This window comes from Magnolia sinica, chromosome 9, assembly GCF_029962835.1.
Source record: "Magnolia sinica isolate HGM2019 chromosome 9, MsV1, whole genome shotgun sequence".
NCBI lineage: Eukaryota > Viridiplantae > Streptophyta > Magnoliopsida > Magnoliales > Magnoliaceae > Magnolia > Magnolia sinica.
The window spans coordinates 13884706-13956794 of record NC_080581.1 but is presented as its reverse complement, the minus strand read 5'-3'; the positions used below and the strand labels follow the sequence as shown (position 1 = coordinate 13956794).

Below are 72089 nucleotides of genomic sequence, written 5' to 3'. Positions count from 1 at the left end.
TAGTAGCCTATTACATAGGTTGATTGCAATCAATGAGTTTCCTGTCCATCTACATACTAGCGCAAATGTTAAAATGACATACCGTGCGACATCCGAGCAGTGCATCGGTTGGGCTACTGTAGATTGTCTGGCATGAAAATGTGGCATGTTTATTTATCAGGTGGGCCAGTGTATAAAACAAATGAAAAGCTAAAAGAGACTTGTTTTCTCTGTGCATCTGATGAGTGGGGAGGGGTGATATTTGGGTCAAAATATCCGTAAATTGTTGTCCATCAGATGAACCACTCAGATCTTGTACACGTTTTCTATATTTGTACATCCACTTGCGCATAGATAGTAGGGCTATAAATGCCCATGGGTTTAGCAAACCTCCTTAATGGAATAACACAAGAGAAAATGTTTGGTGTGTAGGAAGCAACTTGGGAGGGTAGGGTTGGGTTGAGTGTCAACCCATGCCCGACCCAATTGAAATTCAACCCGAACCCAACCCGAAGTCCTCTATACTCATCCCAACCCAATCCTATTTGACTCAGCCCGACCCAAAAACAAGTGATTATTCCCAACCTGACATAACCTAATCATGCCGGTGTTTTCCAACCTGAACCCAACCTGAGGTCCTTGACAATCCGACCCAACCTGACCCAAACTTTGGTTGAGTCAATTGGGTTCGGGTCATCCTGAACCCAAATTGCAGCTTTACTAATGTTGATGTAGACCCGAACCCAAATTGCAGCTTTACTAATGTTGATGTAGCACAATTCATCACTTGCTCTAAAAGCTTGAACTGATAGAGCATGGCAAATTAATCCCTTTATCTCATAGCTTAGGCCCCACATTCCATGGGTTAGGACATGAGCCACTCACCCCGAGTGCGCCCCCGCATCCCACAGGCCACCCCACTCGAGTCTGGTGTGAAAATGCCCCTGCATTAAGTGTGCTCCTCCCAAGGTGTGGATGAAGCTCACTTTTAGCACAAGTAGCAAATGCAATTTAAGCTGGAAGATGTGGAGTGGGGATCAAATCCTCATTTATAAGGGCCAATCAGCACAACTAATGCTACAATGCCAATGCTTCTGCTAGTAGAGTCAAGAGTATGCGAGGATAACCTACATCAGTTGTTTACTACCTCTACAGTTGGAAGAGTAACTAGTTTAGCAAGAACAAAGGATTTCAGTTTGCACCATGCAAAATGAGAATTGCCTAGAGAAAACACATTTTAAAAAAAATCCAATGCGGGTGTTTTGGAAACATGGAAAACCCACCTGATAATTCAATTGCACTGCAACGAAAGCCCCATGAAAACAGATCTCAACCAGTACTGCAAAACATACAATACCAAAAATAATAATAATACTGGAATAGGCATGGAATGCTGAGGAATGGAGTTGCAACAACCATTAATTACATTATCAATAATTTATCATACAACCTGAATAAAAGGTTACAAGCATGCCTTACGTGTAAGACAACCTAAGCTCAAAGGAACACTAACCAAGTAGAAAATTTGAGCTTCAGATCACATTAGAAGCACATTCCCATCCCAAATGCCAAAACTCCATGTCTGTCTTCAATGATTAAATACAAGATACATACAAGCACAACCCAGTAACATAACTCAAAATCCCATGTCAGCCGTCGAACAATACCAAACACAAGAGCCGCCCCCTAACAGAATCCAAAATTCCATGTCAACCATCAACAAATCATATCAAACATGAGAACAACCCCATACAAAGTTCCATGTCGACCACTCCAGAACATTCAACTGGTAAGAAGCAAAGATCATTGAAGAAGAGCATCTATTGGAAAAGTACCTACAAGGAGAGTAGAGGAAATGAGTTTCATGAGATGAAGCCATCAATAATCTATGTAACCATGAAATGGCTTATATGGAGAGTTTTGCCAAGCCCACTTGCCTGTACAGCTCCTGTCCGTCTAGACTCCAGTGCACATATTAAAAGGCATACCGTATGACATCCAAGCAGTACATCTGTTGGGCCACGTTGCGCAGATTATCTTGCCCAAAAATCTGGCATGTTTACTTATCTGGTGGGCTACACTGTATGAAGCAAGTGAACGGCTGGAAAAAAACAGGCTCGTTTTCTCCATTACACTGGCCCATCTGATGAGTGAGTAGGTCTGATATTTCGGTTAAAGTATCTATACGTTGTTGTCCACCTGATGTACCACTCATGTCTTGCATACGTTTGCTACATTTGCACATCCACTGGCAGGTAGATGGGCAGGGCCATACAAGTGTGGACTTAGCAAACCTCCTTATGGAATACAACAGAAGAAAAGGTCCACTGTACTCCTCCCTAAGGGCAGATGAAGCACAATTTCAACTTAAGCAGTTAATGCAGTTCAAGTCAAGCTGGAAGATATAGAGTGCTTTGAAGTGATTAAGGTGATCAAATCCTTGTAAGGGCCAATGGGCAAACCAATGCTACAATGCCTAGGCTTGTGTGGTAAGAGTACGTAATGATAATCTAAATTGCACATCTACTACTGTTTACACTTAAAGAGGAAGTAGATAGCAAGAACAAGATGAAGGATCTTGGTTTGCACCATGCAAAATAAGAATCATCTGGAGAAAACTCATGTATTTTTCATCCAAGTGGGTGTTTGGGAACTTGGAAAACCCATTTTCTAGTTTTTCCTCAAAATCTGTGGGCTTCTTCTTCTTCTTCTTCTTCTTTTTGAATCAATAGCTAAGGAAATTTAATTAGAAAGAGAAGAAAAAATGGAAAAAACATCAACCTTTGGTCAGGCGGAAAGCTAGCCGGACTCTCAATTATCCCCATACAACATGCATCCCTTGCCTACTGTCAATTACAAATTGTCCCAAACAGCCCCTTCTTTTGCCAAACAATCCCACCTCCCAATTTGCTTCATGGTGCCCATGGAAAAGGACCCTGTATCAGGTCACATGAATCAATCGCCTCATCAATCAGACTGGTAATCTTTCATGGGCTGCAGCCCATGGTGACCTACCTGATCGCATTCTTCAAGTCACCCTCAATAATAATTAGGGTGAGGTTGAGCGTTACAGATAATTTCATCCCTTGAAGAAGTGCAACAACTTCTGCATAATTAGAGTCTCGCCCACCTACTGGCCTGGAGAATCAACCAGCAAAACACCCTGGTCGTTTTGAATGATGCCTGCTGATCTCAACAAGGCCAGTAGCACCAATCAAAGTTCAGTTTAAAGAAGCCAACAAGGGGGCTTCTCCAACTCTCTATCGCTCGTGAATCCTTCTATCCACATGATAGAATTGCGTCGACATAAGAACAAGCCAAATCATTCAGAATGTTTCTCATTCTTTTGTTTGCCTTTCCCCAATTGATAATCATCCCAAAAATCTTCCTTGTAGCTATGTTTTCTGAGCTTGATTTCCCCTTGAAAATTCTACAATTTGACCATGGACAACCATGTTACCAAGAAAAGTGTTAAATCAATTTCCAAGGCAGAGGAGACGAAATGACAGTTCAAGGTGACTAGACATGGAATTCAATGCAAAACCGAAATCTGAAACAAATAATGGAAGGAAGATTGGAATCCATGGCCTTTTGTTCCCTGACGATTATATATTAATTTTCCATATAGACGTTTTGGATTCTTCATCCAAACACCCCCCCCAAAAGATGCATCTCTGCACTCACGACAAGCGTTGGTGAAATTGACCTTTCTTTAATTGTTTTCTTATAAGTCCCAGGGGAAAAAGAACTGATAATCTAACCTACAGGTAACTTGTCATGCCGTCCCATCCCTCCACCCAACATGCCACTCGTGTAGAGCATCCGTACCAGCCTGATTTTTCTTCCAGGTGATTTTCATGGTGGGGCCTACCGTTTGCATGCTATTGGTGGGAAAAGATGGGACAGCATGACAAGTTACTAAACAGACACCTGTTGGGGATCAGATCTCAAGGTGTAGCAGTGACGGCGCTCACATTGTGATGTACCTAAATCAGGGTTCCCTTGTCAATTCATTTGATCAATGCTAGCCACATGATGATGACTTGTCTTTTGCAATTTGCATGCCTCTGAGACTCATCCATGATCCTACTTGGGGATAACCCTCCCAATTTCAAGTGTGTATATTTAGGATAATAGTCCAATGTTTGCCTCATAAAATGGAGGGCAGCGATTGCAATTAAGTGCACACATTAATATCAAATATTGAGATAACAACTAGAATACATGAAATGAGTAAAAAGAAAAAAAAAGGAAAAAAAAAAAAGAAAAAGAAAAAGGAAAAGAAAAAAGAAAAAGAAAGAAAACGATGCATTTCTAATCGAATATCATTAAAGGGAGTATGTTGAAACAGAAATGTGCTTACTTGTATGCGGATATATGAATCTGTGACCTTATGCATTTTGGGGCTCTTTCGGTCCACATGTGTAATTTGAGCCTACACATTAAAAAAAAGAAACACATGTACATCTGTTAGATTTGCATGCATTCGGGGAATATTGATGGAAAATTCCCATTACTACCATTAGTGGAAACAATAAACATACTAAATATTTTAAATTTAAAACCGAATATGAAAGGAGAGTTACCTAATTTGGAGCATCAACGCCCCTTCCAGGACCACTTCCTCTGCCCTTATCCCTACCACTGAAAGTGAGCTCCTTATCAGATTTGAATCTTTTGTTTGCACTGCGGCCCTTGTTTCTTACAGCATTTGGATCCCACAACACGACATCAGTCGAAGATAATGCTAAGCCACTTCCACCATCCAAACCAACCCCTAGACACACATGCCCATGCTCGCCGCTCGTACCAACTTGCTCCATCGAAATTTCATTCTGCCCCACACTTGTAGCATCTTCTTCTTCAATTTCTTCAAGTTCTTCAACCAGCTTTCTGATGTGCTCTGTCGCATATGCAAATTTTTGTTTTGACTTGAGACCTTCATGTGACAGCCTTTTCAAACAATGGCCAATCTCATTATCATGCAAGAACTTCAAGATTTCGCTGTCATATTCATAATGAGAGTTAAGCGTATCAACAAGCCCGCCTTTGCACGCCGCGTCCACCTCTTCGATATGTAGTGTTCTGGCATCTTGTCAATTCCCAATATTCTGAAGACAGCAAACGAGTGTCTGCAAACAATCCCTTGAAACTCAAAAAGATGACAACTGCATGATATTTTTCGCTCGTTTTCATTGTATGCCACGATGTGCACTTTTTCTTTTTTGCTCATGTGGGTGACCTCAAACGTGCTAGGTATATTCCTTTTATCAACCAAATTTGCATTGTATAACGGGCTTTGAAATAGTTCTTCTATAACATCCTTGAGTACTTCATTTGTATAAACTTGTATTAGCCCTTTCTCTATATCAAAGGGAGTTCTTACTAAGGGTGAGCCATACGAATTTTTATCATTCGCAGCCAATTCGTCACGTCTTCGATTTTCTAAGGCTTTCTGATAACCCAATACAAACCCCATGAGTGTCGAATAAGGGTTCAAGTGCCCATCAAACATAGCTCTGACACTTTCATTACTTCTGGTAGTTGACATTCCGGCAAAGAAGATATTTCTCACATAAGCAGGAACCCACATGTGACGAATATCATATATCTGATGAAGCCAATCAACATTTTCGAGCTTATATTCTTTAACCGTACTTGCCCATAGTCTTTCAAACTCATCAACTGTCTCAGTTTGGTGTACGCATTGGTCGAAGTCACGTTTAAATTTTGAACCCTTGTGATAAAGATATCCCAAATGTGCTGGTGCATTCTGTAATTCACGCCACATGCAAAACTGGTGCTGCGTATGAGGGAATACATCAGCAATCGCTGCTCTAATAGCCGAATCTTGGTATGTAACTACAGTTTTCGGATGCTTTCCTCCCATTGCCTTAAGCCATGTCCGGAACAACCACTTAAAGTCTTCTATGGTTTCACTGAAAAGGAGCGCGGCACCAAACAAAATTGTCTGCTTGTGATGGTTCACTCCCATGAAGGGAGTGAATGGCATGTCGAACAGATCGGCCTTGTAGGTGTTGTCGAAAAAAATTACATCACCAAAAGCACGATAATCTAATTTTGAACCACCATCCACCCAAAAACAAGCCGTTACACGAGCCTCGTCATCTATTTGCATTTCATAGAAGAAAGACGGGCCATCACTTGCAGCTTGCTTGAAGTAATTGTAAACAACACCAATGTCCTTCCCGTAAGTTGCGAGCCGTTTTTCCCGAAGTGTACTCCTTGAATCTCCATCCAAGGACCCAATATTAGAAGGCCCAACAGATTCATTCATCATGAAATCTAAAGCATTAGCTGAATCCCCTCCTACTTCTCTTAGACCCTCCAAAAAGATAACATCTTCATCTGGGGGATTCTTGTTTGATGGGAGAATATGAGATTTAATAGCGGTCATTAATTCGTGAGAATGTTTCTCAACAAACTTCGTTACGACCCATCTGTTTTCACCTAGTCTTTTAACTGCAAGTTCCACCGACAACCAACTCTAGTGATCGGTTTGGGAGCTCTCTTACGATTTGTATTCTCCAAAAACTTCCTTTCTCGTTTCCCCTCTTTGGAACAACAAAATGATCGGAATACTACTATCTTCAACTTCTCTGATCTTTTTCTTTGATTAAGACGTACGTTAAAGCCACATATCTTAGCATATGTATGATACAACTCCGTGGCGGCTTCCTCTGATATGAATTCCCTCCCAACAAATGGTTTACTAGCTTCGGGTACATTCGGTATGAACTCCAATTCAGGTTCCCTGATGAATGGTGCCGTAGCATGGCATATGGATGTGATAGATTCAATACACAAAAAAGGGCCTACGGATTCTTCTATTGACATGGATTGTATAGATTCTGTGCATTCCAAACTTTGAACTGATTGAATGCGGTTTTCCATGGAAGATGAGGTTAATTCCTTTGCTATTCCACCCTCGTCGCTGCCATATTCCATGGTCGAAGTGAGCTACCTAAACAAGATTTGAGAAAAGACATCAACGCTCATTGATTTGTTTTAGTTGACATTTGCCCTTTAAAAAAAAAGGATTCGAGACCAGTTTCGTTATTCTCATTCGACGTGAAAATTACTGAAAGATTTTATATTTAGAATAGAGTTCTTGAAGATTAGATGAATTTTATGTAATAGAATAAGGCAATTCAAGTATCTGCTCAAGAACTGTACAAAACAAACAACTCAAGGATATGAATTACTTCATATGGAGAATTCAAACAATCCAAAAGCTAATATGAACAAGTATTGTGCCAACTGTTTAATCCCATCCATTAAACATGTCTTCAGTTGGAAGATTAGTCTTCACAAGTGGAAAATGGGCCTCATATATCTCAATCAAACAGTGGATGGATCATACCAAGTTATCACCAGAGTCCAAATTCAACTGTGAACCGCAAAGATGACCATTGTAGGGGTTAACCTAGTCCAATTTGGGTGATGTTTAGTATAGTCTGTTAAGGATGTGCCCCAACATATTAATGATCTAGATTTCTTTAAGGATATATTAATGGTCTAGATTATATTAGCACGAAGCGTGAACTAAAGCGGCAACTAATTTGGGTGTGGGAATGAAGAAGCATACATTTGACAAACAATGAACACTAATTTGAGCTAATCACCAATGCTCGCGAGCATTCCATCATGGGGCCGACTTGGTCATATTGGAGAAGGGGCTGATGGTTGGATGATCCAGATGAGTAGTATTTTGGGCTGTGGATGGACCCTTGCACAATTTGACACACTGAACAGTCCATATTCAGTGGTGGGCCACACATATAGAAAAATGGACGATCGGGAAGAAGAACAACCGACGATCGTTAATCAGTAATCCAACCATCCATTTTTGCCATACATTTGTGGGCTACTACTGCAATGTGCCACAAGAGTGGACCATCCAATCCATCCATCAATTGGGACCATTAAATGTATGATGAAAAAACCTCATCCAGGGTCTGATGGGGACCACGTTGGAGGAATCATGCCCCCAGAAAACGCCTCCTCAGGACAATCCTACCATCCAATTTATAACCTGCAGATAGATGGTAAGAAAGAGTCAACTAAAAATAAAATAAAATAAAATAAAATCCAGCACATCGAATTATGTGGGACCCAGCACATCAGTGCCCGCAATCGCATCAACGTGGGCCCCACCTGCGAAAAGCGTAAACCTTACGTGCGAATTGCACGCGTGTGTGAAATCCAGACCGATAATCAGGTGCGCCTGATCGCAAAACCGAGGTGGGCCCCGGCTGCTTGGTTGCAATTCGACGTTCGGTAATCCAATGCACACGCACGGCCCATCTGACGAGCGGGCCGTACGGTACCCACCTGGTACACGGCCCGGATCCTTCCACGTATGCAATGAATACGAGATCTCTCAAAGAAGGGCAAACCTGTAATTTTCTTCTTCTCTTTCTCACTGACGACGGATCATTTGACAGAGAGAGAGAGAAGGTGCAGGTTAGGGAAGAACCAATCACCTACAACTGGTCGTACGCAACCCACCCTACGACCCATTTTTTTCGCGGCTGTTTTGCCCTCGAAATATCCAGTATTTTCAAGGGCAAAACTGGAAACGGAAAATTGTAAAGCCTTTTAAGATGATTTATATACGGTACGTGGTCCCACATAAGAATTTTCATTTCTGACAAGTGGGACCCATTTTTATGTAATCCAAACCATTGATTTGTTGTATCTCATCTCTAATGAAGTATATCTTAAAATTTTTCTCTATTATACGATTTCAGTTGTTCTTTTTTTATGATATAGATTAACGGCTGAGAAGAGATATGACAGCGGTCCACAATCGACTGAATAAGGACGATGATATTGCTTTTTGGACTCTTTTCATCTGGAATATTTTTTTTTTATACTCCATCAACAATTGGAGTAAAGAGATGAGTGGTCTAGATTTCTGTAAAATGTGGGCCCAATTGTCAAAAAATGAAACACGTGTTCTGTGCATATGCACCAGCCGTGTATCATATGATTCCTCTTTTGGAACCGGTCTCAGAGTACGACGGGTAGCCGTGGGGAGGCGGATTGGATGGTGACCCCAACACCACCCAGCTAGTTGGTGTTGGGCATTGTGGGCCCCACCGTGATGTATATGTTTTATCCAAGCCGTCCATCCCTTTTTCCAGATAATTTTAGGGAATAAGACCAAAACTGAAGCAGATAAAAATCTCAAGTAGACCACACCACGGGAAAGAGTGGTGATTGAACGACCACCATTAAAAATTGCTTTTGGGGGCCACAAAAGTTTTATATCAATCTGATTTTTGTTTTTTTTTGTTTTTTTCCCTTCATCCAGTTCTTTGTGGCCTTATCAACAGGTTGGATGGAAAATAAACATTACGGTGGGACCTAGGAACGTTTCAACGGTGGGTATCATTCTCCCCACTGTTTCCTGTGGTTTGGTCCACTTGAGATTCAGATCTGTTTCTTTTTTGGGCTAATGCCCTAAAACCATCTGGAAAAACAGATGGACGGTGTGGATATAAAACACATACATCATGGTAGGCCCCCACAGCGCCCAATTCGCTTCCCTTCCTAACCCGCGCCACAGCAGGGTGGCGTTCGGGCCACCGGCCAATCCGCACCGGCCTATGGATCATCTCTGATACTCTGGGAGCAGGTGATGGTTGATACACAGGCAATACAAAACTGTACATGTGGAATACGATTAACTCAGATTAAACGATCCAAACCGTGAATCCTAATTTAGAAGAGCCATAACCAATAAGATATAGTACGTCAATAGCCTAACTATTAGACGGTCTGACATTTAGTGGATGGTTAGAACAAAAAGCATCCAACGGTCTAAATTCATCATATAAGCATCCACAAATTGAAGGTTTCACTTGTAAAATCAGTATAATTCATATTTGATAGATTATCTATTTTGGGTTCCAAAATTTGGCCGGTTTGATCTGAGCGCGTGCACAAGTTCTGAGGGCACACGTATCAACTATCACACTCTTGCAGAGTATCAAACATGGCTGTTCACGAGTCTAGCTACCTCGAATGACTCGCTCGACTCGGCTCGAGTCAGCTTGGATTGACTCGGCTTGAATGGCTGACTCGGGCCGAGTCAAGCTTATATTTTGTAGCTCGAGTTGAGTTCGAGCCGAGTTCGACCATGGGGCATTTCAACTTGACTCGACTCGAAGCTTGAACTCGAGCTCGACTCGGCTCGATTAGTAATAATATTAAATATTATATATATATATATATATATATATATATATATATATATATATATATATAAGTTTTAACTTTAAAAAAAAAAAAGAAGAGAAGAAACCTTAGCTATTTTATCCGACAGCAAGCAACGCACCCCTTTTCCCTTTCTTTTTCTTCTCTTTCTCTACCTGCTACCAGCCGCACGCCCGCCCGAACCACCACCACCCACCACCAGTCTTCTCCACTCTCTAGCAAGACTAGCACGCAGCACGCTGCCCGCATGCACCCATTTTCCCTTTTTTCTCTTTTTGTACCCGCCACAAGCTCGCCTGGCACCCGACCAGCAACAATCCACTGGACCACCACCACCGGCGCATGACTAGCACGCTGCCTGCCTGCTGCAGCTTGCCCGATCAATCTCGTCGAGCGAAGAAGACCATTGATTTTTGTTAATCCCAACTGGGTTAGCACTCACCCCTTTTTTAATCCATTGACTTTCGTCAATCCTGACTTGGTTAGCACGTAGCACAAGCACCAATCCTCAATTCGACTATCCATATTCAAGATGTAGCCAGTAAATATACTTTTAGGCCCAATTGATGGAAAGATCTCAAGCACAAATAAATGCCCAATCTAACCCAGGGCATCTTAATGGCCCCACTTATTGTAAGATCACAAATAAATGCTTAATTTGAGTGTCCATTATTAATTTTTTTAACTTAATCAAATCCACGATCATGATTTCATAACTAGGATTGTGAAACTTATATAATGTTTTTCTTAAATATGAATTGACGTACTATCAACAATGTTTTTTCCAGATCTAAATGAGGTAATGATATTATTGATATTTTACAAACTTAATTCTATGGAAAGATCAATAATGATATCATTGATATTTTATTGACTGATTCTATGGAAAGATCAGCAGCACAAACAACCAACCTAACTGTCCTCTTCAAGAAGTGGCTACTGGATAGTCTATTAGCTTCTTTGATAAAAAGATCAAAAGCCCAAATAATTAACATATGAAAAAGCTTGAGCTCGACTCGAGGTAAACTTGATTCGACTCGAACTACTAGCTCGACTCAAACTCGACTCGACAGCTTTGATAAACAAGCCAAGCTTCAATGTTGAGCTCGAGGCCAAGCTCAAGCTCGAATTCCCCGAGCCTTGGCCCACCTCGACCCGATGCCCACCCCTAGACTACTACTATCAAATAACTCTACCCCTACAGCTACTCTAGGTCCAGTCTAGGAAGAGTGGAAGACGGAAGACCAGTGAAAAGTGACATAGAGTCCTGTGCACCAGAATGGTAACTGTGTCCTGATACGCCTCCTTGGTACAGTTGGGCCAATGGTCCATCGATCCAGACCGTTGATCTTAAAATTCAAAGGAAGAATTAAGTGAACGAAAACATTTTCAGATAAGAAGATTGTAGCTATGGAGTGTTTGGATTCCTTTTTGTAGACCGTAGATGTATTGCTTCCTTTAATAACCGATCTTGTGTGAAACTGATCTGAGAGTTGGGTCAACGGTCTGGATGACCTAAACATGGGCCCATTTGTACATAAGGACATTATTCACACTATGATTACTCTTGTGGAAAGTGGAAGATGAATTACGTGATGTATGGTATTATGGTCCGTACATTTATACATTGTGTGTGTTTTCATCTCTGACAACTGAGGCCTAGGGATCGTTAATCGAGACCGTTTAGTTCTACCTTGGATGGAAGTCTCTTCAAAAGATCCAAGATAGGAAGTTTCCAGAGAGACTAATACTGTGACCTGAGCGTCGAACGTTGTTGTCTTTGAACGCGGATTATGCGGTGAGTAACTCACAATGCTACAGTGTGGGGAGTAAACTCTGTGGACCTCATCTTGATGCATGTGTCATTATCCACACCGTCCATCCATTTTTTCAGCTCATGAAGTGGGCCACATCACAGAAAACGGTGGGGATAACGACGTTCACCATTGAAACCTTCCTAAGGTTCATAGTGATTTTATTTGTCATCCAACCTGTTTATAAGGTCATGCAGACATGGAAGAAGTGAAAACACAAATATCAGATTGATCAAAAACTTCGGTGGCCCCAAGAAGTTTTCAACTGTAGACGTTCAATTCCCACTGTTTCCTATGGTGTGGTGCACATGAGCTTTGGATACACTTCCATTGTGGTCTCATGTCCTAAAAGGAGCTGAGAAAACAGATGGACGGCATGGATATAACACATACATTACGGCGGGCCCCACAGTAGCATGGTGAGTTACAACCCAATTTATTTATTTTTGTTAGCTTGTTAGTACACTCACTGTCAGTTCACACTTCACTGTTAGCCACCCCCACCTATTTAATTGTCTAATTCCAATTATTTCATAAGAATTTTAAATTACTTTTCTTCATACACTTTAACAATTAGTACAAGTACACACGAAATCAGGCTGATCCGTCACATCCATGTAGGAGTACCTTACATGAGATCCAACCCGTCCATTCCTCATGTTGATCCCATATCTTATCTCAAAAATAAGACTGATCCATAACTTAGGTGGGCCACACCATAGGAAACAATGTAAAATAGACACCCGAGTTTTGAAATGGCTTGATTTTTTGCAGTCCCATCACTAAAACAAACTACCATCCAGTGCAAGAATCATGACAACTGCAGTGTTTTTTTTTTTTTTTTTTAAAAATTTAAAATTAAAATTTTTTAATTACACATGCACACACGCCCACACACACATGCCTTAGTGGGATTTCACCACCTATGGATACTCGAACCCTTGACCAGGTGTTGAAACTCCTGAGAGTCTACCACCCGAGCAAGAGGAAGGATCCATGATGACATGATGCCAACTGCAGTTGCCAGAACACATTGAAATGAAGAGCACATGCTACTGGTTGGAGCAGCTCATCACACCATCTCCATTCGGTTGCACGGTGAGTATGAAAACCATGATGACATGATCATCAAGTGGGCCATAGTTGTCGTTAGAATTTGGGCCGTTGGTTTATTCCTCCTAACTATTTATTTATTTTGTACTTATACTGCTAGGCATCTACTGAGTGGGGTTGCCTGGTGAGAAGCATTTGGTTGGGCCCAGGCTGACCTGACCCGAAAAATGATAGAATCCCCATTTCCCACCTGAATGTTCCTAACCTATCCGTTGATTAAGTGGGCCACACATACAAAGAAATAGATATTTTAGAGTAAGGAAACTAATGGTTTAAATTCAAGATGGATGGGTTGCCTAACCAAGGATCAAAATGGCATATTTGTAGGATATAACACAAATCAATCCATCACTGGCCTGAAAATAGAAAACTTTATAATCAACATTCCACATTTAATCGGCCTTACCGGACAGGATCATCCGCCACGGGGCTTGCTGCATGAGTGATTTTAGCAGGATCTTCCCTCTATACATCTAGTGTCCCGCCATGTAGCATGCCTATAGCTCAAAAGTCACAGTTTCCAATTTGCTGTGCTGCATTAGTCTGAAAAAATGGGCCAAATTTACATCAATCAGCGTGCCTAAGTACCATTCAATTACTGATCTTTTGGGCTGCAATGAAAGCTTGTATGGGTAACATATCATAGATGCCAATGTACCAAAAAAAGAAGAAAAAAACAGAAATATACAGAGGAAAGGCTGGAAATGTAGCAACAACCATTAATTACATTATCATACAACCACCCCAAAAATAAAATGCTACAACAGGCATGCCATAATTGAGTGTAAAACAACTTAAACAGAACATAATCAAGTAGAAAATACGAGCTTCAAATCACATCTGTCCCAAATTCCGAAGCCCCACATCTGCCGTCAACACTTCATATTAAATACAAAGATACATACAAGTGCAACCCCATAACAGAATTCAAAATCCCACTTCCACCATCATAACAATATCAAGAGTGGGCTGAGCCGGTAAGAGAATCCAAAATTCCATGTCTACCATCAACAAGCAGGAGGGGGCCCGATGACAGATTTCGAAATTACATGTCCGGCACTCTAATGGAACATTTGGAACTGGCAAGAAACCAAAACTGTCAGAGAATGGCATGGACTGTTCTTTTGAACTCAACAAATATTGAATAAAGTACCTGTGGCATGCAGAAAGGGAACAAGTTTCAATGACATGTAGCCATCAAGAACCTATGTAACAATGCGCATATAGCTCTCATCTGTGTGCACACCAGTGCACATGTTAAAATGGCATACTGTGTGACATCCGAGACGTGCATCAATTGGGCCACATTGTATAGAATCTCGCACAAAAATCTGATATGTTTACTAGTCAGGTGGGCCTGTGTATCAAACAAATGATAAGCTAGGAAAAAAAGGATCCGTTTCTCTGTGTAGATGGGTCTGATTTTTGGGTTAAAATATCTATACGCTGTTGTCCACCTGATGGACCGCTCTGATCTTGCACACTACATTGGCACATGGATGGCCAGGGCTATGCGTGCATATGGGCTTAGCAAACCTCTTTAATGGAATATCATAAAACAAATGTCTAGCGTGCTCCTCCCCAACACCATGTTTGGATACCAAAGATTCCATGCCAAACAATGGAAAAGGAAAAGGGTTTTCCTTTGATGTTAAAAAGAAAAGCGTGGATTCTTTGAAGAGACAATGTTTTTCCCTAATTTGGATTCTAGACCAAGAAACTAGGTGATTGTTATGAGAGGAATATGAGATTTTCACTTGCTACCCAAACAAAAACTCTAAAATTGAAACCCATGTTTCAATAGTGCTCATGGAAATCATCACTAGATAATTATTATGTTTTCCTTACCTTTCCCTTGGATTCCATATATCCAAACATGCCCAAAGGTTGGATGAAGCTCAATTTCGAGTCTCTAGAAAGAAGTAGCAAATGATATTATAGTCAAGCTGGAAGATGTAAAGTGCTTTGAAATGATTAAGAATCCAATCCTAAATTTTAAGGACCAATGAGCACGACCAATACTACAATGATGACACTTGTGTTAGTAGACTAAGTGTATGTAATGATGACTTACATTGCACATCTACTATTGCTACAATTACAAGAGTAACTAGAGAAGCAAGAATAAGCTGGAGGATCTAGGATTGCACCATGCAAAATGAGAATCATCTAGAGAAAACACATGCATTTTTTTTTTCTTCTCGGGGTCGGGGTGTTCGGGGATGCAGAAAACCCATTTCCACTCCATTTTAGGAATAAAAAAGTTGCCTGGAAATCAAATTTCATTTTCTAGCTTTCCTAAGAAACTGAACTGGGTTTTATTTATTTATTTATACGAACAGCCAGGGAAGTTTTATTAGCAAAGAAGAAAACACAGAACAAAACAGCAACCAAACAGAGGCAGCAAGCCAGACTCTCAATTCACCTCATACAAATGTACAATATGCATCCCTCACATTGTTAAAAAAAAAAAATGCATCCCTAGCCTCCTATTCTTTTGCCAAATAATTCACCTCTGAATTTGCTTCATGGAGCACTTGGGAAAAAGACACCTAGATAGAGTCACATAAATCGACCACCTCCTCAAATCAGTTTGGCAATCTTCCACTCGCTGCGGCCCACCTGATCACCTTCTTTGCATTACCCCCAATGATAAGCATTACAGCTAATTTCACCCCTTGAAGAAGAGAAGCAGCTTCCCACTTAATTAGAGATTCACATACCAACCAGCCCAGAGAATTCGACCGGTGAAACACCCTGGTCCTTATGAATGATGGCACTGGACTCAGCAGGCCAGGATTCCCCAGGGAACACCCGTTAAAGTTCACTTTCATCATCATAATCATCATCTAAGCCTTATATGGGGTCAGCTCCATGAATCCTATTCCATCATTCCACTCTATCAAGGGCCATACTTTAGTTAGACCATAGGTCGTCAAGTCTTTTCCTACCACCTCCATCCATGTTCTTTTGGGCTTTCCCTTGCCCATTTAGAGTCTTCAACTTGTACCAACTCACTCTTAATCGGTGCAGTTCTTGGCCTCCATTGCACATGACCAAACCATCTAAGCCTACTTTCCCTCATCTTATTACCTATTGGTGCTACTCCTAAGTTCCCTCAAATGCACTCATTTCTAATTCTGTCATTCCTCGTCTTGCCACACATCCATCTCAACATACTCATTTCAGCTACACTCATCCTACGAACATGTTGTTCCTTTTAACTAACCAACCTTCTATGCCATAAAGGATGGTTGCGTCTGTGGGAGTTTTGTGCTCTCATTGCTGGTCCTGAGCCTAGAAAAAGGAGAAGGGTTGCGCCATGTTCACGTCCGGCTTCAAACTTATGCCATAACATTAATCATGAGTTTGAACAATAGGACCCATCAAAGTTCAGTTTAATGAAACCAAAAGAGGGAGCTTCTCCAACTCTCTACTACCTCTGAATCCTTTCCATCCACACAATAGAATTGCCTCCCAATTAGACCAAGTCAAATTCTTCAGAATGTTTGTCATTCTTTTGTTTGCCTTTCCCCAATACACAATCATCCCAAAAATCTTCCTTCCGAATGTCTTCTGAGCTTGGTTACCCCTTGAATTCAAGCATTTCACCAAGAAAACGTTTTAAACCAGTTTCCAAGGTAGAGATGAGACGAAATGACCATTCAAGGTGACCATACATGTAATCCACCAAAAAATTGGAATGAAAAACAAATAAGGGAAGGAGGATAGGAATCCATGGTTTTCCATTTCCCGAGGATTCCACATTCATATCCATATCTTAGGTTTCTTTCATCGAAACATCCCCTAAAGATACATCCCTGCATTCACATGCCTTGGTGAAAGGAAACCACACACACACACACACACACACACACACACACCCCATCTTTTCCCCAAAATGCCACTTGTGTAGAACATCTGTACCATGCAAAAGGTAGGCCCCCATATGAACCCACCTGTCTCAAGAATCAGGTGGGACACAGACCGTCTGTTGTCCACTAATTCCAATGGTGTGGCCCACCTATGAGCAGGCTAGCTTGATTTTTGTGCAAGGCAATCTTCACGGTAGGGCATAACATCTGCATGGTATTGGTGGTAAGATGGGACCACATGACAAGTTATCATGCAGACACCTGTTGGCTATCAGTTTTCAAGGTGAAATAGTCAATGATGGTCATGTTGTGATGTTACCAGAATCAAGGTTCCCTTGTCTATTCATTTGATCTATGACAAATGATGACATCACGTCTTTTGCAATACACAAGTCTCCACGACTCGTTCAATGATGCTGCCCATGGTTAAATGCATCGATAAACCCTCCCAACTTCATGCACGTATATTTGCAATAATAGTCCAATGATGGCATCATAAATTGGAGGTAACAATTATTATTGAAGTGCATATGTTAATATGAAATATGGGGACAACGACTGGAAGTAAGGGAAAGAAAGAAATGCTGGGTTCTAATGGAATATCACTAAAAAGAGCATGTTGGAACAGAAATTCGCTTACTTGTATACAGATACTTGAACCCTTGATCCTATGCACGTTGGAGCTCCTTCAGTCCATGTGTGTATCTGAGTCTATGCATTAAAGTAAGAAATACATGTATATCTGTTAGGTTTACATGCATTCAGGAAGTATGGATGGAGAATTCACTATCATTAGTGAAGACAATAGAAATACCAAATAGATTTGAAATTGAATATGGAAGGAAGTGACCTAATTTGGAGCATCAATACCCCTCCCATCCATTCATTTTCCCTTGTCCCTACCATTGAAAGCAAGCTCGTTGTTGGACTTGAATCTTTTGCTCGTACTGCAGCCCTTGTTTCTAAAGACTTTTGGATCCCACAACACAATATCGGTCGAAGATAATGCTAAGCCACTTCCACCATCCACACCAACTTCTAGACACATAAGCCCATGCTCGCCACTTGTACCAACTTGCTCTATCGAAATTTCATTCTGTCCCACACTTATAGCGTCTTCTTCATCCATTCTCTCGAGTTCTTCCACCAGCTTTCTGATGCGTTCATTGGCACATGCAAATTTCTGTTTTGACTTTAAAGCTTCATGTGACAACCTTTTCAAATTATGGCCAATCTCATTATGATGAGAGAACTTAAAGATTTCACTATTGTGATCATAATGGGAGTTATTAGTATCAACGACAAGCCCTGCCTTTGCGTGTCGTGTCCACCTCTTCAATATGTAGTGTTCTGGCATCTTATCTATTCCCAATATTCTGAAGACAGCAAACGAGTGTCTGCACACAATACCTTGAAATTCAAAGAGAAGACAACTGCATGATATTTTATTTTCGTTTTCATTGTATGTCACGATGTGCACTTTTTCTTTTTTGCTCATGTGGGTGACTTCATATGTGCTAACTAGATCTTTATCAACCAAATTCGCATTATACAACGGGCTTTGAAATAGTTCTTCTATGACATCTTTGAGTACTTCATTTGTATAGACCTGTATCAACCCTTTCTCTATATCGAAGGGAGTTCTCGGTAAGGGTGAGCCATATGAATTTTTATCATTTGCAACCAATTCGTCATGTCTTCGATTTTCTAATGCTTTCTGATAACCCAATACAAAACCCATGAGTGCCAAATAAGGGTTCAAGTATCCATCAAACATAGCTCTCACACTTTCATTACGTTGGGTAGTTGATATTCCAGCGAGGAAGGTATTTCTCACATAAGCTGGGGCCCACATGTGACGAGTATCATATACCTGATGAAGCCAATCGACATGTTCGAGCTTATATTCTTTCATCATACTAGCCCATAACCTTTCAAACTCATGAACTGTCTCAGTTTGGTATATGCATCGGTCGAAGTCACCTTTAAATTTTGAACCTTTGTGATACAGATACCCCAAATGTGTCCGTACTTTCTGTAATTCATGCCACATGCAAAATCGATGCTGTGTATGTGGGAATACATCAGCAATTGCTGTTCTAATCGCTGAATCTTGGTCTGTTATTATAGTTTTTGGATGTTTTCCTCCCATTGCCTTAAGCCATGTCCGAAACAACCACTTAAAGTCTTCTATGGTTTCGTTGAAAAGGAGCCCGGCACCAAACAAAATTGTCTGTTTGTGATTACTCACTCCCGTAAAGGGAGTGAATGGCACGTCGTACAGATCGGTTTTGTAGGTGTTGTCAAAACAAATTACATCACCAAAAGCACGATAATCTAATTTTGAACCACCATCCACCCAAAAACAAGCCGTCACATGAGCCTCGTCATCTATTTGCATTTCATAGAAGAAAGATGGATCATCACTTGCAGCTTGCTTGAAGTATTTGTAAACAGAAGCAATGTCCTTCCCATATGTCACGAGCCGTTTTGTCTGAAGTGTCCTCTTTACATCTTTGTCTAAGGACCCTGTATTAGAAGGCCCACCTGATTTATTCATCATGAAATCCAAAGTGTTAGCTGGATCCCCTGCTACTTCTCTTAGAACCTCGAAAAATGTAACATCTTCTTCCGGGGGAGTCTTGTGCGACGGGAGAATATGAGATTTAATTGGGGTCATTAATTCATGAGAATGTTTTTCAACAAACTTCGTTACCACCCATCTATTTTCACCTTGCCTTTTAACCGCAAGTTCAGCAGGACAACCAACTCTAGTGATCGGTTTGGGAGCTCTCTTGCGATTTGTATTCTCCAAAAACTTTGCTTGTCGTTTCCCCTCTTTAGAACAACAAAAGGATCGAAATACAACCATCTTCAACTTCTTTGACACATCTCTTTGATTAAGACGCACGTTAAAGCCACTTATCTTAGCGTATGCATGATAAAACTCCGTGGCAGCCTCCTCTGATGTGAATTCCCTCCCAATATATGGTTTGCAAGCATCAGGTACAGTTGGTATGAACTCCAATTCAGGTTCCCCAACCTTAGAATGGCATATAGACGTGATAGGCTCCACACACAAAACAGGGCCTACAGATTCCTCTATCGACATGGATTGGATAGATTCTGTACACTCCAAATTTTGAACCGGTTGGGTGCGGTTTTCCATGGAAGATGAGGTTAATTCCGTTGCCATCACACCCTTGTCACTGCCATATTCCATGGTCGAAGCATGCTACCTAAGATTGATTCAAGAAAAGACATTATTTCTCATGGGTTTATTTTATTTTACTTGTCACATTTTCCGTCACCCATTAAAACGAAAAAGAAGAGGAATCGATACAAGCATCGATAATCTCCTACAACTCAAACACACAAAGGAAAATCCAACAAGAATACAAGTCCCCACACCTCTCCAAATGTATGTAAATTATTCATAGATTTCATGTTACATTTTGTCGAAGTAAGAAGTGTAACGAATTGAAAATTATCGAACGATTTGATAAGTGGACGAGAGTTCTTATAGATTAGATGAATTTTACAAGGGCGTTTGAATTCAAACAGAAATCTGTTCAATAGCTACACAAGACAGACGACAATTCGAATAACTTTGTGTGGACAATTCAAACCATCCAAAAGCTAATATTAATGAGTACGCATTTGGGTGCCTCTGTCTAATCCCATGCATTCAAAATATCTTCAGTTGGAAGATTAGTCTGCACAACTGGGACCCACGGTTCAATGATCCAAACCATTGAGAAATGGGACTCATTATGTCTCAATCAAACCTGGATGGATCATACCAATCTGGATCATGATTTGGATAGCGTCCATTAAGGATGTGGCCCAACATATTAATGGTCTAGATACAACACAATGAGTTCCACCTGTCCGGAGTATGCTTGACCATTGATGGTGCTGCCCAATATATCAATGTTCTCGATCACTGGACTGTGGGCCCAGCTTGTTCAAATTGGAGGACCAATGGTTGGATGCTCGAGATGAGCATTGGGCCACACAGCTGATTGACCCTTACCCAATTCGACACACACCCAACAGTCCATATTCAATGGTGTGACAAAATGGACGATCAGGAAGAAAGATGACCAACAGTCCTCACTCGGATGGATCCAACTGCGATCCATCCGTCCAATTTTCACACACACTTGTGGACTTCGGGCACAATGTGGCACACCAGTTGAATATCTGAGCCATCCATCGATAGGGCCCAACATATGGAAGCGGATTGCTTGACTCAGTATGCTATTGCGTACTGAGCAACTCAGGTGATGTATGTGTGTTATTCACGGCATCCATCCGTTTCACCAGATCATTTTAGGAGATCACCCCAAAATCGAAGCATATCCAAAGCTCAAGTGTACCACACAACAGGAAACAGTGTGAATTTAATTCCTACCGTTGGAAACTTCTCGGGTGTTTCCTGTGGTGTGGTCCACTTGAGCTTTGGATATGCTTCAATTTTGGGCCCATACCCTAAGGGCCTGTTTGGCCAGACTGATCCCACAGTATTAGGAGTGATGGGTTCGCGATATCCCGTGATATGCATGACGAGCCAAACAGACTCGGTGAACTTGTCCCGGGATATAAGCAATCCCATGGATCTTAAAACAATCCACGGACATCACCATCATTACCTTAAAAATGATCCCATCCCTTGGTTGGATGGATTGGAAGGTAAAATCCCAGGATGTGCCCAGCGTGCCAAACAGACCCAGTGAACTTGTCCCGGGATATAGCAATCCCATGGATCTTAAACCAATCCACTGACACCACCATCATTACCTTAAAATCCATCCCATCCCTCCTAATCCCATGGGATTCGCCCGGCCAAACAGGCCCTAAAATGAACTGGAAAAACGGATGGACGGTGTGGATAAGACACACACATCCACAGTGGGCTCCACAGCGTACTGACTTACTCAGTAAAGAATCCACTCCCCCCCCCCCCCAACCCCCCAACACACACACACACACACACACACACACATATAAACATCTCATCCCAATCCAAACCGTTGGTCCGTTGGGCCCCACTTCGGAGGGAACATGCCCAAAAAAACCCCTCCTCAGGATAATCCCAAACGTTCAATTTGCGGCCTGCAATCGGCCACATTCAACTTGTAAAAAAAAAAAAGGGAGAACCCACGAAAGGGAGACATTTCGTCCATGGCCCGTCGAATGTGGGACCCAGCAAATCAGTGCCCGAGATCGCAGAACCGTGCGCCCCACTTGTACACGGTCTGAATCTTACAAGCGAACTGCTACACGTGTGTGGGAGCAGATCCTCATGCCAGCCCAGCCGCGAACATGCGCTGAACATAAAGCACTCAGGTGGGCCCCAACTGCTTGGTTATGATCGACGGTTAGTATCCAACGTACAAGCAAGGGCCACCCGATGAGCGGCCCGTCCGGTATTTTGGGCCTCACGTTGAGCCCCACCTGGTACATGGCTCGGATCCTTCCACGTATGCAATGAATAGGAGATCTCTTGAAGAGGGACAAACCTGTAATTTCTTCTTCTCCTTTCTCGCTGGCGCCGGATCATTTCAGAGAGAGAGAGAGAGAGAGAGAGAGAGAAGGATTTAGGTTAGAGAATCAGTGAGCACGTACAGCCGATCGTAGGCAACCTAACCTACGCCCTACGCCTAAAGAACTGATCATCTCCAGGCGACTGTACCGGTAATAGCGATACAGGACGTTTTCAGCCAAAAATAAAAAATAAAAATCGAGGAGATAAAATGATTTTATTTTTTTTTTGTTTTTTTGTTTCGGGCTGAAAACGCCTGTACCGCTGTTAGCGGTACAAGCGCCTGCAGGGAAACAAGTCTCTTTTGACAGGCAGTTTGCCCTTCCTATATTCCAACAACTGCGCTAGCGTACCTCGCAGTAGGTACCAAGTGGTGGACGCGTCTTCGGTAGATCCCTGTGGGGCCCACCTTGATGTATGCTTTTTATATCCACGCCGTCCATACGTTTTTTCAGATCATTTTACGGTATGAACGAAAAAAATACAGCAGATCCATATCTCAGGTGGACCACACCACAAGAAACATTGGGGAACGAACACCCACCATTAAAAGCTTATTGAGGGCCACCAATTTGCCATCAAACCTGTTAATAAGGTTAAAAAGGACAGAGATGAAGGGACCGTATAAATATCAGCTTGATGCAGAGCCTTCCTGGCCTCAAGAAGTTTTTAATGATAGGCATTCAATCATCCCTACTTTGTAATCCACAAGTATTGGATTTTTCTTTCGTCCAGGTCTGCGGTTGGATGGCAATAAGACATCACGGCGGTCCCTAGGAAATTTTCAACGATGGGCGTTCAATCCCAACTTTTTTACGTGGTGTCGTTCACTTGAGCTTCATATCTATATCAAAAAATCAGTGGGCCCAAAAATCTTGGGCCACGTCATCACACAAGCAATTGGGATTACATGGTTTTCAGGTATTAAAAATTCACGTAAGAAGTGGAATGGTAATTGTTACTATGCCCGCATCTTACGCTTGATACACAGGCACTTTGAAATTTTACACGTGGAGTGTTCAACTCAAATTAAACCAACTAAATTGTGTGGGATCAGATTGGTTGAACAATCCTGACCTTGCACTTGTTTGTTGAAATAAGACCATTCGATATTTTTCAATCTTAACCGTTCAATAAATGTCCACCAATCTGACGGTCACATTCTGACAGTGTATCAAAGTTTTTCTCAATCTGGAGAAAGCAAGGCTAGTAGGGTCATCAGGTATGGGCCACAGCTGTACAAAACATATGAACTGTTAAGATAAATGGACTAACGGTTCAAATGTACAGTTGGCAGGCCTGCATATAATCCAGACCACCCAAAATTCTGGGCGCTGTTGTGGATGGACCACACCTGAAATTGCTGACTGGATGACCCTACCCATATGACATTGGGGATTGAATTTGGACAATTGGTATTGGATATGAGGATAGATCGTCACCATTTTTCTAAACTCTGGTGTCTTGTCCAGCATGCTTTGGACCCCACTACGCAGAACTTTAAACATTTAATCTTGCCCGTCCAATCCAGACAATCATCCATCTTATTTAGAGCAATATAATCGACAGACATTACTTGTGTTCAATTTCAAATTTGGTCACCTGATTAGTGCGTGCGTGTCAAAATTGAATGTACGGCTAAATTCAAACCTAACAACTATGACCACAAATGTCAAGATAGGTAAATAGACCCATGAGACCCATCCCACATGATGTATGCACGACATCCAAGCCATTCACCAAATGCGTCACCTCATGAAACCCTCTGGGGTTAAAAATCAGACCGATCTAAAACTTAGGTGGGCCACAACCAAGGGAACAAAGTGCAATGGGACACCAAAATTAGATTTTCACCAAGGGCCCACCTAAGTTGCAACACGGCCAATTTTTTTACCCAACCCTCCATTCAAGCTAGATGAAGGGTCTGTATGACCTGTATCATATACACAAATCAAGGGTGGGAGTCCCCTACCAACTTGTTCCTTTTGATGTGGCCACCCGAGTTTTGGATCCAAATGATGTTTTTGGCCTTCATGGTTTAAAATGGGGTGGTGCATGTATTGGGCCTAAAAATCAGCCCAATCCAAAACTCAAGTTGGGCTACAGTAAAGAAACAAAGTGCACGAAGACACCCACATCTGATTTTCACTGGGGCTCACCTGAATTGCAAAACAGCCTTTTTTTTTTTTTTTTTTGCCTGACCCTCTCCATCCAAGCCAGATGAATGGTCTGTATGGCCCAGATTGCATTTACACAACATGGTGGCACCCCATGCAAATCAAGGGTGGGCCTCTACCTGACTTTAGGAAAATTGGCACACCTAACACAAATCCTAGTAATGGGTGGACCTGCCAAGTCCGCCCAAAAACAAAAGGCTGAGTTCAGTTAAATCTGCTGGCAGCGTGATGACCCAAATCGAATAAGAACCGGCTTGTTTTAGTATTTGAGGCTCGACTCACCTAGTTTCTAAACAACGACATTAACGAGGAGTTGAGCTCGAGCTTTATAAAATCCTACGGAGGTTTATTAAGTCCACATGGCATGGAAGGGACACCATCTACACATCATCACATGTGCTAGCATGGCAGATAGGTGCAAATAATATCCAAGACATCCAACAGGTGGACACCAGCCTTGAAGATGTTCTCACCCAAAATCAGGCTACGCCACTCTTGAGGCTCACCAGATGAGCCGACATGCCCGATTTTTGGGGTCAAATATCTAAATGTCATGGTCCCACCTGATAGACCACTCGGATTTTGCACGTGTTCGCCATACTGGGACATGGGCTAGGGCTATCTACACATGTGGGCCTAGCAAGCCCCAAAATGAAAATGAAAAACTGATTTCTCCCCTCTCAATGATCACTTCCAATACAACGTATTAAAGCATGAAAACCTAGAAATTGTCTTTCATTTTGCAAATATATTTCCCAAACCCTTTGGATTAAAACTGCAAAATGGAGATTTTTACAAGAAGGGGTAATTAAAATAAGAGCCGCCGCCCTATTGTAAATATCGAATTAATCTATAGATGCACAAAAGACAGAGAATGAGAAACTTCTACTTTTTTTCCCCACCTCATTCACTGAACGGCTATGTACGGTTTTATCTACAATGGCATGAGCCTTCTGTACTTAAAAAACCACAGAAAAGAGCAGAAAATAATGACACCGGATATTCCAGTAATTATAAGGACCCACTTGAACGCACCTGCATCATCGAATAACGGTATTGAAAAGTTCATCCCGAAGACACCCGCAACCACCCCAAAGATGGCGACAACAAATGTTGCAGTTGTAAGCAGCAGCTCGAACTGGATCAGCTGATTCCGGACGTTGTCCTGAACAAAGGAAGAATTTCTGAGTCAATGATGCCAATCGTATGAAAATAACAGGAGCTGTAATTATAGTTCAAAAACCCAAAAACTCAACTTGATATTCATGTGGGTCAAGTAGACCCGACGACTCAAATCGACTGGACTTGAAATTTAAATAATTAAACTAGAAAGTATTTTTAGTTATAACAGATGTTGAAATGTATGAGTGAAAAGAAGAAGTGATCATTAGCAAATGCAATGCATGCAACAATACAAGTATCTTAATTGTGAGGTCCCCTGTCCGAATCGCGGGTCTGACACTAGTATCTTTTTTATTTAAAAAAGTCAAGAACTCAGTGACAGACTTGGTTTGAGTCAGGCCGAGTTGACCGAGTTGGTGAGCCAACTCAACCAGTCTCGCAGAACCTGTACCGAGTCTTGCTCCACAACAAGTTTCATACTGACGCGGCTCGAAATCTCAGCGAGTCGAGTTGACTTGGTCAAGTTCCGAGTTTTAGAAAAATGGCTATATTCCCACAAGGAGAGATTCTAGAGGTTAATTTTAATTTCAAATGATATTGAAAGATGCATCTTTCTTTTTCCTTGTTCACTGAAATTATCAAGGGAGCTCACATGCACATAACATCCATGCAAACCAGTGATCTACTTGCCCAATGGCTATAGATGTTTCGCCACCATTATGTGGCCAGTGGGCTGGATCTCTTGTCAAGAGTAAGGATAGGAAAAGCAGCAAGGGTGTTTTCCGTAAAAATATAAATAAAAAGAATTGGGTCAAAGGTATAGGATCCAGTGTGTGTGTCTGGTGCCGTTAGGAAAATGGTGTCATGTCATGCCTACAAACCTTGATTGGTGTGCTTTGGCAATGTTACCTAAACAACTCGACTGGGTTTTTGCCATGACAACACTAGCACTTTGGGAACTGTGCTATGATGTCATTAAAAGTCCTGTGTTGGACACATTATCAGTGAAGCTTCCCCCTCCCCCATCATCTGTTGGACACATTCTCAATGAAGCTTTCCTCTTCCTCCTCCTCCTGTTTCATTATGGCCCTCCTCTTGGATGAGCCATACCATGACATTCGTGCAGATTGACTCACGATCAAATCCATTTTTAGATGGTCGTGATGAGCTTAGAGCAATTTTTTCTGGAAAAAAAAAAAAAGAAAGAAAAGAAAAGGAAAGAGCAAGTATATATCGAATGATTTGAAAAAGTATAGATTGCAGGGTCACCTATCAGTTGGTCACTCTGGATCAAGGTGTTCCATATCCATTACAATATGGTCGTAAAGGCCGATTATAGACTGTTACACGATACGAGGGTGAAATGAGGCAGTTGGTTTTTTGGGACCGTATTGACCGTTACGGGAGTTATAAAAGCCGTTATAGGGCATAACGAGAAAAACAGCTACTTTTTTTAAATCAAATTTCTCAAATTTCCACTTTTCTTGTTCTAAAAACTTTCTTAGATTATTCTACAGCAGATTTCGACCAATCTTACTATAGTTTTTAGGATTAAAACTGTATATTGAAGTGATTTGGGCGAATAAAAGCTCCGAGGGCAATTTTTTGAAAAAAGTGGTATTTATGCCTTTCTTTTCCTATTTCTAGTTCTAATGCGTGATTGTGATGTGTAAATATTGGAGACACATAGTCATGTTCATAAATTCACCAAATACAACACTCTCACCAAAGAGTGGACTGTTATATTACCATAAACATGTTCAAAACAAAAAATGAATACATATTTGGAACATTTACATTATTCTGGATTTTCTAAATATTTTTTCAGAATTTTTCAGGCAAATTTTTTTTTTCCAACCGTTATGGGGGTCGAAATGGTCGCTATGCCCCCGTATTGGAAACGGTGGTGACAGTTATGGCCACCGTTACCGATACAGAATACCTTACTCTGGATTGATAATAGTTAAAAGAGGGTTGGCTCCGTTTACCAAATAGTACAGGATGCAAACCAGATCCATACTCTGGTTCAACATTTCAAGGAGGACCATGAAAGGGGATTTTTTTTGCTTTGATATTGAATCTGGTTATCTGGTCAGCTTTGAATTTTTTTTATTTTTTTTGAACAGTAGCTTTGAATGTTATTGATGTGGCAAATTCTAAAATGACAACAGGAATTGAAAAAATCTAACCCAGGAAACTTAATGACTTCGGATCATTTTAAATAGAAGCACTTTCGCAAATTCTACAACCTCTGGGGTGATTTTCTCGTGCAAATTGCAATCACAATCAGGAAATGCATATTTACTCCTACAAAGTGGTAAATGAAGAGGGCCACAAACCAGCTGAATGTTGATGAAGTCCTCCGTATCATCAATGTACTCCTTCAACTGGACAGAAAGACCAATGATTGGACAGATAGATGGCTACTTATACATGAGAAATGAGAAAAGCGGTGTAAGGGAGAACAATTGGTGTATACCGATGTCAGTTTGTTGAGGGTACTGTCAATGACCACAAAGTATGCTTCCAACAACATCTCCAGCTCCTCTATATTCTCTGTCATGCTGTCCGAGCCCTTCATGCTCTCATGCCTGCTCCTTGCAATGCTCAAGCTCTTCTCAAGCTTCCGTGTTTCGGGCGGTGAACAAACGGGGGAAACTGGAGCTGAAACAGATAGTCCCGGCCCAGCCGAGCCGTATCCCACAGACTGATCACCATAAAATGATGCTTCCATCCTCATCTTCTTTTCAGTGAGATACAATTCGGCCATATCACCATCATCGTCCATTAGCTGCTCTATCTCATCCCTAACCTACACAAACAGCAACTTAAGAATGGCTCAAAAGTTGGATAATGTACATGATAAGTAGAAAATGGCATGCGGAGACACCTTCTGAACTCTCCTAGTCAAAGCGACAAGTCTGCTTTTCAACCGACGAACACGTTCCAAGTTCAAGGTACTGATCTTCGATGTCAGTTCATCTAACAACGGGTATGCTTCAATTTCTAGTTCTGCTGCCTGATTAGCATGAGAAAATTGCCAATAACACATGAGTTGGAGATTGAAATTGCTTATAGAAGTCAACCTTTACGATAACTAGTACAAATATGATAAAATCTAATGTAATTTCTTTAACATAAGTTATGGCGAGAGAGAACTAGCGCTGGGTGGACGATGTGCATGTGTGCATCTAAAGTTCTACAGGATCTCCACATTGTTGACACCCCACTATCAAGTGGGCCCAGATCAGAGACCTTCATATAATCAATGGTGTAGATTGGATCAAAATGTGGAGTTGGATGACTTTGAAATGATAGGATCATGAGACATGATTGAATCCTTAACGGTTATGACAAACGGCATTATGAGTGTAGGCCTCACACAGGTTTATGAGGGCCCACACAGATTTATTTTTTTGGTGAGGTCGGGTGAAAAAGTGGATGAAGTTTACCCGCCTTATAGCAAAAGCAATTAAAGTTTTAACTGCCCACTATGAAGGGTTTTTGGTTGCCTTGGTTAAGACAGATTGTTTAACTGCCTTTGCCTAAAGGTGGTTAAAGTTTAACCGCCTTGCAGTCGTTTTGACAGGTTTTGCGTGATTTTTGTAAAATCATGTCCCATTCCAATGATTTTTCCGTTGGTTGTGTAGCATTTTCATGATTTCATCAAGGTATTTAATAACAGTAACAGTGGCCATAAAGGCCACCATCATTACTGTTACGATAAAAATAAAAAAGAAGACTAGAAAGGCTCCGTGACAAACCGTTATGGGCATGGTATCCAAAACAGTTACATAACAGACACTACATAATGATAATGGTGGGCACTGTTATGCGTTACGGGCCATAATGGCCGTCATGAAAAAAATGGCCCGTACCGGTCCAATACAAGTATACAACCCTCTAACAGTCCATTATGGGGGCGTTATAGTTTTTTTGTTCTTTCCTTTTTCATTTCTTTTTTTGTTTTTTAAATTTGTCTATAGCGGTCATTATGGCCCGTATCGTAATGATAACAATGGTTGTATCATTTACTGATATTGAATACTTTGATTACAAGCCATTTTTTCCATAACTGCCACCATGGCCCTATAACCACGGTGTGCCGTAAAGGCCATTACGTAAAGATAAAGGTGGCAACTGTTACACGTTACGGGGTCATAACAGCTGTAACAGCCGTTACAGAAAGAATTGCCCATAACAGCCGGTACAGCCCCTGTAACAGCCCATTATGCCCCCCATAAAGGTTATGACGGCTCCGTAATGGCCCATCTTCTTTTCAGTGAGAACATTGCAATGCAAAGCTAGCTGTGAGTTTGAAAAAGGTGTTCAATTTATCATTAATAGAGGCAATATAATTCACTTTGGAAAGAATGCTTGGATTGATGATGTAACGCTAGAAGGTTCATTCCAAGATCTAGGTCTCTCTGATCATTGAGCAGTCCTAGGAGGTGCCGTTGTTTGGGATATTTAACTTCGGCTTCAGAAGTCTTTTGAGGATGCAATGCAAAGTTAGTATAGATCCACTAACTGAGGACCAAAAGTGTGGAAGCACGAGCTGAATGGAAAGATCTCCAAAAAGTCTGTAATGCAACTCATCTCGAGTGAGGCCGGATCTTGTTCGCCATGTATGGAAACGTGACAAGTCCCCATTCCACCTTGGCTGCAAGTGTTTGCTTAGGCTGCAACAGCAAATAAGAAGCTCAAAGCTGACAACCTGAAGAAGTTTCAGATTCCAATGCCAGATGTGTGTCACGTGCCGTGAAAAAGAAGAAAGTGTGAACCATTTGTTCCTCCACTGAGATGTGGCTAGGAACATATGGGTTCTTCTCTTGAGCATGCTCAGGGTGGGTGAACTGGGTTCGAAAAGAATTACAAGCGGGTGCAATGAAGGTCCAATTCAACATGGAAATCTGGATGATGCTTCCCTATGGACTAATTTGGGGCCTGTGGAGAGAGAAAAAGGAGGATGCTCGACATCAAATCAAATTTGGTAGATTCAACCAAGTGTAGCATATCCTCTATGATTGCTAGCTAGGCTCTTTCTAAGAGTGACTTTAGGGGCACTCCTTTGAGGAAATTATGCCCGAATGAAGAGGAAGTGATGCTATAATGCCTGACTGTTTTTTTTGTTTTGTCTTTTTTTCTTTCTCTTTCTTTTGAGCATTGATTGGGCTGCCATTTTCTTTGTATCCCCTCTTTTCTGCTCAATAGATTTTTTGTCGCAGCTCGAAAAATGATCAAAATGCCAAGGTTACCACCAGTGATAAAAACAGAAGTAGGGAAGGAGAGAGAGTGCAATTCTAAACAATATGAAGCATTAAAGTAGGGAAGGATAGGCATAAAAACAGGCTATTTTTTGTTCACGGTCCTCTTTCTTGCAAAATGATCAAAATGCCAAGGTTACCACCAGTGATAAAAACAGAAAAAAATGCATCTGTCTCAATCAAGAAATCAAGAGGTAGATAGAATCATGGTACTTCAAATGCAAAGGTAAACAAAATGGAGCCTACAAAGAAAACCAAGATTGATTACTATCCAAAAGAAAAGGAAATGCAATAGCAATGAAGTAGGGAATGATAGGCATAAAAACAGGCTAGTTTTTGTTCACAGCCCTCTTTCATGCAAAATGATCAAAATGCCAAGGTTACCACCAGTGACAAAAACAAAAAATGCGAGTATTAAGTAATTCTAATGATATGAATCACAACAAAAATAGCCAATATAGAAGGTAAAACCACAGTCAAACATTATACTAGCTGCATTGTCTATGGTAGAGTACTACTCTGTACAAACTAGCTTTGGATAGCCACTATTGCCGTTAAAGGAAAATTATCCTTTTTCATTCATGATTCCTCAGACTACATGGATTGGAAAGCAACCAGTCCCACATCCATTGACCAGGCAGGAAGGTGCAAACATTGAAACTTGAATTTCAAAAGAAATGATCACATACATTGCATGTATGTGAACTTTCACATACTGCCCTGTCGTTCCTGCCTATCCGTCATGTGTATAGGACATACAGGCTCTGGAGAAGGTGGAAGACAGCATGAAGATTAGCCATGAAAATAGACCGACCCACCCAGTAGGTGGGCCACACATGTAAATTAAGTCAGACCAGTGGATGTCCATTGATTTCGACAAATTGACCAGCCAAATGAATGGATACTCCAATTTTCTGCCAAGTGACCTTCATAGCATGGCCCACATTTTAAATGACTTCGATAGTCTGCACAGGTGATGCTTCAGCAGGAAAGAGGTGGACACATGTGAAAGTTCACATACAATTCCTGTATGTGATTTTTTTTTTCCTTGATGAATGGTTGTATCATTATCATTATCATTATCATTATTATTATTATTATTATTATTCTTATTTTGAAGGGTAATGGTTGTATCATTATTAGAAACAGAAATAAAAACTATACAAAAGAGAAAAGTTCCCCACATTGAAGTCATTGTGTGACCTCGGGAAGGGGGGAACTACACAATTCCAATATATGGTCATTTCTCAAATTTCAAATATTTGAAGCAAGTCACTGTGTAACCTCAGGGAAGGGGGAACTTTAAGCTAGTCTAGAGGGGGCGCTCCCTCCTTGTTGCCCGTAGAGGGCTTCTATTGGATAGTGATGGCAAAGAAGACCCTAACTTGCAACATCTACACAACTTCTGGACTTAAAAAAAAAGTGATAATGTGCAGGGAAGTCGAGAAACAAATACATCTAGGTTCACAACCATTTTGGGGGAACTTTTGAATTTCTTTACAAATGTGGAGTTGGGAGGGTGACAGCATGGAAGGCCTTCCGATAACCTAGTCCATCTCTTGCACACATTCATACCATTTGTGCCGTTCTGGAGCATTCAAAAGGAAACTAATAGCATAACCTTCAAGAACAAAGCTGCTTCAGAAAAGAAAATGATGGAAAGAATAAAAGATTTTATCATTCACTGGGTCAACTTCAGGAAAGAACTCTGGTTCCTTAGCAAGCACCATGAAAATTAAGTTTCCATGTTCCAGGTGGGGAACACTTCCAACTAACAACCAACCACTCCGTTTCCAACAGTCCATCACCACTTTCCAGTTTCTTCCCAAATCAGAAGCGTCATGGATATCTTTTGTAAATATGGCCAGTTTATCAGAGAATTATTCAATTGGTTACGACTAGTTTTCTTTTTGCAACAAACCCCCTGGTTTTTTTTTTTTCCTGAAACCCATTGGTACTTTTTTCCAATTTTTTTTAATTTATTTATCGTTGTCTTCATATAATATAAACCTCCGTTTCCGAGCACCTATAACCAGCCCCTACATTTGTTCACTTTCAACCTTTCATCTCACCCATTCAAGTGTTTCAAGTCTCTGAAAGTTGTCCAGATTTCTGTCCCTAAACCTGCAGCCTGTTGCTTGACCTAAAAATTTTCTGGTATCATCATCATCATTATCTAAGCCTTGTGCTAAATAATTGGGTTTGGCTACACGAATCATATTCCTCCATTCTACTCTATCAAGGGCCATAACTTCAATTAGACCAAAGGACATCAGGTATTTTCTTACTACTTGCAGCCACGTCTTTTTGGGCCCTCCCCTTACCTTTTAAAGCCTCAACTTGCACCAACTCACTCCTAACTAGCGCAATTCTTTGTCTCCGCTGAACATGACCAAACCATCTAAGTATATATTCCTTATCTTATTATCTATTGGTGCTACTCATAAGTTCCATTGAATGTACTCATTTCTAATTCCATCCTTCCTCATCTTGACCTTAAAATTTTCTTGTGTGTGTGTCTGTGTGTGTAGGTTTTGCTAACATCCCCAGAGCTTTTAAATGGGACATGGGGTAACCCATCATCGATCTGAACCGTTCATCCATTTATACTAGGAGCAAGCCATGGTGAAAAAACCATGCCAATTGGATGACCCCAAGCGTCCAATCAATATCATGGAAAATAGACACCCAAGATTGAGCAGAAAAGACAAAATAGCTCCAACCATCATCTTGAAACATCTACTAGATAGATCCCACTTTGTATTGCTTATGATTCCAAAGTAGCATCTTGGTTTGATGATTCTAACCATGCGATCTATGGCTCATAAACAATGGATGGTCGTAACAAATTGGCCCCATTCGAAGGGTGAGGATCATCCGATTGGAATGATTTTTGCACCATGGCTTCCTCTCATTGGTACAATTGAATGAACCATCCCAATCGATGATTGGATGTCCCACGTGTCATTGAAAAGGCTTGGGCATGTTGTTAACACCCTCATAAAGGTGCGGACGCTAGCAAAACCATATATAGACATATACATATGAGAGATGCTCCGGTGCTAACTGAGCATTATAACTTATAGTGCTCCTAGTTGCATTGGTCCACTAGAACAATCTAATTCAATCCAATTCATTGATCCATATTGTTCATTAAGTCCAACCCATATTTCATGGGCTACCATGCAAACCTTGAACCAATCCAACAAATATTAACCGTTGATCAATGGCCTTTAATATGGATGGTCAAGATTGTTTACACAAAAATAGGTCCAATCAACAATTTGATCCATCTATTTGTTAGTGCCCATCATAGATTGCTTATGATTTTGAAGAATCACTTTTTTGTTAGATGATCAATCATTTTATCCATAGCTTGGAAAAAGGATGGCTATAAAAATAGGGCCAAATCAAAGATGGATAGATCACTTTTTGCACAGTAATCCATGAAATGTGTTCTAGACTTAATAGATCGTTCTGATTGATTGATTGAACTCTCCAAAATTGACTGATCCTAACTCTCTCTCTCTCTCTCTCTCTCTCTCTCTCTCTCTCTCTCTCTCTCTAATCAAAACATAGCAAGGCCAAAACAACCAGAAACACATTAGAACACAACCTAAGATACAGGGACACTCAGCAAGGGCCTTATTATTTTAGGCCCAGTCCATTACATCCATTTTTCTCTTGATACCTCTGAAACTAACCATTGCAATTACATAAACACTGGTTATTCCTCTCCCCATAAGGCTCAAATGCCTACCAATAAGGATAGTCTCCATAGCATCCTCCCTCTCTTTCCAATCCCGCCCCACGCCAAGATGGAAATTGGCCCTCAATAGATTCTGGCATCACCCACAACATATCGAAGATCTCAAAAAACTTCTTTTAGAACTCATTAGTAAAGGGACGGTGAATAAACAGATGGTCAACCAACTCCTCATTCAGCATACTCAACATCCCGACATTGTTGATCGCCATCATCCTCTTCCATAGATTATCAACTATAAGCACATTATTCCTTCCCATCGGCCATGCCAAAGCTGCTACCATGGGGGGAGGCCCATTGTGACAAATAAAAGTAGTGTGCCCCATATCCCCTCCCGGAGATGTCCCAAGGATCGACCTATAGAAGGAGCGGTCGAGAACTAGACTTTTCTTTTTTCCATACCAACGTGTCTCTAACACTCAAAGAAGGACAAATACCATCAAGCTGCTTAATGTAGGACCAATGCATAAACCAACTAACATGTGAGATCAAGTAGCAGAATTAAGCCAATTAACAAAAAATAAATAAACACAAATATTGCCATAATCATCACAAATACCATGAAAATCAAAAGAACATTATGCATAATCCTCGCCTAAGTTACCAACATCGTCACACAAGATCATTAAATAAAAGGAAACTAGGATCTAATGGATGTAAGGACATCCAATTAGCATAAGGTATGGTCTATTTCAAAGTAGAATGCCTAATACAACCTAGGGTAAAATTAGGGTTTTAGGAAATTGGGAAAATCTAGAAAAGTTCGGGATTTCTAGAGTTAGGGTTAGGGTTTTGGTAGAGAGGAAAGGGGATTTGATTTAAGGGTGAAAGGAAGCCAAAATGGACAACGTGTGGACGTACGGCCAACCTGGAAGGTTCACACGTGTGGTCATATGGTCACACATGTGCCATCGGATGGATGGGTTAGGTCTCTTAGGGTTTGAGATTATAAATAGGTAAATGAAATATGAGTTTAGGAGAAGATGAAGGCTTAAGATGAGATAATCGAAGAACTTGAAGAAAATACCTTGATGGAGAGAAAAATAGATAATGTGGGGATAGATGGAGACCTCGCACCTTCGTTGATAAAGATTAACCGCACACCAATCTCCCTTCCAAATCACATGGAAGTATTTTCAAATCTCATGAAGATTGAAAAAGAAGACGAAAGCAAGAGCTTTTTCTCTCTCTTTTTTTAATCACAAAATCTAATGATGGAGAGGGTCACAAGCCCACCCTCTTTTATAGCTCCAAGAAAGTTAAAAAATTACCATAAACACCATGTTTTGTGAATTTTGACAAAAATAGCCCTAGTCTAACTAAAATCAACTAAAAACACTCATAATGGTGTCCAAACATAACATAAACAAAACTAAATCCCATAAGCTAATAAAATCTAAGAAAAACTAATATGGACGATCCACGATGGCCTGATCATGTGATCCAACGGCCTGATTGTCACATCCCTCCAATCCAACAGTCTGGATCACTCCATAAAGCAGCTCATGTGCATCTTCTAGTGTGGGGTCTTCCAGATGCTCGCACATGCATATGAGGTCTTTAGCACGATCACCAGTATTCGCCTAGCCACAGAGAAATCGGTGTGGCCCGCCTCCTCTGATATGTACGCAAAGGTGTACGTGAAGTGATGTCCTCAGCACTGCTCCAAAAGGCTAATGAACTCAGCCTCTTCCCCTTCTAACAAGTTCCTCCGACATGGAGGGGACCATGCCACCCCATTACCGAAAATTGAATAGCAACGAGAGAGAGTAATGTTCCAAGGACTTTCTGAAGTTAGCCAGACTGTCCCTAGAAGCAAACTTTCTAATCTTGTTCACAACCCCAAGTATAGGGTCGCGATGTAATAATAACTCGTGAGAACGAGGTCAAATCCACAGGGACTAAACTTGTATGTATTCTGAAAAGAACTAGAACTAGAACTAGAAGTAGAAGAAGATCTAAATCTGAATTCTGGAATAAAAAAGAGTAATTGTGAATAATATTTAAACTATCAATTAAAGGTGGGAACTAGGGTGCCAAGGGTCCACTTGTAGCTATCAAGATGCTACCATATTTGATTCAAGGAACACAATTAGAATTGGAGTCCTATCCTATCCAATCGGAAGATAAAGCAATTTAAATCAAATCTGAACTTTTCATTGACCTAATTCTCAATGGAAGAGAATTATGAAGATTGGAAGGGATTCCATCACCCTACCATGCCTAGGAGACGATGGTGAACAACAAGATTTACCAATCTCACAATCTAAAAAACAGGAAAAGAATATGTCCAAAGCTATCACAGTATCTATTGTAATTTGAGTAACAATAAATCATAGAAAACTGAAAATATTCCTTTAATATCAAATTAGAAATCAATGAGGTTCAATTAGAACAAAAATCAAAGTAAAATAAACATCCAAACACGCTACAAGCTTCACCTCTTAGCCCTAGCTAAGAGGTTTAGCCAACCATAGACATGATTGAAACCAAATCTCTTAAACAAATCATGAAAAATAAACTAGGGAAGAAGAAAAACTCTTTGGCGGCTGTTCCACCCTTGTGTATGCTCCTTGAGACCTTTTTAAACCCTAGAAGATGCTTTGGAGCATCCTAGGGAGTTCTGTTTATAGTTGTGGAACTCCAACTTTCGCCCCCAAGTTGGAAAAATCTAGAAACTGCCTCCAATTTACACACTCTGCACAATTTCCCAAAATATGCTCGGAGTTTAAACCACCTCAAATTTAGCACTCTGTGCAGTTTTCGAAAATATACTCGGAGTTTCAGAATATGCTTTTTCAGGGTAATTTCAGGAATATGTTTGTTTTCAGGATAATTTTAGGATTCCTTTTCTTTACTTCAAATTTTTGATTCTCTTCATTCCTCACTTGGTTTTCTTGGATATTTGACATGTGAATTCTTCATTAATGACTTCCAAATCTCCAAATCTTCATTTAGTAATCTTTTGAGTATAAATCTTCCTTTGGCATCAATTTCATCTTAAGCTCTCGAAATCACGTCGCACATGAAAACATAAATAATTAAATCGATTAAGCACTATCATGTTTATAAAACCAAGGTATAAATAGCAGGAAATATGCAATATTTCACACTCAACAAATCTTACACTCTATTTTCCACCACTCTAAAATTTTGCAGCATTAGCACTGAAAATTGAGCAACTTCCAAGTAACTTTTTATGTGAAGGAACAGAATCGGGTAATAATTTCATCTTATTAATTGGAAGCAAGTGCAAAAGCTACCGAGGAGAGGAGGCCTCCAGATCAGCAAGTTACGAGAGAGGAATTGGGCACTCCTGAGTAAATGGTGATGGAGGTTCAGGAAGGAGCCTGTTTATATAGGGGCAATGGGATTGGAAGGAGGATGATTCTCAGGAAATCAAAGGGAGGATGATTCCTATGAATTTATACCAGGGCAAGGAGGTGCGGAAAGCAGTTAGAAAGTTGGGGTAGAGGTCAAAGGGGTTATTGGGGAGTCTCGTTTAGAGTTGGTTTGGAGTTTGGCAAGGGCATTGGTTTTTTATTGGGAACAGTAACAAAGTCCTTTGAGATAGACGTACAGGGTCCATGTCGGCTAATCTGGGTCGGCCGTCTGATGTTTGGCTTGCTTGGGCTGGATGTTAGGATTGGATTCCAGCTCGGCAAGGCCCAGGTCGGTGATAAGACTGGGTCCCAGCCAGTGTTCGAGTTGTCGATATCGCTATAAGTTTCGCTGGCCGGAGATAAAGATATAATATCGTTATCGTGATAATATCGCCGATAACTGGAAATTTGGGGAAAATGGACGAAACATGGGAAAACAGTGTGATTTCTCAATGAAACTTCAGGACATGCCTAAATACATATATTTGTATATTTGGGAATAAAAAATTACAAAAAAGACTGCATTACATAATAAATTTTCATGGGAAAACATAAATATCATCCAACATGTTCATAGGGTCATATAGATCTGTATGGAACCTTCCTAGGGCCCGCCATGAAGTTTATTTATCATCCAACATGTTCATAGGGTCACATAGATCTGTATGGAGGGAAAACATAAATATCATATTGATCCAAAACTTTTGTGGCCCCCAAGAGGTTTTCAGCAGTAGGCATTCAATCCCTACTGTTTCTTGTGTAGTCCACTAGAGGATTTGATCTGCCTCATTTGTGGGCTCATCAACTAAAAAGAATGGATGGACGGTGAGGATGAAACACGTCATCATGGTGGGCCGCACAGTGCCCCTGACAGGACAGTCTGTCTCTAGCTAGGTCTTGGTGGGGATACTACCCAGTCCATGCCCGACTGTGACAGGGAACCAGCCATGTGAGTGGATCCCCGATAGTAGGGCGCCCTCGATGTATGCATGGTATATCCATGCCGTCCATCTGTTTTGCCACATGATTTGAGGGATTGTCATAAAAATAAAGTAGATAAAAAATTTAGGTAGACAGTGGACCACTCAATACAAAATAGTGGTTATTGACCAATAAAAATTGTATGCCACAAACATTATGGATCAAACTGTTATTTGTTTTTCTTTTTTCGTCCATCCAAGTCTATATGAACTTATCAATAGGTTGGATGGTCAATAAACATTAAAGTGAACCCTAGGAAGTTTTTAATGGTAGGAGATCAATGACCACTGTTTCTTGTAGCATGATCCACTTGAAACTTGTATGAATTCCATTTTTTAGACCATGCCCTAACATAATCTTTTAACGATGGACAATGTGGATATGCAATACATACATCGAAGTGGGCCCTACAAACTCCCCCGTCATTGGTTTACTTTTAAAGGTAGAGGATTAGGTACGGCCTGGCCCGACCTAAGATGGTGGTGCGGCACTTATGGTGGGGCCCACCTTGGTGTATTTATTGTATATCCACGCCATCCATACGTTTTTAAAAATCATTTTAGGGCATGATACCAAAATAAATCAGATTAAAATCTCAAGTGGGCCATGCCATAGGAAACAGTGGTGATTGCCCATTAAAACTTTCTAATGGGTCACAAAAGTTTTGGATCAACCTGATATTTATTATTTTACTTTCATCCACCTTTATATAACCTTATAAACAGGTTGGATGACAAATAAACATTAAAGAAACATTACAGTGGGGCTTAGGAAGTTTTTAACAGTAAAGGTTCAAATAACACTCTTTATTAGAGTATGGTCTACCTGAGATTTTGATCCAATTCAATTTTTTCCTCATGCCATTGAATTATCTGGAAAAATGTATGGATGGAATGGATATGCAATACATGCATCAAATTGGGCCCTACTGTAAGGGTCACACCATCTTCACTGTAGCCCAAGTTGCGCCAAATCCACTCTCTTAAGTGATGGGAGAGGTTGAGAGAGTTCAACAAAAGAGTCCTCTTTTTTGGGGAAGCGGATTGGCCGGTGTACCTCACACCAGCTATATAGCTGCTGTATTGATGCCAACAAGTTCTGTGGGTCTGATCATGAGGTATGTGTTATATCCAAACCATCCATCCATTTGATGAGCTCGTCTTAAGGCTTGAGACAAAAAATAAGACATATAAATATCAAGTGGACCACACTGAAAAAAGCAGCGGGGGATTGAACGTCAACCATTGAAACCCTTTTTGGGGTCACAGAAGTTTTGGATCAATATGAAATTTGTTTTTCCTCTTCCTTCAGGTCTTTGTGACCTTATGAACAGATTGGATGGAAAATAAACGTTATGGTGGGCCCTACGAATTGTTTAACAGTGAAAATCATTATCTCCGCTGTTATTTGTGGTGTGGTCCAGATGAAATTTGGATATGATTCATTTTCTGGATAATGCTTTTAAAATAATCTCTAAAAATAGATGAACAGTGTAGATATAATAAATACATCACTGTGGGACCCATGTAACTTTGATCTCCTTTGAACCGTTCGTACAACTCGGAGCTCAAGGAGCGTAAGTGCTTGTCTTCGCACGACACGTACCTACAGCAGCTATATAGCTGTTGTGTGGTACACCAACCAATCCACTACCCTTTTTTGGTAAACCCGCAAACGACAATGGCGATTTCGATGCTTTTTCCATTAAAACTCCCAAAAATCTCTCCCCAAATTCATATTTTTTTCAAATCCCAAATCAAATCCCTGTAGGCCTAGGTGGAAATCTAGTTTCTTTTCAAAGCAATTCTATTAGAAGAAAAAAGGGGGTTTTAGGGTTTTCTTTCTTGTGAAAGATCTAGCGCTGTTGACCGTAATTGGCCAACCAAATCCAGCCGAAGGCCACTCCTTGAGGTAGATCTTGAGTAAAAAGGTAAGAGAGCTTCTTCTTCTTCTTCTTTTTTTCTATATTTTTTTCCGAATAAGAGGGTCGTCGCCTAATGTTGCCGAAAACACGGCATTTGTTTTGCCTATTTTATCGAAATCTACGGGGTAGTTGGCTGATTTGGCCAGTGATCCGAAAATGTCGCCGATAATATCGAAAATATCGGCAACATCCAGAAGAGAAACAAAATATTGGGGTTTCGGTATCGCAGGTCTGACGACACCGATAATATCGGCGATATTATCGATTTCTCGCTGATAACTCAAACACTGGTCCCAGCTCGGCATGACTCAACTCGACAGGACCTAGGTCGCTCTTGAGTATGAGCTTGACAATGAAGTCAACCATTGCTTGGCCCTTGATTGCTGCCCGGGGCTAATACTAGATGTTGAACTCACTTAGTTCGATTGCCCATTTTGTAAGTCTTCCTGACACTTCAGGTTTCTTGAGTACCTAGCGGAGAGGTTGGTTGGTCAGGACGATGATGGTAAGGGCTTGGAAGTACGGCCGTAATCGCAATGAGGTGACAAGGGATAGGGCCAGCTTTTCTATGTCTAGATATCTGGTCCCGGTAGAGACCAGGGCCTTGCTGACGTAATATACTGATAATTGTTTCCCTTCTTGCTCTTTGATGAGGGCCGAGCTAACTGCCACCGCTGAAACTACTAGGTACAACAATAATGGTTCTCCTTGCTCGGGTTTAGAGAGAAATGGTGGCAATCCCATGTACTGCTTGAGTTGCTGAAAGGCGAGTTCGCACTCTTCCGTCCACTTTGTCTTTTGCTTCCCTTTTAATTAGTTTAAAAAGGGGAGACATTTGTCGATAGCTCGAGATACAAAACGGTTCGGGGCAGCTATTCTTCCTGTAAGACATTGGACTTCTTTCATCATCTTGGGTGAGCTCTTGTTGAGCAGAGCCTGAATTTTGTCAAGATTTGCCTTGATTCCTCTCCGACTGACCAAGAATCCGAGGAATTTCCCCGGGCTCACGCCGAAGGCGCATTTGCTCGGGTTCAATTTCACCTGGTATTCTCGTAGGATTATGAACATTTTTTTGAGGTCAGAAATGTGGTTCGTGGCCTTAATGCTTTTAACAAGCATGTCGTCGACGTAAACTTCCATGGAGCGTCCGATCTAGCAAGCAAACATTCTGTTGACGAGTCTTTGGTATGTAGCCCCGGCGTTCTTCAAATCGAAAGGCATGACCTTGTAGCAGTAGAATCCTTTGTCGGTGACAAAAGTAGTCTTCTGCTTATCATGAGGATGCATAGCGACTTGATTATAGCCTAAGTAAGCATCCATGAAGCTCGTGAGGTCATGTCCGGCCGTGCTGTCAACGAGTTGGTCGATCCTGGGGAGAGGAAAACTGTCCTTGGGGCAGGCTTTGTTCAGGACGATGTAATCAATACAGACTCGCCACTTCCCATTGGACTTTTTAACCAAGACGACATTAGCTATCTAGTTCGGATAGTAGATTTCCTCGATGAAGTTAACCTTGAGGAGTTTTTCGACTTCGTCTCTGATTATGGTGTACCGTTCGAGCTCGAACACTCTTCACTTTTGTCGAATTGGTCGATTGTCGAGGTTGACATTCAACCTATGGACTATGACCTTCGGGCTGATGCTGGGCATGTCTTGATGAGACCATGCGAATACATCGGCATATCGTCGAATGAGGCTCATGACTTCGTCTTGCAGTGGTGGCGTCAAGGACGACCCGATTTGCATTGTTCGTGTCGGGTCGGAATCATCAAGTGGGACGAGTATGAGGTCTTCCATAGGGCGCCCTCTTTCAATTGAGTCTTCTTCGGGATCGAGAGAGGTGATGGCCATTGCCTGGTGCTGGTTCTTAGTGCCATTAAATAGCACTGCCGAACTTCTTGTTGGTCTCCCCTGACCAGTCCGGTACCATGTTCGGTAGGGAACTTCATCACAAGATGGTACGTTGACACGACGGCTCGAAGAGTGTTGAGTGAAGGTAGTTCCGAGAATGATGTTGTAGACGGAGGGGCAATCCACCACTAGGAAGTCGATCATGGTTGTTGTCTAGTTCTGCTCGTCTCCAGCGGTGACTGGGAGCTGGATTGACCCCTTCGATGTGACCTTATCTCCCACGAATCCAAGTATGGGAGTTTTGACGGCTCGAAGTCGAGGCCGTCCGACTCCCATTTTGTCGAATGCATTGGCGAAGAGGATGTTGTCTGAGCTTCCAGTGTCCACCAAAATTCGAATACTTTGCGGTTAGCTATGGTCATAGAAACCACAAGCACATTGTCATGAGGATGGTGAACTCCTTGGGCATCCTCTTCGGCGAAGGTTAGATCGCGAGCTGTCACCTTCTGCTCTTTCGGGGGCCTGCTGGCAACGAGGACTTGATGCTCCGAGCTGGAGTGACTGATACTTATGGCATGAGCTTTCGAAGCTCCATTTGAGTCGCCTCCCCTGACAGGCTCCCCGAAGATTGTGCAAATTTCCCCGGTTGGTTCATTGTTGATGGGTTGCTCATACTTCGGGTCAACTCGCTCTTCCCTTTTGTTGACATATTCACACATGTGCCCGTTGTGGATGAGGGCTTCAATTTCCTCCTTCAGGTCGAAACAGTCACCAGTTGAGTGGCCGTGGTCTTGTTAGAAATGACAGTATTTTCACTTCTCTTTTGTCTACATTGGATTTCATCTTGTTCAGCCATTTAAGGATCCGTTTGTCTCGGACCTCCATGAGGACCTGCTCGGGCGTCGTGTTGAGAGGGGTGTATGAGCTGAACCTACTGTCAGGTCGTCTGTTTGGGCGTTGGCTCCTTGGCGACTCATTGTCTTTCCTTCTCTTACTGTCGTTGGCCGAGGCGGATTCTTCTTTAGGTCGTCTATCTCTAGCCGAGCTTCCTTTGTTCCGAGCAGTTTTCTGCAGGCTGAAGAGCTCTTCAGCATTAGAGTACTTGTGTGCTCTATTGAGAAGGTCGGCCATCGTCGTTGGGTGGTTTTTTTCGAGTGAGAAGAGGAATCTTCCATCTCTTAGGCCCCCCATCATGGCAGTCAGAGCAATCTCTTCCGAATGTGCTTGCACCTGCATTGTTTCCAAGTTGAAACGCTTGATATAATCCTTCAACAGCTCGCCTTTTTTCTGAACTATGTTGAGGAGGTGGGAAGCTAGATCGAGGCTTCCCCCCCCCCTGTAACACTCCGAACTTTTTCAATACCCAAGTATTGAAAGTTCTCGAGTATTACCATGAAGTTTAACTTGATACGTATATGTGTACGACACCAACCTAGCTATCCTAACCTTACATCCATTCCCTGACAGGAATCTAACCGTTGGGAATGATCTCCATTCATAGATCCAGCAATTTGACCGTGGATTTTGAGACAAGACCATTCATCATGTGATTTGATGTGCGTACCTTCCCCTAAATGAATTGGCAAATAACTCATTATCCATAATGATTTAAATATAAGTCCTTTCGTAAGAATTGTTTGGAAACATGCCCATAACCATGTAGAACCATTAGATTCCCCAAAACTCTCACATCAGTACTAATTACGAAAATGCCATTAACCTAGACCTTTGAATTCCAAATCACATGGTTCTCATGACCCATTTCAGGTGAAATTTTATATCATGCCTAATTACCATAAATTAACCGTACATGTCGAATTTCAGCCCTTAAATCATAGTAAACTAGCTACTTGACCTCTACATCCATTCGTACACTTATCAGATCAAGATTCTAATCCGTTCACCCCATATGAATATGCTTAACCCACCATTAGAATTACAATCTGAAGAACTTACACATGTGAACAAGTCACTCAAATCTAACGGTATACATGTCCTACCCCTAATCACTCTAGAAACCCATTTTATGTCTATCCGTTTATAAAACTGACCGCAAATCCACCTACATACATGGCCAGAGTGCTAACCATCAAGTTGCCTTATTATTAGCAAGTCATCTGATCGTCCACCATGTTTGGATCCGCCAAACGGGTCACACGAACATTGTGGTAAACTGATCATCATGAAGATCTCAGAGTATGGGCCTAAACCACCTGGTGACTCGTCAATTAGATGTGTACAAACACTATTTTGAATTATGGAGCGCATTAACCATTAAAAGAGTATCTTAGTCATCCTTGAGAGATTAGGGCTCAAATTTGAGCGACGGAAAGAGCGTGAAAAATAAAGACCTCCTGTCAAATCTCATAATATTTGGACAATGGAGTCGTGAGTTACGTATGGCAGAAGTTTGGAGAAAAAAGAGGGTAGAATTGTAAATGAGATAATACTATATGCATGGCACTGTTGGACAAGAATGGCTATTGAGGTTTCAACAGTGAGTGTTCTCGCAACTCGGTCGGACCGTACGAGCCACCTAATTAACGGAATTACTTTATTTGCAACCTCGTGACCTAAAATGGCGTGACAGACCGGATAGACGGAGCGAATCCTTGAAGGAAACATTTATGTGGGCCCCACTAAATAGCACAGTCAATTACCGCTCTAGCTACATGGTGGTTTCGAAGAGTTTTAAACCTTACTTAGCATCTTCTTCTCAAATGTGTTGTGGGCCACTAAAAACTCGGATCGGCTCAATATTTGAACACATGGGACTACATGATCCGGCCAAGAGGATGAATGGAGTGGATTGCAAAAACAAACATCATGATTGGACCCACCTATTTCGAAAATAGCCACTCCTTCCGCACGCTGTAACAACGGGCATTAAAGACCGGGTGCAATAGTGGTTTTTGCTCATCTCGTTGCTCCGCGTGTGGGCCACCTGATCAACGGATTCACTCCATCTTTTGGCCCATGACCCAACACAACCTCCTCATGCTAATGAAGGGAGTGGATTTTCCCAGGCAACGGTGATTGTGGACCCCACCGATTATGCAATATCAATCCATCCACGACCAACGCTAGCAACAGAAATCCCATAACAAACCAGGAGATGGACGTCCCACCTATGGATCTTGGATTCGATCCAGGCCGTCCAAGTCAAAGCAAAGAAGGTTCTGACCACTTCCAAGAAGCCGGATCGGAAGGGTTGGATTAGATATCAACCCGATATTTGCGAGACGTTCTCCCTGTTTTGCTGCGTAGGAGACGGATTGCGTAAGCCCGTCTTGCGTAAACCTTCGCAAGAAGAGCCTGGAAACTTCACTGGACGGTTATAAAAGACACCCTCGTCCAGTAATTTGAGAAGCACTACAAGAAGAGAAAGGAGAGAGAGAGAGAGAGAGAGAGAGAGAGAGAGAGAGAGAGAGAGAGAGAGAGAGAAGAAAGATCAGGGAAACAGGGGTGAGATCGGTCGGCCCTGCTGAAGTCCAGCAGAATTTGGGTTCAACAATTCTAGCCGTCGTCGGCAGTAAGGAAGAAAGAAATTCACGTCAGGTTCAAGTCCGATCTCCCCTTTGAACTTTTAGATTTTCGTTTTCCTTTTCCTTACAATGGTGGTAGAGATTTCCCATAAAGACCAACAAGGCTAATTCGAGTATAACATAAGTCATACCTCAATCAAGAATTCTACTCGATTTAATTAGGATTAATGTTAGCGTGAATGAGAACTTAGCCTAACCTTGACAAAGTTCAAAATATTTGAATTAGGATAAGGTTGTGTTGGCATCAACACTGGTAATAGATGAACAGGATAACAAAAGGTGAGGGTTTTATCCTTTAAGCTTACATTAATTTAAGTTCTTATATTTATCCTGCCTTTTGCATGCCTTCCTGTTATTTTATCTTGCCTTTTACATGCCTTCATATTACTTTGAATCTTCTCTGCAGTTATGTGTTTCACCATCAATTATTTGCCTTTGGCTTATGGTATAATGTTGACTACAACTGATCTTTTTGAATTTATGTGGGGCCATGGATACAAGCCTTGCCCTTGCCCTATCAAATTTAATTGAGTTGGCCCTGCCACTCTCCTTACTATTGAATCGGCCGTTGCCACTCTTTTATTTGTTGAGTTAGCCATTGCTACTCTTCTTTTACTGAGTTGACCATTGTCACCCTCCTATTTGTTATATTGGTCATTGTCACTGTTTGAGTTGACCATTGTCACTCTTCTCTTTATGCTATTAGCCTTGTGTTATCTATCTTTAAAGGGTTTGGGCATGTGTCTTGATATTCCTGAACTCCCATGATTCAATTGATTTCTCTTTTGGGTGCAAGTACCATGTCGGGTATCTCTCTTCTCTAGCGATCGAATAAATATCGTGGACATAATGCATTTTCGGTAACGGCCCTGGAACGACACGTAATTCCATGTTTCACGGGTGATGGTGCACCAATTGGTGTATGTGAATCGTTATATATACGTGTTACATCAATTCTTTTCTTTTGGGGGTTGGTTGTCGCAATTAGTCGCTCCAATCAGGGTTGCGTAATTCATCTGGTCATGTGTTGTGTCCGTCTTGGGATAACTGCATAAATCCATGTTAAACGTGGGACACACCGGCGAATCTCCGTAATATGGGATGCGGGGCAAGTCGGATAACTCTAATCATATTCCACATTGTGTCGATTGCTAAGTGTGATAAACCGCATATACTTTGCTAGGCATGCATATCATGTAGACTGCTTGTGCATTGATACCTCTTGTAGTTGCGGAGTACGGGACGTATCAGAACCTTTACATTGCTTTTATGAATCTCTTGAATTACTGTTAATCTTAAAGGATAACCATCACTATGAGTAGGGCATTGACCCTCTCCCAACCGTACAGATTATGCAGGTGATGTACAGATTGAAGACCTAGTGAACATTCTCCCTAAGGAAGATTATGTTGAAAGAATAAGAAGACAAATTATGATTTCGTTTTATACTTCCGCTACGAACTCGATAAATGTAATAAACTTCCATTGAGAAGGCATTTGATTATTCTTTTTACTCTGATGAAATATAATCAATACAGTTGATTTTATTGTTGTGAATGTTACCTTCATGAATGTATCTGGATGTGATCCAAGAGCCGATCGATTGTGGCTTCAATTGCCGGAACCACTTCCAAGCTGCTCCTACCTGGGTTAGTGAAAATGCACGGCACATGACTGCGGTTGATGCACCATGCAACCCCATCCAAGCCCTAAAGGACTCCAGGTGTTCGGCCAAGTCAGTGATTCCGGAGTAGGGAGCGATCTGAGGCATACGGAACCTCGGTGGGAGTTACGCATGCATGATGTTGGCAGTGAACAGAGGCTTGATTTCTTCCGGTATTGCCTCTACTGAGGTCGAGGCATTCGTGCAATAGGCCTGTCGTATGTTGCTAATCTGACCTTGTAGGTCATTGAGCTCAGCTTCCCAGGGATCACCGCTCTCAGCCATATCCTCAATGGCTGCTTCGAGTGCTTTGTCGCGCTTCTTTCTGTCCAACTCACGACGCATGTTGGAAGCTACAAGCGCGGCAGTGCCAGAGATGTGAGAAAGTGCCAACCTTGATGTCCCGAGTTGTTGGCTCCTGCGAGAGACGGCAAGCACGTTGGATGGTTCGGGGAGCTCTTGAACCGTCGGTCCTACTACTTGCTCGACCCCTTATGTGGGACGGGGCTGTAGCTATTCCAACAGCTGCTTTACGGAGTTCATATTGTTATTCAACACCTCAACTTGCTGCTCGAGGGAGACAAGTCGTCCTCCCCAACTACAGGATCGTTGCATCGGCCCCACAAGCGCGGGATCAGCCTGCAGTTGGGAAGAGGAATCCTGATGGCTGGTGGACTGTTCCGGTGGTGCGAGGTCAAGTGCAACCGAGGTCGGAGCTTTCTTCTTCCCTTTCGCCATTATTGAATTTTGATGAGATGAGAACGACTTTCAATATCGTTCCCATAGACGGCGCCAAACTGTTGATGCAGAAATCTGGTTAGCCCTCTCTCGACCAGTGGACCTGCACAAGGAAGACCCTGGCTTGAGCAGGGGACCCTCCGATGCCTAAGTCAGGAAAGGAAACTGGGTCTATTCGAGTATTGAGGGTTTAGGGCTAAAGATTGTGCGTACCTTTCACCATTAGAGGCATCTCTATTTATAGTTTAGGAGAGGCAGTGACGTAGAGGAGATCTCCCTATTTAGTAGGTGCGTATTGTAGAGGGATTTGGATCCCGAACACGTGATGAATCTCCCGAGATTCTCGATAAAGATCTCGGGATCCTGAGCATGTTGCGGATATCCTTCAAAGACCTCGGATGGATCTCTATCGCGATAGGTTTCCTAGATCTTCGGTTAAGATCTTGGGTGGATGCGGTCAAACCTTGATAGGAGGCGGGTTGAGCTGACCTGAAACATGCCAACCTAGGCCATGCCAGCCTGGGTCATACCGTCCTAGGTCATGCCAACCTGAGTAATACTAATCTGGGTAATGCCAACCTGTCTCCTTAGTCGAGCAAAGGAACGGAGCGCTCCTGACGAACTCCAAAGATCTTATAATCGATGGAGATAGTGCTCTTGCGGGGATGTTCTTTGGCTACGGACTCTGAGTAGCAAGTGGATTCCCATGGCGACTTTGCTTTTTCTTCCTCTCCTTCCTTTTCTATCTCTTTGCCGTGTAGAGAGGAGAATGGAAGGGCTTCTTATTTGCTTGGTCGAGTGTGTAAGTTTTCGACCCGACCTTTTTCCATAGGTTGATCCGTTTTTCCCCATAACAAGGATCATGGGGTTCCGAGCTAAGAGTAATTGCAAATTTTATGAAACTACGGTTTCTAGATATGGGAAATTGGGGGAATTTGAAATTCTAGGGGTTTGTGGATTTATGGAAAATTTTAAGTAGTTATAATTTTATTTTTTTTTAAGTGGTGCCTACTTATCACTCTATCAAAATACATAATAGCACTACAATTAGTTTTTCAACTAAAACTATTAAATCAACATGAATTTATAAAAAATTATATCATAAAAAATAATTTTAAAAGATTTGCGCCTAGAATCTACCAGGCATGTACCTGAGGGTATTTTAGGTGCTTCAATGCAGTTGCACGTAGGGTGTGCTTAGAACCTTTAACTGCACTGAGCATAAATGAGGGTTTGCATAAAACCTTTAACTACCTAGGGTGTTTCAATGCGTATTATGAGTAGAATTAATAAGGAGTCACTAGATCATCTTTTCATTAACTGCGACATTGCAGGAGAGGTGTGGAACTTCTTACTCGACCTGTTTAGATCTTGTGGATCTATAATGTATCCATTACTAAGTTGGTTTCTTAATGACAATTTGGGATGATTAAATGTCGAAAGTAGATCCTTTGGGAGATGGTATTTGGAATCTTATGGAGCTTATGATGGGCGAAATATAAAAGAAAATCTTAAGGTAAAGTTGTGTTGCAACAAGTCTTAAAAAGGATATTTCTTTACACGATAATCGGTCGGGCCTTGCGAAGACATGAGTTTGTGTGTTCTTTAGAGGATCTTTTGGGAGATTGGACGCAAAACTAGATGGTAGAGTCTAGTTTTTCCTAGGTGTGGAGTCTTTGGTTTATCCCTTATAGAGTTCCTTACATCAATTTCCCACTTTTGTGCTACCTGATTATTGGAGTGACGAAATAGTCACTTGTTCACTGAAAGTTGGAACCTCTGTATTTTTCCTCCTTTCAATAAAAAAATTTCACTTCTTCAGGCAACCATGATAGTTGAGTGAAGATTCTAGTTTGTTTCCAGTTTGGCGCCGCAAATGTTGGGAAAGGATTACATGCCTCGTCGTTTGTAGTTGTTACTGGGACATTTGGGAAGCCTCCCAAGCACTCGTGGGACCCTATCATCAAAAGGATAGAAAGAAAGCATTCAGCCTGGAAAAATAGACATTTATCTCTTGGGGGGCGTTTGACCCTTATTAAAGTAGCATTTTCTAATGACTTTTTCATGTTCATATTCAAATGTCCAAAATATGTGTTAGGCATTAGGCGCAATTTCATTTGAAGGGGGGAGGGTTTATTGCAAAATTTTCAACTTCTTAAATAGGAGGACATTTGCAAACCGCTAACAGAGGGAGGAGTTGGGTTAAGGGTGTTAGATATCATGAATAAGGCATTACTGGGCAAGTGGTTATGGAGGTTTGCTACGAAAGACCATAGTCTGTGGAGAGAAGTCCTAGATAGTAAATATGGTACAGGTCCAAGAAGATTGTGGATTAAAGAATCCTCGCTCTATGGGGTGGGAAATGGATCTCGAGTTCGTTTATGGGAAGATCAATGGTTGAGTGACTGTTTGCTAAAAGATGCCTTCCCATCCTTAGCAGCGTTAGTGCCAGATAAGAATGTCGGGTTCGAAGAATTTGAAAGATGATTCCTTTCGAGAGTGTTACTACCCTATGATATCCTTTGAGGTATTTTAATCAAAAGAAATAATCAAATACTCAGAAACAAAGTTTCTCCCATGTCAAAGGTAAGGGAAAAAATTTTATATCCATAATTCATTGGGTTTTTTTGCCAAAAAAAAAAATGGGGGAAAAAAAAGAGTTTCTAAGTGTTACTTTTCTCGACCTTAAGTTGATTTGCAAGGCTCCAATTGATGGATAGACCTTAGATGGTGGCAATTTGGTGCACCCTTAAAAGTTCACTAAATTCTGATGGTAGCCCCATGGTGAAACTGGGGCTGACTAGAATTGGTGTATTTAGATGAAAGAGGAGCTGTCAGACATGATTCCGGGTCTACTGGGGGAAAACGTCCAAATGAGAGAGACTAAGCTTTATTAGATTTTCACAGCATCATTGAGGGGTGGCTTGATTGTGAACTCATCAAACACTATTCCTCGGGCAGAAAACAGGATCCATGGAGACTTGCCCGCACCAACTATGAAATTAGGGATATCAGGCGCCTTCTATTGAGTTGCAACTTAGCCCTGTTCATTGGGAGGCAAATGAGGTACATGATGCATTAGCTAAAGAAGGGGTCAATCATGCTTTCTTATCGATCAGGAAACCTCAGATTGTTCTAACTTGATGCACTTCTATTTCTATTCAATAAAGCCCTGTGCTTAACACCCCCTCAGTTGACTTGGAAGGCTCTAATTGATGGATAGACCTTAGATGGTGGCAATTAAGTGCACCCTTAAAAGTTCACTAAATTCTGATGGTAGCCCCATGGTGAAACCGGGGCTGACTAGAATTCGTGTGTTTAGGGGATGAAAGAGGAGCCGTCAGACATGATTCTGGATCTACCAGGGGAAAACGACAAAATGAGAGAGAGACTAAGCTTTATTAGATTTTCACAGCATCATTGAGGGGTGGCCTGATTGTGGACTCGTCAAACACTATTCCTCAGGCAGAAAACAGGACCGATGGAGACTTGCCCGCACCGACTATGAAATTAGGGATATCAGGCGCCTTCTATTGAGTTGCAACTTAGCCCTGTTCATTGGGAGGCAAATGAGGTACATGATGCATTAGCTAAAGAAGGGGTCAATCATGCTTTCTTAACGATCAGGAAACCTCAGATTGTTCTAACTTGATGCACTTCTATTTCTATTCAATAAAGCCCTGTGCTTAACACCCCCTCAGTTGACTTGGAAGGCTCTAATTGATGGATAGACCTTAGATGGTGGCAATTAAGTGCACCCTTAAAAGTTCACTAAATTCTGATGGTAGCCCCATGGTGAAACTGGGGCTGACTAGAATTGGTGTATTTAGATGAAAGAGGAGCTGTCAGACATGATTCCGGGTCTACTGGGGGAAAACGTCCAAATGAGAGAGACTAAGCTTTATTAGATTTTCACAGCATCATTGAGGGGTGGCTTGATTGTGAACTCATCAAACACTATTCCTCGGGCAGAAAACAGGATCCATGGAGACTTGCCCGCACCAACTATGAAATTAGGGATATCAGGCGCCTTCTATTGAGTTGCAACTTAGCCCTGTTCATTGGGAGGCAAATGAGGTACATGATGCATTAGCCAAAGAAGGGGTCAATCATGCTTTCTTATCGATCAGGAAACCTCAGATTGTTCTAACTTGATGCACTTCTATTTCTATTCAATAAAGCCCTGTGCTTAACACCCCCTCAGTTGACTTGGAAGGCTCTAATTGATGGATAGACCTTAGATGGTGGCAATTAAGTGCACCCTTAAAAGTTCACTAAATTCTGATGGTAGCCCCATGGTGAAACTGGGGCTGACTAGAATTCGTGTGTTTAGGGGATGAAAGAGGAGCTGTCAGACATGATTCTGGATCTACCAGGGGAAAACGTCAAACTGAGAGAGAGACTAAGCTTTATTAGATTTTCACAGCATCATTGAGGGGTGGCCTGATTGTGGACTCGTCAAACACTATTCCTCAGGCAGAAAACAGGACCGATTGAGACTTGCCCGCACCAACTATGAAATTAGGGATATCAGGCGCCTTCTATTGAGTTGCAACTTAGCCCTGTTCATTGGGAGGCAAATGAGGTACATGATGCATTAGCTAAAGAAGGGGTCAATCATGCTTTCTTAACGATCAGGAAACCTCAGATTGTTCTAACTTGATGCACTTCTATTTCTATTCAATAAAGCCCTGTGCTTAACACCCCCTCAGTTGACTTGGAAGGCTCTAATTGATGGATAGACCTTAGATGGTGGCAATTAAGTGCACCCTTAAAAGTTCACTAAATTCTGATGGTAGCCCCATGTTGAAACCGGGGCTGACTAGAATTCGTGTGTTTAGGGATGAAAGAGGAGCCGTCAGACATGATTCTGGGTCTACCAGGGGAAAACGTCAAAATGAGAGAGAGACTAAGCTTTATTAGTTTTTCACACCATCATTGAGGGGTGGCCTGATTGTGGACTCGTCAAACACTATTCCTCAGGCAGAAAACAGGATCGATGGAGACTTGCCCGCACCAACTGTGAAATTAGGGACATCAGGCGCCTTCTATTGAGTTGCAACTTAGCCCTGTTCATTGGGAGGCAAATGAGGTACATGATGCATTTGCTAAAGAAGGGGTCAATCATGCTTTCTTTTCTTTCTTTCTTTTTTATTGTTTGGGTTAGCTTGTTAGTATGCACCCCCCTGTCAGTACACACTCCACTGTTAGCCACCCCCACTAGGGAATCGATCCCAAGACCTCAGTGTTGAAACGAGGGTATCTTCACTCATTCTACCACTTGAGTAATGGATCAGGGTGTGTCAATCATGCTTTTTATCGATCAGGAAACCTTGGATTGTCCCCCCCCCCAAAAAAAAAAAAAAGATGACAATAACTTTATTAAGGGAAGAAAATGCTCACAGAAACAGCAAAACAGAAAAAAGCAACCCAACTTGAAATTACAATCCCCATTCCCTAATACAAGAGAGTACTTTCCTAATTATGGCACCTGAAAGAAGAAACTGTTTGGCTCGGCAAAAGCATCAAGGCTATTTACTGAAGTTCTATCTACAACTTCCCTTTTTCAGTCATACAATAACACACTGAAGATGCCTAACCCATGCATGTGAATTTATTCAAATGTCCAAGCACTAAGAAAATCTACCAGAAATCAACATCTCCTTCCACCTTTCATTGATTCTGTTATTCCATAGCAGATCAACGCATATGTCCGAATTCTTTGCTTTGCACCGAAGACAATTTTATATAGGGCAACACGAGCACGCTAGATGGTGGAATTGTTCCAAATAATTCCCTTCTTTACAAGAAAGATTTCGACGAAATCTTATTTACCCAATTAAACAACAAATCCTAGAAAGGAATAAGGTGATTCCAGAGAATTCAATCTCAAACAACGCACCTGAGCATCAAGAAACGTGCATGCAGCCTCCAGTGCCACCTCGAGCGCGCGGAATTCAAACGGGAGATAGTCAGGCGATGGCCTGTCGCCGAACAGGCCAGCCTCGTAACCTGCCCCGGCCCTTCTCCTGCTCAAATCCCCGCCGTCAGTCAGCCGCCGCTGCAGCTCAACGACATACTGAAGCACGTAGTTGTCCAGCGAGTTCAGCAGCAGCACCTCGTCGGCAGTGATAATGCACCGAATCTGCTCGAGGTTGACAACGATGGCCTTCTCGCGGCCGAGGATCGTGGAAGGGTAGACAAAGAGAGGATCAAGGAGGCGGAGATCGCGGGCAGGGAGGTCACAGCGGCGCATCATAGTGAATTTGTCTACCTCGATGAGCTGCGATGCGCCGGAAGAGTCAACGCGGATCCATGAGCGGAGGGACTGGCCGCGCTTCTTAAGGCCGAGGAAGTCAAGGCCTTGGAAGAGAGGAGGGCGGGAAGAGGCAGCTGATCGAGAGGAGGGTTGGGGATTTGTATGGTTTGTGGAGGAAGATGAGGGTTTTGGAGGAAGGAGAGGGTCTCTGAGGTCCGCCATGGAAGGCGTTTGATGAAATTCCCGAATGAAGACAGAGTGAAAAGAGGAGTCTGTACGTGTCATGATGGCGACGGAGACGGGGAAGACGAATTTGTACGTGCCATGATCTGATCAAATGCACGGTACTGCTGCCTACCACTCTGTACTCGGCTGTTGTGGGGCCCACGTTGTGAATGTAAGAGATCAAGACCATCAAAAATGTGTGGCCCATCATGATGTATGCTTGGCTAAAAAATTAGGCTGATGTGATCATCAGGCATGCTATACGATGAAAATTTATGTACAACCGTGCAAAATAACCTAAGTTCAAGTTGTGGGGTCCACCTAGTATATGTATGACATCCAACCCATCCAAAAGGTGTGATCTACCGTGAAAATTAGATGCCCAAAATATCAGGTCAATCCACTGATTAGGTGGGCCGCACCACTTGAATATGGAAGTTTTTTGGGTTTTTTTAATGATGTGGCACACAAGATAGTTGGATCTGCGTGACTCTTAACACGTGCGGTTGCCTGCACCTATTTGACGGATAGATGTCATGGACACACGAAGTGGGAACTGGGAAGCGGATTGGCTGCTACCTCACACCAGCTGCATAGCTACTGTATTGACACCAGCGTGCTCTTTGGATTCTATCATAAGTTATGTGTTATATCCAAACCCTCCGTCCATTTGGTGAGCTCGTCTTAAGGGTTAAGACTAAAAATAAGATGGATCTAACCATCTAGTAGATCACATTGAAAAAAGCATTGGGAGATTGGACATCTACCATTGAAACCCTTTTTTAGGGTCAAGAAGTTTTGGATTAATATGAAATTTGTTTTTCCTCTTCATTCAGGTCTTTGTGACCTTAAGAACAGATTGGATGGAAAATAAATGTTATGGTGGGCCTTATGGGTTATTTAACAGCAAAAATCATTATCTTTGCTACTATTTGTAGTGTGGTCCGAATTATTTTTTGGATATAATTCATATTTTGAAGAATGCTCTAAAATGTCTTATAAAAGTAGATGAACAGTATAAATATGATAAATACATCACTATAAGGCCATGTAACTTTGATATCCTTTAGTAAACGCAGATTAGATACTGGCAGGTTGAATAGGGAGACTGGCTGCTGAAGCGATGTTACCCAGGTCTGTTGACCCTATTATGATGTATGTGTTGTATCCCCATGGTACATTCATTTGTATATATTATTTTAAGGCATGATACAGAGAACGACACACATTCAGAGCTTTAGTGGACCCGTCAAAGAAAATATAGGAAGATTGTTGCTCACCGTTGAATCCTTCCTTAGGCTTATCATGATACCTTTTCTAAATCCAACTTTTTCAAAGGTTAACAAAGACAATAAAGAAGAAGAAATAAGAATATTAGCTTGATATAAAACTTACGTGGACGTTAGAATTTTTTAACGGTGGTATCACTCTCCCCACTGTTTTCTTTGGTGGGGTCCACTGAACCGTTGGTGTGATTTATTCTTTGGATCATAACCTAAAATGATCTCTCCGTATGGATGGACGCTGTGGATACAAAACATACATCATGGTGGAGCCCACAAAACTTGATGACGTCACTTCAGTCGCAGTCTACCTACTCAACTCGTCGGTAGCCAGTCCGCGCCCCCTTAAACAATGCTCGTCTGGTCTTCGCACAACGTCTACCTACACCAGTAATATAGCTGGTGTGGGGTACACCACCCAATCCGCTTACCACGAAGTGAGGCCCACAGTAGCCAGGCATCATGCGAGCACACCCAAAAGGGACGCGGTTTGGCAGTGACGCTGCCACCAGCCCGGTGTCTAGTAGTCGGTGTTATATGGACGCCACTATGATATATGTGTTTTATCCATGCCGTTCATCCATTTTGAAAGATAATTCTAGGCTTAATTCCAAAAATTAGGTAGATCTAACACTCAGGAGGACCACACCATGGGAAAACAGTAGTGATTGAATGTCCACTGTTAAAAACCTCTTAGGCCCACTGTACTGGTTATTTGTTTCTTACGTTTTGATTAGGTCATACAGACTTAGATGAAGGGAAAATATATGTAAGATTATCCAGAACGTTTGTGGCCCCAAGATGCTTTTAATTGCAGGCGTTCAATCAACACTATGCGGTCCACTTGAGATTTTGATCAACCTTATTTTTGGGTTCAAACCATAAAATGATCATTAAGAATGGTTGAATGGAATGGATGAAACACATACATCATGGTGGGGCTCACAGAGCGCCTACCACTGGCCATTGGCTATGGCAGGGTCCGTAGCCAATCCATTTCCACTCAAGAGGGGACTCGGATTGTGTGGTGGCCCAAGCGCCACGTACTCAGGGGTGCAGCTTCGGTGGATCCCTGTGAGGTGCATCGTGTGATGTATGTGCCTTATATTGACGCCGTCGAGCCGCATCAACAGCTCATTTTAGGGCATGATCCCAAAAATAAAGCCGTGGACTACATAGGAAACAGTGGTAATGGACCATTGAGAACTTAAGGGCCATAACAGTTTTGTACCAAGTTGATATTTGTGTCCTTCTTTCATCTAAGCCTTTTTGACGTTATCGACGGGTTGGATGGCAAATAAACATTTTAGTCGCCCCGGGAAGATTTTAATGGTGAGTATTCAATCGCCACTATTTTTCTGTTATGTGGTATACGTAAGAATTAGATCTACATTATTTTAGGATCGTACCCTAAAATATATGCGAGCATTATATATATGGTAAACAATTGAGGTTGGAAAATGTATATATAGAGGTATGCTTGACTATGTGCATTCTGATGTATGGGGGCCATCACCCGTGATTTTCGTAGGAAGGTCGTCGTGGTTTGTCACATTCATTGACGACTACTCCCGGAAAATTTAAATTTATTTAATAAAACATAAGTATGAGGTTTTCATCAATTTCAAACATTGGAAAGCCGTGGTAGAAAAGTAATCAGGGCAAAAGTTAAAGGCATTAAGGACAGATAATGGCAGTGAGTTTACTTCACGAGAATTTAATTAATTTTGTAAAGATGAATGGATCATAAGGCACAACATAGTGCGCCACATAAGTGGTTTGATGGTTTCCGCCCATTCTGAACTCAGGAGTACTACTAAGCTTAGCCAGTAAGCCGGGAAAGTGGCCAGTTCACAAGTGGTGCTATATTTGGCAGTGCTCCTGATGTTCTCCCGAAGAATTTTGATATCTTGATGATCATGGCCTGCAAAGCTGTCAAGATAACAACAGTTGAGGTGCAATTATTAAACAAGTAATATATATATATATATATATATATATATATATATATATATATATAAGGTGAAAATCTTGGCAGAAAGAAAATGAAAGAATGTATCGCAGTCCTCAAGAGAAATAGGCTATCAAGTTAAGGGAAGAAATCTCATCAGTATGCCGTGAGCGAACTCTTTGTTTAAAGGTACATATTTATCGAAGATATTGCCTATAATAAGAAGGCCTGCTATGCAGTGGAGATCCTATAAAGTAATACTAACGTCACCTAAAGGAAGGTGGAACGAGTTAGTAATTGGGCATCGATAATTGAGAAAGCTTTTAAAGATGGTCGTATCCCATAAAAATGCTCTGATGAAGCTGTAATCGCATAAAAAAGATCAATTTGTTTTAGAACATCAGCATGTTTTTAGACAATAGCCAAAGCCCATGCACTATAATGATCTCGTGGCGATGAAAGACCCCTCATCATAAACTCTTATGTGTCCCATGACAATCCTTTGGCGAAGAAATGTTGTTAAGCAGTTTCGAAGTAATGAGTAGGAAAGAGTTGTTAAGGATTGTTGCAGAGGCGTATGAGTTGCATTTTATGAACTTTACCGACTTTTTGACGAGATTCGTTCTCTTCGAGACATCCTTCTAGGATTCGCGGTTCCGTCATGATCTAATGATTTGCATAAACAAGTCTATTTCGGATCATGTAATCAGTTGGCTCACAACGAAGAATCGACCAATGACGACGTAAATTTATAAGAATGATGACCGTCTCATTCTTGAAAGGATTACAGAATTCAAAAGTTTCTCACTGGATTTATATACAATCCCGGGTGTTTTAGAAAGTCTGTCTAGTTTCTGTGCGGGATACATGACTCCTTTTTCTTAAGGACGTAACTCTCTCGACTGAAGTTCCCAATCGTTTCACGAGTCTATCTGCGGGTCGAAGATTATCTGATATATTTCATCTCTTACTTTTAGTCATTTTATAAGATAAAATATGAAGAAAAATCAGGTAGAACTTTGTTAGTTAGTAGAACTTTCTGCCAAGAGCAGAGTGATTGCGCATAGAGATTGTTGCGCGTATAAGTCGTTGCGCGAAAGGAGGTGTTGTGCGGAGGGCAAGAACTATGCAAGGATTCCGACTAAAGGAGATGAAGTGAGATGAAGAAAGGAGGGTACTAAAGTTTATATATAGATGGACAAACCCGCCTGGCATTGCGCAGACCCAATAGCGCAATAACACATGTGCGAGTCCATGCAACATATTAATGATTGAGGTTTCATAAGTTACAAGATTTTGATCTTCTATTCATTCTAACACCGAACTAAAAAAGGATCAATGGGGCATTTGTTAGAGCATAAAATTCGATAAGAAGAAAATCAAGAAAGCATGAAGACCAGAAAGGAAGAAAATAGAGAGAAGAAGAAATATTCGAAAAGAAGCAGGAGAAGTGTTGCGTACGCGCAACAGTGGGATTGTTGCATGCAGTGAGCCATGCAGCACAAGATTCTAGCGTTCGCACGTGTGAATGCCTATAAATACTCCTCTACCCTTCTCATTTCATTTATTCGCATGTTTAGAGCTTCAGAAAATTCCGAATAAAATTTGAAATTCTACTTGAAATGCCTTAGGTATCCCTGGAGTGAAGGAGAAGGAAGAAGAAAGATGAGTATAAGTCTTGTTGTGCCTGCCCGCGCAATAGAGGTTCATTGCGCCGGCACGCACAACAGAACTCTATTGCGCACGCATAATACATATGATTACGTGAATAATGTTGAATCCTTCAAAGAATCTATAAATTTTAGTGAGATTCTATAATTTCCTTCAAGATTGCCATTTCAAATCAATTGAAGGAGAAACAAAGGAATCTTGGACCCATGCAATAGTTTTTTCACTAAAAAGAGTGCATCGCAAGCCGAAATGTTGTCGAAATGCTCATTCAAATTATTTCATACAATTCTATTCAATTCAATATTTTGTACTTTATATTGGAATAAAGGAAATCTGAGGATGTAAATGAATTCCATAATCAATAATATATATATATATATATGATGAATGTTCTCCTATTTTCTCTGTTAACATTGAATGATAATCCCTCTATTGAAATACATTTGTTTCTATGTCGAACCAGACCCTATACATATATACAAATTACCTATGAAATCTAAGGGTGTACATACCCATACCCTTAGACTATTCTCATAAACATATTTACATATGTCCAATCATGGTGAAATTTTAATATAAGGAAACATTTTTATTTGAATAACACATTCTTAATCTTCACATTTAGATCATATTAACCAACTATCGATCAAAGCTTTCATCATCTCTACTAGATGACTCACTCAATCATCAAACGAAAATTACCATTATAATCTTCGCATTTTCCCAAATGAACCCATTAGATTACATTTTGTATCGGGCCGTGATTGGATCTGTTTTCAGGGCCACAGGCCTTGAACGTCATTACGTAAGAATCATCTGTAATTTCTAAAAGTGGGAGATAGTCCCATACATGCATCCAAGTATCTATCTTACAATTGTCACCTCATATCTCCCGATACAATAATCCATCCGCATACCAAATTGTACACTAATCTTTCTACTCATCACGGTATCTATGTATCACTCACTTTTCAATTACAAAATCTCCTTACCATCCATATTATAAATTCATGATAGTTGTCAAACTATCCATGCAGACACAATTTTAATGGTTCATTTCACAATATGTATTTTTTTTCATCAAACATTTTGGATTAGTTTTCTTGTGAGACACATACACACTCGTCACATGGAGTGTGAGACTTTTTATAAACCATATACTGAAAAGGAATTCAACTTATTTATGTATATCTAACCCTAAAAATTATTTTAGTCTAACCTTCTATACATCCCAAACTCTTCAGTTTCATAATCATTTAAATCATCCAACCTTTATGCCATGTAACTATCCATCTAAATATTAATCTAGTCAACCCTATTGAAAGTAAAACAACTCTTGTACAAAAAGTCAACAAGTCCAACCACCTATTTATAACATCTAATGAGATCAACCTATATATGATTTGAACTGTACATTTGCAAGACCACCTAGGGGTGTGCCGCATGTACATGTCACGGCCCGAAAATTAGCACCTGAGTATGAAGACTCTGATCCCGAGTTATTGGGTGTGAACCTGACAAAAATTACATGTGGGTGAGTTTACACGTGCTCGCACCGTCCGATTAACATTCACCTATGATCAATAATTAGAAAAAAGTACAACTCTAAAAGTGGTGTTCACATAAATGTAGACTACACAAGCTATAATATACATACCCAAAATGAATAAAATATAAAGTATTCTATTGTCACCAAACGATTCAAAAGATAACGGTGGTAGTGCAAGTCGATCTAAGCCTGGCCATCTGGGATCTCGGTGGTACCTACATATAATATCGTCTGCTTGGTGTTTTAAAACACCATCCCATGTGAGAGTGAATAACTAACTCAGTGATTCTATTAATTCTAAGTTACACATATTATCAACTCTAATAACGTAGGTAATGATAAAGCACATAAACACCCACTTCCTGAGTACTCTTGTTAAATGCACGAATGAGATCATGACACAATGTATGCTCTTACAATTCAACACTCACTCACAGGTGACTTCAAGGCCTATTTCGTGAATGCCAACACTCCCTCGTTACGCGACTACAGCACCAAATCGTTACAACTTAAGCTAATGCAATGCGGTGGATGTGTATGTTTAGCCGAATAGTTATTAAGTCCAGTTCGTCGAGCATATTGGTGAAGCTAGAGTACCTTCATTTTTATCACTGGTTTCAACCAGATCACTAAGGGCCTGTTTGGCCGGACCGATCCCACGGTATTAGGTGGGATGGAATTCAAAAAACATCATTATTACCCATGGCAGGGACTGTTCCCTGTTACCATGGGATAAGCTTAATTCCCTTTTTTGTTTGTAATACGGTGGTACATTGAAAGGATATACCCACCATCATTTGAAACTATTGACAATAACACACATGTGTTATATCTAAACCGTTCATATAAGACCCGTGTCCTAGTCCGTACTGTTCCGTTGGCTTCCGCGGTCCTTCCGGTCAAATTTCGGCAACCTTCGCACCGTATCCGGCGCTTGCGCATGATCCTAAGCCAGGTTCCGTGTACCGACGTCGGCTTGATCCGAAAGTTGTATCATAGCGACCGCGTCGTCGCCGCGGTTCCAACGCCGTGACTTACGCACTGAACCGATACCCAGGCAAGAAGATGCCGATCGGCGTTTATTCCAAAGAAACACTGCGCGTTGCGGATTTCGAGGGAATCTCTACACAATTAGTCCCATCAATCAACCATAAATGCAACCATACCTCAAGTACTTCAACCCATTCCCTCATTTTTCAAAAGTCTACCCTCTTTCCACCTCACCACTCCTCTTTTTCCCATTTTCAACAACAACCATACCCCTTTTCAAAAATTTCAACCCAACCCATCACCCATCACACCTCACCCATCTATATCACCTCTCTCTCTCTCTCTCATTTCTCAAATCTCCAAGCAACTCAAACCTCTCAAACGTCCAACCCTTCTGTAACATCCTGGATTTTCACTGTTTTGGATTTTCAAAAAAAAAAAAAATCCTTAAAAATTTCTTTTAATTAACTTATAAAATCACTTAATGACCATTAGCACTCAATGTTAGTATATGCTGGGGTGGACCAGTCTGGTCATGATAGGACCTGGTGTGGCCCGCCAAGCCCGATGGCTGTTTACATTTAACAACAGCTCGTGTGGGCCGCCCAGCGACCGAGGAAGGTCAGAAAAATCTAAAAATTTAGAAAATCATAGATCTCACTGGACTTGTGGTCCATCGCGGACTGCGGACCCAGTGGACACCCAGAAGTACCATCTGGCGCTTGCCCAATGCGCCCCACCAATGCCAGATAAAAATCTGGCACTGACAAAAGAAACTGAGACTCCGGGCCTTCCAGCCGTCGGATTTCTTCCAAATTTACGGTGAAGGTTTAATGTATTTTTCAACGCTTGCCCACCAAATCTGGGCCCCGATTGTGGCACGATGACCGTTGATCGCGAATTGGACCCGTACGACCAAACCCCGCATCCGTTCGTTCCCAAATTTTGTAAGGCCCCTCATCGGGCCATGGACCACTTATCCTATAAATTTCATGGCCAGAGGGCCATCAGAAATGCTCCAATCACCAAAATGGCCCCCACAGTACCACTTAAAGGTTGGAAACGCTTGCTCAGATCATATATCCGTTCATCCGTTCGCCCTAAATTTTTGCATGGACCCTAGTCAGGCCATAAGGCACCTACACACCAAATTTGGTGGCCAGAGGGGTGATAGGGCCCTAGATCCTAGAAAGACCCTCCCATGAGTCTAGTATAGTAAGAACCTAGCCCTTGGGGCCATTTACACCAAACCTGGCATTATAAAAAGGCCCCATTTGGGCACCCCCTCTCCCCATACGATTTTACCCTAGAGAAGGAAAGAGAGAAGAGAGAAAAAGGGAGAGCAAGAGTGAAAGGAGAGAAGAAAGTGTGGGTGAAGAAGAGCTAGGTGGACCTTAGATCAAGGTGGGGCCCAAGGAAATCAACCATTTCAACTTCCTACTTCTCCTCAAGGGAGAATCTCTCCTCCACAACCTCCATAATCATCCGTTGGCCGTCTAGGTAAGATCCTTCACTTCTTCTTCTTGGAATCCATGCATTGAGAAGGGATTGACATGAAATTTCTCACATGCAAGGTTTGGTTTTAGGGATTCCGGCCGATCTACCCCGAAATCCATGTCTCCTAGGTCGTTTCCAAGCCTCCATCAAATCCAAAGTGTGGACTATTGTTCTTAGGTGGCCTAGCACCAATTTTATTATGGGTTTAATGATTTTGATTGTTTGGATGTTATGATTGGAGAAACTAGAGAAACCCTAGGAATTGCATGATTGTTGAAATTCGTATGGGATGCATGTTGATTCTCATTTGGTGTTGCTATTGCCTTTCACATGATTGGGTATTTGGATAATTAGGTGTTCATGCCTTGTTGCTTTTTCCCTACATTGTTGTTTCATAAAATGTATGATGATCGTGTGCATATGATTTCTTGCAATGGTGGAAGTGCTTAACTTCCTCCCACACACACACACACCTCACTTGCACTTGTATTATGATATTGTTGACCTTACTTGGTATGAGAATCTGAATTGTATGTTGAGAAGCATGAGAACATGAACGTTGTATATGCTAGATGACGCATTGGTAGTCGGCATGCTAGGGATTGCTACTCGAACCCTTGGGTTAGTCAGGAAACATGAGGAGAGCGAAGGTGGCTCCATTGGTAGGACCGCCTTGAGGCTAAACCCGCGGATTTGGGCGAGTGCGTGAGGGCGACAGTAGTTGGACTACATGGGTTGCATGCACCCGATGTCGTACCACCGTGTACTCGCCTGGATTCGTGTGGTCTAGCCTACCGTTGACCAACCATGATTTGTTAACCTTGTTTGCTCACATCTGTATGGAACCTGCGACACCCTACAACCGAGGTAGCCCATCAATAACCCACTGGGAAATGGTTCACAGCCTCGTGAGCCGGGCATGGTGAAATGGGACACTGTGTTCGAGCTGTCGGCCTACGTTGGGGTGACGCGCCTCCCCGTTGTGACAGCGAGCGACCGCACATTCAGCACCCCCATGTGCTTGAAGTCGGGGATGGGGAAAACCCAACGGGATCAAGGACCGCGGGGTCTCGGCTTCACGCATTGGGGGGGCCTTGGCCTCGCAACTAGTTCAAGCCATATGATTTGTGGGGTGTGCCAAATTTCCAAATCTGCTGGATGAATGGACTTAACTAATAACACGGCTAACACGATCGCATCGCATCGCACTAGTTAGGGTAGCGACTCGGCAGTCGAGGTCGCACTAAGGGGGTGTTGGCATTGGCGATCGTTAGATGTTATCGCACGAGGGAGCGTTGTTGTGAGGGCATGCATCATATCATGCTGCATACATGCGCATTAATAAGATTTATGTGATTATATGCTTTTCATTAAGACCATATTTAAATTGATGCATATGATAACCTGAGATTAATAGCACCCACTGAGTTGATCACTCACTCCCACTCTGGGACGGTGTTTTAAAACACCAACCAGACCCATTCATAGATGCAGGTGACTCAGGGCATGAGGAGCCTGGCGAGGCGAGTTTGGACAAGGAGGACGGACTCTCCTACTTGCAGCTGATGGGCGGCTCTCCATGGCTTGATCGGGCTGAATTTGGATTTGCTGAGCCGCGGGCTCAGCTTTACTCTTTTTGGACATAGCCTTCTTTTATTATCCTGTTGGGCAACGCCTTGGGCGACCCTTTATTAGTTTTGGACCTGTATATTTGTGAGATTTCCTTCATTTCAATAGACTGGTGCAATTGTGCTTCATGCTTCAGGTGATTCCAAATTGCGCAGTTAAATTTGATTAATCATAAAAAAAAAACCATAAATGCATGATAAGTGACACTCGGGAACTCGGGAGTCGAGTCTATGCACGACCCCCGATTTTTCGGGGCGTTACACCTTCTCTCCCTCCCAAGTGTGGTCCACCTTCTCATCTTCCATCTTAACCATCTAAACCCCATCAACCTCCATCAAAGTTGAAGCTAAGGAGCATTGGAGTCTAAGGGACCAAGAAGAAGGAAGATAAGGTCGGTGATTTGTCATTATTTTAAATTTTAGGGCCCACTTGTTGGTGGGACCCATTTGGATGTATGTGATTTAATCAAGAGGGCCCATAGTGGCGGGGTTCCTCTATCTCACTGCATATCTCTTTCTCTATCTCTCTCTCTCTTTCTTTGTAATGGTGTGGATCCCACCAATATGTGTTACATCTACCCCGTCCATCTACATCAGACGGTGTGTCCCACTCTATTACAGGTGATGATCCACACCATCCACTGTTTGGATGGGCCCAATGTATCCTTTTGTTTATATATATGTTATATTTTATATAATATATATATAATATATATAATATGATATGTATTATGTATATATATATATATATATATAATATAATATAAGATGTATTATGTATATATTATATGTATACATGTTGGTGGGCCACATCCACGTGGGACCCACCACGATAATGTGTTTATGCATGCTGTCCAGCGTCCCGTTGGCAAACAGGGAAGTGTAAACTGACATGGGAGGTACTAACGAGCTAGCCAAAATGGTGGGCCACTCATGCAGGCCCCCTTGATGTATACATATAATCCAAGCCGTCTATCCTGTTGCCCAGATCATTTTAACCATTGAGCTAAAATTTGGGACCAATCGGAAAATCAAGCGGGCCATACCATAGGAAACAGTGTTCCTACCTTCGGTTTACTCCCTAATGCTCCTGTATATCAAAAATAGCCCAATATTGGACTCTATGGGTTTGTATCAAGCCACAGAGACCCATGGCTAGAGTGGATGTTGCTAATGTGGGCCCTACCATGGAGAATCTGTAGAAAAAACTGTTTTCTAAATAAAAAAAAAAAAACAAAGGCAAAGGAGGAAGCAGCGCTGACGGGCTGGGGCTCACGGCCCCAGCTGTGGGCCCCACTTTGATGCGTTTCGACCATCCACACCGTGCATTTGCTGGGTCCCCATGGACCAGCTGTCCACCCCAAAAATCAGCAGTAAACGGAACTCAGGTGGGCCACACCATCTAAAATCATGAGAAGACATGCCAAAAACATATGAAATCACTTGTGGGGCCTACCTGTAGTTTGGATGCGGCTGAATCTTGGTCTAAACCATCAGTCCAGTGGGACACACATAATGAGTGGACTGGATTTGGGGACCACCTTCCAGTGGACTCCCTGTCCACGTGAATATAATAATATATATATATATATATATATATATATATATATATATATATATATATATATATATATATATATACATCACCGTGGGCTCCCCTGGCCGTGTAAACAGCTTGGGTGGAGAGTAAACATTGTAGTGGGCCCTACCCCAGGTCCATGTGACCCTTTGAACGGTTGGGTAGCAAATAAATATTACAGTGGGCCCTACTTTGGTCCACGTGGTTTTATAAACAGTTGAGTGGAAAATAAACGTTTTGTTGAGCCCTAAGTTGGGTGGAAAATAAACATTATGTTGGGCCTTAGGCTGGGTGGAAAATAAGCATTATGGTGGGCCCCACTTATGTAAGTATTGTAAACCACACCCTCCATTAGTGTGGGCTCCATCAAGATGCATGTGTTTCATTCGACTATCCAACCGTTTTGGAGATAATTTAAGGCCCATTGGGAGGCCCATCTTCATGAATTGGTGGTCCTTGTTGAGGCCCACTTTGATTTGTATAAGGCCCATATTATGAGGCCCATTGTGATGTATGCAAGCCTATGTGACTAAGCCCATGTTGATGCATTTGTGGCCCGTCATTGAGAGCCCACCTTGATATATGTAAGACCCATGTATGAGGCCATTTGATGTATTAGAGGCCCATGGGTCGAGGCCCAATAAGATGTACAAAAGGCCCATTGAAATGTGTGATTCATGGAAGGCCATCCTTTGGGAGCAATGTTGGTTTGATGTCCACAATGTGAGGATAATGTTGGTTAAATGTCCACATTACGATTCTCCCTAAGGCCCACTAATAGGCCCATACCTGTAGTATATAGGCCGTCCAGGCCCATCTTCATTTTGATCAGAGCCCATCACCACATAACATGATTAATATAGATCCATGATTCATGATCATTCGCATCATATGTATGCCTGATGTGAGGAGTGACTGATCATAGCATATGCCTTTGGGCAGACTGTTTATGGGCTCCCTGATAGGCGGAGTTGCCCCATATAAGTGCATGGTACATATAGGACTGTTGCATGATTGATAATGTGACTCATGCACTTGCATTTGTGTGATTGTAGTTACTGTATGCCCTAGCGACATCAGGGCCATAGCCTCCATAGACACATCATAGATGGCTGGGTTGGATACCGGAAATGTTTGATTCTAGCATACGGGCGCCATAGACGTCCCTGGGTGAAAATTCCTAAACCCGATGGTACCAGAGAATGACTCCAATGTAGAGACCGAGTGGATATATGAGCGCACGAGGGCCGAATACCAGGAGGCCCCGTCTCCCACTGTGTCGTGGTCGGTTGAAAAGGGGTGTGGCCTTACTCGCCAGAGGGTAGGGGGCAATACTAGGCTGAGTTTGACTAGCTCGCGAATGGGTCCGCTATCGACGTGCCGGATAGGTATTGGCAGACTATTGGCCAGGCGGATAGTGAGGTTTCTTACGCTCACTTGGACTGTGCGGCTAGGAGAGCGATAGTGCCATTTGAAGTGTATTGAGCCCCGGTGATTATCCAGAATGAGAACTGTATTGATATATAATGAGGATTGGCATGCCTGAGTTGCATCTCGCATCGCATGGCTGTGTTATGGCCGATGGCATTCATATATTGCACCGCATAGCCTTGGTACGGCTGATTGCATTCATGTACTCATCACCATGATTCCGCATTACTCTGACCTTGCATTTTGAGCACGCTTATATTGCGCACATATTTACACCACCCTCTAAGCTTTCTATAAGCTTATGCACGATTGATGCGTGCAGGTGACGCCAGGACGCAGTCGCAGCCATAGTCTCGCTGTAGTTGGAGCGTGCAGCCGAGCCTCTGGAGTTTTGTTTCTTTTATTACATTGTATTTTCCCTTTCAGTCGCATTGTACTCAAAAGTTTTTGATCATAGTGGATTTTGTGGTGGTGTTCTTGTGGTTATTGTTTGTGGGTTATGCTTTTGGTTATGCTCATTATGACTCAGACTGATGATTAAAAATCCTCCTTGTAGTATCCCAGGATCGGAACCTGGTGAATGGGTGCCGGGGTCCGAGAATGGGGTTCTACGGAGGCTGTCGGCGCCGGATTCGGCGATTAGGAATTCTATGAGCCTGGTTTCCGAGTTCGGGGCGTGACAGTTCATTTGTTTTGTAACCTCATTTTATGGCATGGGCCTAAAAATGAGGCAGATCCAAAACTTATGTGGCCCCAAAGAAGTTTTCAAAGGGTAAGTATTCAATCCCCATTACTTTCTATGGTAGGGTCCACTTGAGCTTTAGATCTACCTGATTTTTTGGCCCATGCTCTAAAATGATCTCAAAAAATGGGTGGACGGTGTGGATATAGCCCACACATCATGGTGGGACCTACACAACTTGTTAACATTGAGTGATATTAGCACGGGACCCAATACGATTCCATCTAGCCCACTTTCAAGCTTTTCCACTCTTCCCAAACATGGAGTGGAATTGGCACAGGAGTAGATGCAATTCCATCCCACCTAAGCCCATCTAATCTAGCTAGCCAAACAGACCCTAAGCTTGCAACTGCCTGTTGAGGGTCAAATATTGCATATCAGACCCAGTTATTGCCTGGATTTATGAACATGGTACCGTTTAATAGCCCATTTTAATCATGTTTGTGTTGCAAGGTGTAATTGTGAGCTTAGATTGGATCGGGATGCTAAAAGCACGGATTTAACATTCAGAATGCACCAAGGCAAGGGACGGACTCCAGGGGACCAAGATCGACGGAATTACACACTAGGGATCCGAGGAAATAAAGTCGTTCACGTTAAAGAGGCCCGAAACTGGCGTAAAATGCAAGATCACAGGGTTCTCGCCATCCGATTGGTTCGAAACTTCATACATGGGATTTGGACCATAAATTAACCGTACATGTCGAATTTCAACTGTTCTATCTCTGTGGAAGTAGCCCAACGGATAGATCAGCCCCTAAAACTCTGATTTTGGGCCCACTTGCTATCTGGATATGCTTCAATTTTAGTCTCAACCCCTTAAATGAGGTTCTAAAGAGGATGGACAGAGCAAATTTGTCACAAACATCTCCATGGGACCTATATGTACAGTGCGTGTGCATGTACATAAGTGCACCGGATGTACACCAATTCACCTTAAGTCGGTCAGCGTGCGCTGACCGACTCATCTTCTTAAAGCAAGAACAAGCAACTAGCGGACGCTCCAGCATACGCCGGTTCCTCTCAGTGGGGCCCACTCCGTATCCAAATTATCAATCGGGACCGTCCATTGTGTGCATAGGTGGGGTATTTACCTCACCAAGGTGGCCTCTTGAGACCATGTAAGATGTTGCAGAATCCTAACCGTTAAATACAGGATGAACGACGGAGTAGAAGATATTGTGGGCCACACTAATTCAATCCAAAAACCACCATAACCGAATGGTTTTTCGAGTAGATTTCAATATACGGCATGGATTTCTCAAGAAATAGGGAGTGTGGGCTCCACAGGTTACGCACTCATGAATTTCCGCCGCAAGCGTAAAAACAGGGGTTGCGGACGGGTTGTAGTGGGCCATCAAGATCGCTTCGAACAGATGATCCGGTCAGTTCATTGGGTTCGTGTGATAGAACTGATCAAACCCATGTCAAGCATGTGGACCTGTATAGACATTCGAGAACGCAGCAGTAAGGAAAAGCCATGACGTCAATTAGTGGTGTGGTCCACCCAGAGCTTGAATCCACTTCAATCTTGGATAGGTAGCATAAATCGACACCAGAAATCCAGTGGACAGATCTGATTCTTCAACAATCATAGAATATGGGCCCCACCAGGTATCAACGCAGGAAGGGTCCTCTTCTTACGCATGGTGTGATTTTCACGCTGCTCGGCCGCGTAAACAGAGTCCGAAGCAGTGTGTATCTCGAATCCAGCCAACCTCCTTGTGCACTGACTGACCCTGGCAGCTATAAAGGGAAGAGAGAAAGAGAAGGGAAGGGATTGGTTCTTGGGCTTCAACGTGGATACCAAAGAGTCTCGAGTGAGAGACGTAGTTTAGATTTTTTCCTTTTTTTGATTTCTTTATTTCTTGTTTTCTTTAACATTTAGTTAATCATGCCCGTGGTTAGCTAAACCTCTTAGTTAGGGCTAAGAGGTGAAGCTTGTAGCGAGATGGGAGACTCCATTTTATGCTGGTAATTTAATTTAAATCTATAAACTGACTTTGATTTTAGTTTGATAATTAAGGGAATGCTTTTAGTTTTTAATGATCTGTTGTGACTGAAATTACAATGGGTCTGCAATGGCTTTGAGTATTTCTTTTTCCTTATTGTGATTATGACGTCAGGAAGTCCTGTTGTTCGCCATCGTCTCCTGGGCATGGTTGGATGACGGTACCCTTCCTAACCTTCATAGCATGTTGATTGGTTGGTAATTATTTAATTCTGTTGTTTGCTTTGTCTCCTGGGCATAGTTTGGTGATGAAATCCATTCTAATTCATATACCTTTTATCT

The 72089-nt window shown here is 41.9% G+C and overlaps 3 protein-coding genes across 8 annotated transcripts in view; all 3 read right to left on the bottom strand.

The window, feature by feature from the left end:
• LOC131256947 (protein FAR1-RELATED SEQUENCE 5-like) overlaps positions 1 to 8513 on the bottom strand; it is a 9394-nt gene extending 881 nt beyond the window's left edge. The window contains exons 1-5 of one of the 3 annotated variants that reach the window (XM_058258064.1): positions 8400 to 8513; positions 4566 to 6964; positions 4343 to 4414; positions 1493 to 1814; positions 1263 to 1318 (exon numbers count right to left, since the gene is read on the bottom strand). In XM_058258064.1, the coding sequence (XP_058114047.1) occupies positions 4973 to 6397 (1425 nt within the window). In that variant the 5' untranslated portion in view covers positions 6398 to 6964; positions 8400 to 8513 and the 3' untranslated portion in view covers positions 1263 to 1318; positions 1493 to 1814; positions 4343 to 4414; positions 4566 to 4972. Of the gene's footprint in view, positions 1 to 1262; positions 1319 to 1370; positions 1815 to 4342; positions 4415 to 4565; positions 6965 to 8399 lie in introns of those variants that run through there. The other 2 variants (XM_058258063.1, XM_058258066.1) reach the window with 2 other exon arrangements.
• A 5343-nt stretch (positions 8514 to 13856) lies between these two features.
• On the bottom strand, positions 13857 to 22808 carry LOC131256945 (protein FAR1-RELATED SEQUENCE 5-like). 4 transcript variants are annotated; one of them, XR_009177025.1, is made up of 4 exons: positions 22552 to 22807; positions 17877 to 20265; positions 17667 to 17737; positions 13857 to 14230 (listed from the first exon to the last, which is right to left on the bottom strand). XR_009177025.1 is itself a non-coding variant. In XM_058258062.1 (4 exons), exons 2-3 carry the CDS (start codon positions 20247 to 20249, stop codon positions 17715 to 17717), a joined length of 2337 nt encoding a protein of 778 aa, XP_058114045.1. In that variant the 5' UTR covers positions 20250 to 20265; positions 22552 to 22808; the 3' UTR covers positions 13857 to 14230; positions 17667 to 17714. The 4 variants fall into 4 exon arrangements, 2 of the variants coding, with proteins under 2 accessions (XP_058114045.1, XP_058114044.1); XR_009177026.1 differs by having other exon boundaries at positions 17667 to 17731; XM_058258062.1 differs by having other exon boundaries at positions 17667 to 17731; positions 17930 to 20265; positions 22552 to 22808.
• Positions 22809 to 25500: 2692 nt separating this feature from the next.
• LOC131256944 (magnesium transporter MRS2-1-like) lies at positions 25501 to 55555 on the bottom strand. The gene is made up of 5 exons (XM_058258060.1): positions 54894 to 55555; positions 28764 to 28892; positions 28353 to 28685; positions 28213 to 28260; positions 25501 to 25916 (listed from the first exon to the last, which is right to left on the bottom strand). Exons 1-5 carry the CDS (start codon positions 55533 to 55535, stop codon positions 25686 to 25688), a joined length of 1383 nt encoding a protein of 460 aa, XP_058114043.1. The 5' UTR covers positions 55536 to 55555; the 3' UTR covers positions 25501 to 25685.
• Positions 55556 to 72089: the final 16534 nt, after the last annotated feature.

Coding starts and splice junctions, on each gene's coding strand:
- LOC131256944 (XM_058258060.1), bottom strand. CDS start 55,535: ATGACACGTACAGACTCCTCTTTTCACTCTGTCTTCATTCGGGAATTT. Junction 28,261..28,352: donor CCCTCAACAAACTGACATCG/GTATACACCAAT, acceptor CTTTCTGTCCAG/TTGAAGGAGTACATTGATGA. Junction 25,917..28,212: donor ACTTCATCAACATTCAGCTG/GTTTGTGGCCCT, acceptor TCCTTTGTTCAG/GACAACGTCCGGAATCAGCT.
- LOC131256945 (XM_058258061.1), bottom strand. CDS start 20,249: ATGGAATATGGCAGTGACAAGGGTGTGATGGCAACGGAATTAACCTCA. Junction 17,738..17,929: donor CAACGAGCTTGCTTTCAATG/GTAGGGACAAGG, acceptor TTTAATGCATAG/ACTCAGATACACACATGGAC.